This window comes from Notolabrus celidotus, unplaced genomic scaffold (assembly GCF_009762535.1).
Source record: "Notolabrus celidotus isolate fNotCel1 unplaced genomic scaffold, fNotCel1.pri scaffold_262_arrow_ctg1, whole genome shotgun sequence".
Taxonomy (NCBI): domain Eukaryota; kingdom Metazoa; phylum Chordata; class Actinopteri; order Labriformes; family Labridae; genus Notolabrus; species Notolabrus celidotus.
The window spans coordinates 1-58,980 of NW_023260105.1; the positions used below are offsets into that span (position 1 = coordinate 1).

General features: G+C 44.4%; 2 protein-coding genes across 5 annotated transcripts; one reads left to right on the forward strand and one right to left on the reverse strand.

The window, feature by feature from the left end:
- The first annotated feature begins 534 nt into the window (after positions 1-534).
- Positions 535-30,746, forward strand: LOC117809370 (unconventional myosin-VI-like). 3 transcript variants are annotated; one of them, XM_034678928.1, is made up of 8 exons: positions 535-692; positions 4,294-4,332; positions 7,520-7,555; positions 9,977-10,015; positions 14,383-14,489; positions 20,457-20,588; positions 27,249-27,467; positions 28,773-30,746. In XM_034678928.1, the coding sequence occupies exons 1-8, from the start codon at positions 538-540 to the stop codon at positions 28,970-28,972; spliced, it is 927 nt and encodes a 308-aa protein (XP_034534819.1). In that variant the 5' UTR covers positions 535-537; the 3' UTR covers positions 28,973-30,746. The 3 variants fall into 3 exon arrangements, with proteins under 3 accessions (XP_034534819.1, XP_034534821.1, XP_034534822.1); XM_034678930.1 differs by lacking the exon at positions 9,977-10,015; XM_034678931.1 differs by lacking the exons at positions 7,520-7,555; positions 9,977-10,015.
- A 4,501-nt stretch (positions 30,747-35,247) lies between these two features.
- Positions 35,248-56,436, reverse strand: LOC117809369 (interphotoreceptor matrix proteoglycan 1-like). 2 transcript variants are annotated; one of them, XR_004630451.1, is made up of 5 exons: positions 56,124-56,436; positions 51,529-51,736; positions 42,904-42,986; positions 42,474-42,587; positions 35,248-35,669 (listed from the first exon to the last, which is right to left on the reverse strand). XR_004630451.1 is itself a non-coding variant. In XM_034678927.1 (4 exons), the coding sequence occupies exons 1-3, from the start codon at positions 56,302-56,304 to the stop codon at positions 42,947-42,949; spliced, it is 429 nt and encodes a 142-aa protein (XP_034534818.1). In that variant the 5' UTR covers positions 56,305-56,432; the 3' UTR covers positions 35,248-35,669; positions 42,904-42,946. The 2 variants fall into 2 exon arrangements, 1 of the variants encoding a protein (XP_034534818.1); XM_034678927.1 differs by lacking the exon at positions 42,474-42,587 and having other exon boundaries at positions 56,124-56,432.
- Positions 56,437-58,980: the final 2,544 nt, after the last annotated feature.

Consider the following 58,980-nt stretch of genomic DNA (forward strand, 5'->3'; position numbering starts at 1 on the left):
TATCATACATACTGATGACTTCAACGTTGCTTTCTGTAGTTAAATAAATCAGACCCTGTCCTCGGATCAGTTTTTGCAGGATCACCTGTTCCAGACGTTGGTACAGGAACCACCTCTCCTTTAGTTTTCTGGTTCAGTTCTTCAGTCTGATATTTTCTGTCCCAGAAACAGACTCCAGCTGGTCCGTAGGCTCCAACACAGAGATGTGTTGTTTCCTGAAGTCAGATGTGCGCTTTGCATTTCATCACAGCTGCAAATGTCTGTCTGTGAGACGACATCTGCACTCGTAAACAGCTGCTTTGTAAAAGCGAGTCCCCGCTGACAGAGCTGTCACATTTCCTTAAAGATGAACATCTCCAACACGCCGAGTGGAAGCCTCCGAGGAGACGCTGGAGTGGATCTGGCAGACAGTCACCTCCTGGCAGAAACTCTGACACGTCTTCACGTGAACATGTGTTAACAGCAGTAGAGAACTCCGGCTGGGAGTGTAAGATGATTAATATATATGTGTGTGTGTGTGTGTGTGTGCAGGTGGAGATGGATGTGCAGCTGCAGGTGGAGCGGGAGGAGGAAGCGTCTCGGCAGGCCGTCCTGGAGCAGGAGAGGAGGGACCGGGAGCTGGCGCTGAGGATCGCTCAGAGCGAGTCCGAGCTCATCCCCGAGGAGGGGACCAACGACGCGGGGCTGCGCAGGTAACTCACACACACCTGCCATGTCTGTGTTCCATCAGCTCTGTGTCACAGTGTTTTATTAAGAGTGTGTGTGGTTACACCGAGAAGAAGAAGAAGGGAGCAGAACTTTGTCTCTACAAGTGGAGCAAAGTTTGGACGTCACCTGAGGGAAACACAAAAACAATGTGCAATTAAATTCTCAGTCATCGCCACATTCCTGCTTCTGTTTCCACTGTACCACATCCTGGTTTTTAATTGAGTCTCTGCACACGAGAGGGAAAGGTAGACTTCAGGTCCAGAGACTCTCAGGTGTGTGATCAGTACCATAGTTTTTGCAATATGCATCAAAAATGTACACGCACGTCTTGGCAACAGAAGCAGCGTTTTCTTCTCTCATCCAGACGAGTTAGCAACCTTTAAACTCTGGATTCAAATTGTAAGCATCCAAATATCTCGTTGTTGCATGATCGATATTTCATCCTTGGACGAGTTCTGCAGAATTAGTCTGGATCACAACCGTATCAGAGCGTCTGCATTAACCGGCGGCTTCCAGTTTCTGTGATCAGTCAGCAAAGACGATTACTTTGAAAACAACTTTCCTTAAATGTATTTATTTATTTATTATTTTAAAGGACCGTGCATATTAATTAAAGGTGACATATCATGCAAAATTTACTTTTTAAGGGTTCTCTACCTGAAATATGTGTCCCTGGCATGTCTACAAACCCCCCGAGAATGAAAAGACTCCATTCTGCCCCTGTTCTGATTTCTCCACCTTTCTGTAAATGTGTGCTGAAACCAGCCGTTTCAGTTTTCAGTGTTTCTGTTACGTAACAACAATATCCGGTCTGTAACAGGAAGTCAGAGCTCGGAGCTTGTTCAGCCCATAGACTGTATAAAATACAACTCAACCCCTCCTCCGTTTTTCATTCCCTGCACACATGTGTGCTAACAAGGAGCTTAGGAGGGAGGCATGCTAGTTGTAGGCTGTCTTAATAAACACAAAGGTCGCTTTGACTCCCCACGTCTGCAGATTTGAAGATCTAGTGGATGATTTTTATTTATCATGGATAAGTGCTAGCGCTAGTTAGCATAGCCACATAGCTACATGTTGGTAGCTGTGTACCAAGACACACGTCGACATACTGACAAATAAAACAACAAGAAACACTAAATCTGTGACCAATGGTTCAGAAAGGTCCTGCTGCAGGCGCCTCTCCGTCAGGATCAGATTCAGAGGGTTGAAGTAACGCGGGTCTGTGAGCAGCCGTGTATATTCAGCCAACATGTAAACATTAGATCAACGTGCTGGACAGCCGAGGCCACATCCACTTCCTGAGGGGGCGTGGTCAGAGAGAAAACAGACTGTTCTGATGAGGAATGAAGAAGAGGACTTTTCAGGCAGACCAGAATCTGATTTCAAAGTGTTTTTTTGAGCATAAACTTTAAAGACATGTTTTGGGGACCTCTTAGACCAATATATGTTGATGAAAAAAGCATGATATGTCACCTTTAACACTTCTGTAAATATACCAGAGTTAGCCAAAAGGCTAGTTTACATCTGTAGTCCCTTGCCAGATGTTAAAAAGGCTCCCTAAAAAAATGATTAAACGAAGATAAAATAGAGTCAAATAAAATCAAAGTAAGAAGGTAGAGGAGAAACCAAAACACAAACAAACAAACAAACAAGAGAAGGAAAGAAAAGTACAAATAGCACCATATGATTAAAAATGACTAAAAGCTTCATAAGGACATGATATGACCGTCTTTGAGAAAGTGTTCATGGACATAAAATACATGGTATCAATCATTAAACTAGCTGCATGCAGATCAAATGAGGCAACATGTAGACTGAGCGACTGGTGAGCACAACGAATAGACCACACAAGCAACAGGAAGTTAAGGAAAAACTAAAAAAACACAAGACAAATTTATTCAGAATGAACAGAATCTCACGTTAAATAAAGAACTTTAAAAAAAAATGGAGATAAAGGTTTAGATGACCGTTTTTTAAAATGCACGTCCATGAAGAAAGTAACATAGAGAGCCGTGAGACACGAAGAGTCCTCCTGAAGGCTCGGGCTCTGGAGGATCAAGTGGTCTTCATTCACATGTTGGTTTTCTCCACTTGAAACGTCCGTCCCCTAATGTATACCACCCGAATCAGGAAGCCGCTCACCGTTCCTCAGAGTCGTGTTTATCAGAGGTCTGCCCAAGCGGCAACCTCCCGTCTAAAATCTGCAGTTCATCGAGGATCCTCTTGAGGCTGACTCCAGAAGTACCTGAAGTCACACATGAATGGGAAAAAGCTGATCTTTACAGCAGAAATAAACATGTTTACAGCCTGGTTCAAAAGACAAGGGTAGTCTGGATGTGATGGAATTCATAAATAAACTGGACACAGAAGACTCAGAAGACTCAGGAGACTCAGGAGACTCTGATGGCTTGAGTTGAAATAGTTTATGTAGAGCTTGATCAAGGAGAAATAACATAACAGTACACAGGCAGGAGAGAGCAGAGCAATGCAAAGTCAGTTCTGTCAGACAAATCCTCAGGCATGTACCTTTATTCCCCTAAAGACGACACTACAGTAAGATAACCATGTTTGGACAATAGGAAACAAAACAATTGGGAAGAAGAGCGGTGCTCTAGTCTGGAGACAGGAAGTCGGTCACAACACACAGATAAAGACAGGAACAGGGAGAAAGACCTTCATTACTACACTGACACTGTCTCGTCTATCCCCCAGTAGCCACAGCTGCCACAGGAGAAGTTACTCATAAACATTCTTACATACATATATATAAGACTGTGAAAATTCCACAACACTGGATAGCTCATTTCTTGATCGGCTCACACTGTACGGGGTGATTTTTTTCACAACGCGGCAATTTGGAAGATATTGAGATTACTAGTCTTCCAATGAGAGGCTCAGCTGCCTGCAGGAACACTGCAGCTGTTGGCTAGGAGGCTCAAAGCCCCGCCTCTTTATGTCACACTGGCTCCACAGCAGCAATATGGCTGCCACCGATGATTGGTCTCAAACAGCTCTTCAGAAACAGATGGGTGACGCACGGATACTACATCCATATTTTATACAGTCTATGAGTTAGACACACTTCTGTTGCCAAACTGAACGTGCACGCCTACGTACATCATCGTGTGTACGAACTTTAAATGAGTCTTTAGGTTCTTCTTAAACATGCATGATGTTTGAAACAGTGGAAACAGAAAGCTTCTATGTGCAGGTCATGAAGTGAGGAGATGAAATGATTGCATGAACAGATCTGAAGGTGTTTTATTAAATCCTGTAACCTGACAGCTTGATTTAAAGTGACAGGATCACCTTCCCCTCACCTCTCCGTGTGTATTTACAAACTGAATATTTAACGCCTCTGACGTCCAAACAAAGCATCGATAATTCATCACCACCTGTCAGCTGTTCACCTCCTTCTTCTTCTTCTTCTTCTCTCATTCCTGGAGCTTTCTTTTGAAAATCTTTGCAGAGAGACGTGAACTTCCTGAAGAGTTCACACTGACTGTTTTAAAGGAGGAACCATCGACTGCATCCTCTCCTGTGTTTAACCATGCTCTTCTTTGTGTTTCTGTTTCTTCCTCCCAGTAACGGCTCCTCAGTTCCATCGTCCCCAGAGAGAGCAGCGTAAGACCCGGACACTCACCCTTTTGATTTACACCCTAACCCCGCCCTGCCTTTTAACCTGTTTCACACCATAACCCACCCCCTGCATGCTGTGACGATCTGCCAGCTGACACATTTTATGACCTGCAGTAGCTCCGGTTTATAGACGGCACCTCTCTTCCTTTATTTCTATTCCTCTTCTGGGATAGAAGAACTTTGGTTGTCCACGTTTGACCGAAGGAATCAGCACTTTTCAGTTTGAGCACCGAGTGATTGTCCCTCACCAGAAATGTGATCACAGCCAGAATTTATCAAACGTTATTCAGTCTGAACTTAAAGGCAAAACCTTCAACAGTAACTCTTTATAATTAGATTTGAAGAAGATGTTTGAGGCTTGGGATTTGGTTGCAAACCCTTCCTTTAAAGGTGACATATCATGCAAAATCAACTTTTTAATGGTTCTCTCCCTGAAATCTGTGTCCATGTCTACAAACCCCCTGAAAAGTCAAAGACTCCATTCTGCCCCTGTTCTGATTTCTCCACCTTTCTGTAAATGTGTGCTGAAACCAGCCGTTTCAGTTTTCAGTGTTTTTCATACGTCACAACGCCATCCGGTCTGTAACAGGAAGTCAGAGCTCGGAGCTTGTTCAGCCCATAGACTGTATAAAATACAACTCAACCCCTCCTCCGTTTTTCATTCCCTGCACACATGTGTGCTAACAAGGAGCTTAGGAGGGAGGCATGCTAGTTGTAGGCTGTCTTAATAAACACAAAGGTCGCTTTGACTCCCCACGTCTGCAGATTTGAAGATCTAGTGGAGGATTTTTAGTTTTCATGGATAAGTGCTAGCGCTAGTTAGCATAGCCACATAGCTACATGTTGGTAGCTGTGTACCAAGACACACGTCGACATGCTGACAAATAAAACAACAAGAAACACTAAATCTGTGACCAATGGTTCAGAAAGGTCCTGCTGCAGGCACCTCTCCGTCAGGATCAGATTCTGGATCAGTTTCAGAGGGTTGAAGTAACGCGGGTCTGTGAGCAGCCGTGTATATTCAGCCAACATGTAAACATTAGATCAACTTGACAGCCGAGGCCACACCCACTTCCTGAGGGGGCGTGGTCAGAGAGAAAACAGCCTGTTCTGAGGAGGGCTGAAGAAGAGGGTTTTACAGGCAGACCAGAATCTGATTTCAAAGTGTTTTTATGAGCAATAAACTTTAAAGACATGTTTTGGGGACCTCTTAGACCAATATATGTTGATGACAAAAGCGTGATATGTCACCTTTAAGTGGTAAATCCTTCACTTTCTTTCAGTTTTTATCTCTTTTATCTGGGTTCATAAAGTTGATAAAGTACAAACGTTTTTGGATCTACATGTTGGATAAGATTGCAGCCGTTAAAAGAGTTCAAATAGCTGCAACATGACCCTCTAAAGCACACGAGCACGGTCATTTAAAGGTCTTGTTTTTGTCCCTTTGAGAGTCAGACCTCTTAGTGAAAGTGTAAGATCCTTCTTTGAAACCAGAAACAGCTGCTACGTCGCTTTCCCCGAAGCCTCCAGACTCCGCTGACCAAATCAGTGATTTTACCTCACAGGATGTGGAGTCCATCGTCTCCGGCTCAGTGGCGGTTCTAGACCAATTTTACTGGGGGGGCCAGGCTGGGGCCAAGGGTGTTGTCAGAGGGACACATTCAACCCTGACAAAAGAGACTGAGAAGGGCGAGGACCGGCTGAGGACAAACTGGAAAAACATCAGAGCATCCCTTAATACTAGACATATATACTACTGTGTTCTAGATCAACATGCAGACTGACAGCAGCTGTTTGGATGTTTACACTCAACATGAGTCTCTTAGAGCTCTAAGGGACTGGAACCAAGTGCCACACGCATGTGGTCCGCATGTAACATCGGCGCGACACCAAAGCTCTTTTTATTGTATATTTGTTTGGTGTGGAGGGGGGCCCACAGGGTGGGTCCAGGTTCAGTTTTACAGGGGCACTGGCCCCTGTTGGCCCCTCCCCAGAACCGCCACTGCTCCTGCTTCTTCAGTTGGATAACTTTGAATCTGTTGGGTGTTATAAATATGTTATCTTGATTAATAACACAACAGATCAAGTATTCGTGGCAGCAGGAGACGAGCAGCTTCTCGTGCACATCCTAGTAAAATCATGTTTTGGTCAGTGGAGTTCGGCGTCTCTGCAGAGAGATGTCCATCAACTCCTGCACACAGACATCTAACGGACAAATTCCTTCAGATCCATGTCTGATCCATCACAGCTCCGGATCTGGAACAGGAAGTCAGGTTTCACCAAAACCAAATGAAAACATCCGGTTAATTTTCAGAATAAAACACTCTGTGTTATCACCAGATCGTATTTCACTTAACTACAACAACAAACCAAAGTCATGATGAGTGGAGCCAGGCCTGGAGTCAACAGGTCAGAGGTTTTCAGAGGACCAGAAAGACCACATGGATGAGGAGAGGAGGAGGAGGAGGATCCTTGATCCTCGGTCACATGACTCCAGCTGTCCGGAGGGGGACTGAATATTTCTTCCGTCCATGTTTCAGTAAATATGATCAGAGTGTTCATGCTCCCCTGAGGATGATTCTTTGAACTTTTAAGCAGCAGTCTAAACAAGTCGCCCAGCTCCTCCTCCTCCTCCTGTGGGATCCTGAGACGTCCCCAGACCAGACGGGATGTATAATCCCTGCAGCGTGCTCCGGGTCTACCCCGGGGTCCTGTAAGCAGGCTCAAACACCCCGCAGAGAAAACTCAGTCTGGCCTCGTGTGTCTGCGACCTCTTTGTTTCGGTAACTTCACAGAGAAAATGGAAAGTCCTGATGCTTGGATCTGATCCCTTCCCCCACGCCCATAAACAAGATAGATCAACAGAAACCAGAATATCTACCAGCTACATGTCTGTTGAGTTTGTTGTGATAATATTCAAGGTCCCCTGAGGATGAGGACCAGTGACGAAGCGGCTGTTTCTGGCGTCACCTTTCCAAACTCCTCATTAGAGACGTCTCAGGTTGTCGTGGCAGCAGTTTGATAAATTCACGGCCCCCCCCCTCCCTGTCCTCTGATCAGAGTTTTGAAGGACTTCTTTAAGAGGTGAAGAGGAAAGGTGATTCCTTTCCTCCTCTTGTTTTGTTGTTCAGTGGTGCTCGCTGTTATAATCCTGTAATCCTCTTGTTTACAGCTCTGCTGGAACCACAAAACTCAAGAGCTTGACCATGTAGGTGTCCTCTCCACGCACCAACACCTCCACCACACAGTAGATGTAGATTTATTTGGATTCAGACGCTCTCCTCTCGCCGTGTAGCCGTCGTGTGTTGTTACCCGGTGTGAGGTTGAACCGGTTCGTGTTGCATCCTGAGATATTAAAGCTTCAGTTTTCGGGTCAGAGCGTCGGATCGTAGGTTTTCCGGCTCGGCGCGGCAGCCTCCACTTCTCTCTGCACTCACCCTGAAGAGACCGGCACGCACAGGCGCTCTGAAAGTTAGAGTTGATGCTTCACGCCGTGAGTCAGGAGCAGCGCCGGCCACATTACAGCGTCACACACTCTGAGGAGGGTGGAGTGCTGCATGCTGGTACTTTATGCACCAGCTGCTTCCAATCCAGCGTCCTCTGACTCTCTCACATGCTCGTTTTAAAACCCCTTCAGCGTCACTCATTATCACAAACGAGTTCACGTTTCACCTGCAACACGACTGAAGGCTCAGAGTTAAAGACCAACACAGAGAGACGTCTTTATACAACCTTACATCTGAGAAACACGTTAAACAGAGAGAGAGCGTCAGACAGAGACACACAGATAACTTCTCTCTTCTTCACCTCCTCTTCTTTTCTTCTTCTCTCATTTTGTTTGCACGACAAAAAACTCAAAAGTGCAAAGTTCTCTCTGCAGAAGTTAATGCATATTAAAAAACAAGGAATGAGTTTATAAAACAAAAGGATCTCAAAAGAAGAAGAAATGCAAAGTACCTGATGAGACAAAATCTGATTTAATCTCTGCAGGTTTTATTGCACATTTATTTATGATGTTTATGCAACATTTTAATGTAAATACAACTGCACTTTAACCTGAGCACTAATAATACATAAATAAGAAAATAAATAAAATAAATAAGAATCAAATAAGATAAATAATAATTATTAATTAATAAGAAAATAATACAAAAAATAAATAAGAATCAAATATAGAAAATATTAATAATTAATTAATAAATAAGAAACAAATAGGATAAATAATAATAATTAATAAGTAATGCGGATCAAATAAAATAAATAATAAAACTCAAGATGGGAAATTAATCCCTGCAAAATAAAATAAATAAATAAGATAATAGAACACTAAAATATTGAACCAGTAAAATAAACTGAAAATGCTAAACCAGAAGTAAATACATCAAAGTAAAACAGAGAGAGGTAATCTGTAAAAATTGATTACTAAATAAATACTGAGATAATCCACATTTTTTAAAATAACCAAATAAATATTATATGTGTTTTTAATAATTTAAAATAATACAGTATATGACTATATGAGGAAACACCAGAAACCACATACACACCTATTCAAAAGAGAACAAACAGGCCGTCTACAGCAGAGATCCAGAGGAACCTCAGGATCAGATCAGGTCCCATCTTCCAGACAGGACTCAGTCTGATCTCATCTTAATCCACCATGAGCAGAGACCTTTGCAGCATTTAGCAAGTTACAGTGGCAAGGACAAACTTCCTTTAACAGGCAGAAACCTCCAGCAGGACCAGACTCATGTTAGACACACATCTGCTGAGACCGTGTTGGAGAGAGGGATAGAGGGAGATGAAGAGAGAGAGAGATGATAGTGGGGAGACGGATAGTAGTAGTTGTAGCAGCTGGAGTCTGGACCACGTCCACAGCAGCAGAGATCCAGAGGAACCTACGAGACAAGGGAGCTCAGGGACTCCAGAAAGGTCTAAGAAAAGAGAGAAGAGAGGGAGACCAGAAGAAAGAAAAAGAGGAGAAGGAATGATGGAAGGAAAGGAAAAAGAAAGAAAGAAAGAAAAAAAAAGAAAGAAAGAAAAAGAGACAGCAGGAAAGATAGAGAGAAAGAAAGAAAGAAAGAGGGACAGCAGGAGAGAGAGAGAGAGAGATAAAGAAAGAAAGAAAGAAAGAAAGAAAGAAAGAAAGAAAGAAAGAAAGAAAGAAAGAAAGAAAAGATGAATAACAGACCCAAAAAAGGAATCTACAGCAGAGATCCAGAGGAACCTACGAGACAAGGGAGCTCAGGGACTCCAGAAAGGTCTATGTTACTAACTAAGTAGATCTACAGAGCCGTTTCTTTAAAGTTGATCCATGCTGCCTGTCCCGTTCAGGGTCATTTGGGGAGCTGGAGATGATCCCAGCTCGTGCATCGGCAACCTTCATGCATCTTTCATGCTGTGAGGGAGAACGCTAACGGCAGCATCGTGCAGCTCTAACATAACAAAGCTGGAGTTAAATATCAACAACAAAATATCTCTTTACAGAGGATTTAGTTCTTTATTTTCCACACTCCTCTCTATCCCTCCTTCTTCTCTTCCTCCTCTTCTGTCTTTGTGTTATCTCAAAGTGTTTGAAAAACCACAGCAGCTCTCTAACTTGTCAAACCGGGACTCTCGTGCTCTTTAGGGAAGAGATGGCGAAGGAAATGACTGAACTTCTGGCTCGGTGGGTAGAAGCCGTCTCCGTCTCCTTCTGCACAATCAAGCCTCTTTGATTTCCTCAAACTTTGATCCGACTCTTTGAGAAAACAAAACGATGATGCAGAAACTCTCCTTCAGACTTCCGCTGGTTTTGTTGCCTTTCAAAGATCAGAGATGTGTTGAGCTGATTCAAGGGTTGATTCCCTCAGAGATGTCAATCACCTCCAACATCCACTGATTCTTTCCTTCTTGAGTCTTTCTCTGCTCCACATGTTCTCTCGTTCGTTCTCTGACAGGTTGAATCTCGATTACTTCCTCCCTAAACCCTAAACCCTGAATCCTAAACCCTAAACCCTGAACCCTGAACCCTCAAGGATTTAACTGACGTCACCTGGAGAGTGATCCAGTGCACGAGGCTGCAGGAGCTTGAAGTGGTTCACACAGGAGCGGGACAGCACTGTTCCACTCCCCTTGTAGTTTACCCGTCCATGCTTGCAGCTTCCCCTGGGATTTCACGTCACAATGCTATGAATTATGGGTAATTTCCTCCCTCAAAGTCTGCAGATATCCCCACTTACAGAAAGGGTGCATAAAGATCCCTCGTGCACGTGAAGATTTGACAGAAGGCCGGCTCGAAGCCCTCACAGACTCCTCAGTGTGTGTGTGAGTGTGGACGTCAAGACAGGGCCACAGAGTTGCACTGAGCATGCTCAGAACGCAGCACAGTTTACAGATGTTTCTCTAAATGCATGAAAAATTGAAATCAAGTATGTCCCAAATTTCTACAAAGTACTCAACTTTAAACTCTTAAAATACAAAATGTTTCCAAACAGTTCAAAAGCCTCAGGAAGTGAGAATATATTTATAACTTATTTACTTTGTTTTTAATATTTATCTTCTTTGGATTAATTGCAAATAATCTATAGATGAAGTTTTTTTTCCTCAAATTTTTTGCTTTTATAAAAGTATTTTAAAAGTGAAATTTTTTGTTGTGGGTGAATAAATAGGCTGCACAAAAAATAAATAGATTAATAAATCAGACTTTATTTGTGAAGCAGAATGACATAAAAATAATAATAATAATATTAATAATAATAAAAAAAATAGATACCAATCCCCATAATCTGTATGCAAGGTTAAGAACATAATTTATAAAATTATAAGAAATAACTGAAAATAAATAATGATAATATTAACAATAAATAAATAATAATAATAATAAAAAAGTGAGAAAATACCAAATTAATAATAATAATAATAATAAAACTAAAGAAATAAGATAAATAAATAATAAAACTCAATATATTAAATATTAAACTAGCAAAATGAACTAAAAATGCTAAACTAAAGGTAAATACATCAAAGTAAAACAGAATAGAATATTAAACTGCGTTTAGAGCTAATATGTAAAAATTAATTACTAAATAATTAATGAAATAATCCACAATTAATTAATAAATTATACAAATTAAAAAAATAACTGAATAAATATAATATTTGTGTTTATAATAATTTCAAAGAACACATTATATGACTTAAAAAATGTACTAAATTTTAAACTATATAATAAATAAATAAAGTAAGATGATTAAGACTCAGTTAAAAGTCCTGAGTTTGATTTTAAAAATGTTTATACTCTGCAAAAATAATAATTTCCTCATGATCACAATCTGAGCGTTTAACATTCATCACATAGAAAGGTCTGATTCATCAGGATGAGGACTGATCATTGGAGCTGCTGTAGTTTGGTACAGGTATCTTGTGTGGCCTCCTCCTGAGAGGTGAAAGACCTCTTCACCTGTGAGGTGACAGTCCTCTTCACCTGTGAGGTGAAAGTCCTCTTCACCTGTGAGGTGACAGACCTCTTCACCTGTGAGGTGAAAGACCTCTTCACCTGTGAGGTGAAAGACCTCTTCACCTGTGAGGTGACAGTCCTCTTCACCTGTGAGGTGACAGTCCTCTTCACCTGTGAGGTGAAAGTCCTCTTCACCTGTGAGGTGACAGACCTCTTCACCTGTGAGGTGAAAGACCTCTTCACCTGTGAGGTGAAAGACCTCTTCACCTGTGAGGTGACAGTCCTCTTCACCTGTGAGGTGAAAGTCCTCTTCACCTGTGAGGTGACAGTCCTCTTCACCTGTGAGGTGACAGACCTCTTCATCTGTGAGGTGACAGTCCACTTCACCTGTGAGGTGAAAGACCTCTTCACCTGTGAGGTGAAAGTCCACTCCTTCCTCAGATTACTGCAGGCTAAGCTCAAACAGTATTTCCCACGTGCGTCCCTCCCGGCTTTACGCTGCGTGAATGAGTGATGTCAGGTGAAGTCACGCCTGCCTCTCCTCGTGTTACCCGTGTGCGTCCGTCTGAGGCTAATTGGCTCAGGCCTCCTCTGGCTGCGCCGCCAACACTCAGCGAAGGGAAGCGGGAGCAGAAGGTGACTGCAGCCGCTCAGCTCGCTGCCAGAGAGCAGAGCGCGCTTCTGGGAACAGCCGGCCGCGTCCGAGGCCAGCTAACGCTAATAAAGAGCCGCCCAATAGGATTAGAGAACCAGCAGGGTCACGCCTCCAACTTCCTGGTGTTCTAAAAAGAGAAAATCCTGGTGTGGGATTAATCAGTCAGCAGCAGCTGGAGAGGAGCTGCACACTTCCAGCCGTCACAGCATCGTTCATCATTTATCAGAGTTCTCTGACGATGGACTCCAGCTCCTCCTCGCCGTTTCACCAGAGGAGCGTTTGACCTCCTGGAGACGGATACAGCATGCTTTCTAACACTCTTCTCTCTCTGACTCTCTGTAGCTCTGCTGTAGAAATCTGTCTCTCTCCCTTTAATGATGATTCTGCTGATTCTGCTGATCACCCCTGTTTCTCCTCGCTTTACCGATGACCTCTCTGTACCTCACTGTCTCTGTGAGTCCTGCTGTTCTGATCTCAGGCAGCTGGGTGGAGTTTACTGTCAGAGGGGATTCAGAGATCCAGCCTCTAATGACAACAACACAGAGTCAACAACAGCTTCAGTTATTATAACACCTGGGCCTATACGCTGTTGTGGCACACTTTGTCCACAGGGGGCGCCAACATCCACACAAACTTAAAGGCTGTCACAGCTGCTTGAATCAAATCTTTACGTTTGATATTAAAGCTAGTTGGTGAGAAATCCTTTATTATTTCATGACCCAGAAGTCTTTGATTCAAAAGCAAAGTATTAAAAACATCTTAAGTATCAACTTTATTGGAAACATTTAGTTTTTGTTTATTCTTGTTTTTTAATTAGACAACTTTTTAACTTTTAAACGACCTGTTTTTAAGACTCGGTCACTTTAATCAGAATAAATGATTTTGGAATAACTGGACCTCGGTGTTCAACACTGAGCAACTTTAGCTTAACATTTATCTAATGCCACTTTTAAAAAGATATGATTTATCATTTTATAACTTTTAATTTTTTTTGTGACAATCATACTTTTGCAAAATTTTAAATATGCATGAATCAGAAAAAAAGTGTTGCTGCTATAATAAACAAAAAGAGGAAAGAAAGAAAAATGAATGAATAAATAAATTCAAACATAAATAAATATATAATTACATAAATAATTAAATAAATGAATAAACAATTAGATACTTCAGTAAATCAATATGTAAACAAACACATAAATATATTAGTAAAAACATAAAGAAGTAAATTAATAATTAAATACATAAATCCTTAAATAAATATATAAATACATAATTAAATAAAAACATTAATAATTAAATACATAGATAAATAAATAAATAGGTTAATAAATAAGTAAATATATATTAAATAAAAAGCAAATAAATAAATACTTACATTAATACATTTATGTATAAATAAGTCAATACATAAATAAATAGAAACATAAATAATTAAATACTTACATAAATAAATACATAAACAAATAAATAAATACATAAATTAATACAAGTCAAATAAAAGGGTCAAGTAAGAACAAACTAGCCACTTATCTGTAATCTCAACGAAATACTAATTAAAAAATTAAATAAAAAGAGAGACTAACTTACACCACTCTATCTTAAACAGCGGCGCCTTTTCTTTAATTTTACCTTTTATTTCTTCCTGCTTTGCATTTTGGATCAAGACTAAACCCTGGGAGTAAAGTTGAATTGTAAGAGCTGTATCTATAAATGGGATTATTATTAATATGGGGAGTCATCATAATAAAACTCCCTGTCCTGTAAACTCCACCCATCTCCTCTCTACCTGTAAACTCCTTCCTGCCCGCGTTCAGAGCGAGGTGAATAACCTCGCTCTCTGATCCTCCGGCTGCCGGTCTCCCACAGTCCGTCACTGTGGGTGTTTGTCGTCTGACCGTCTCCCTGTCCTTCTTGTCCTTCTTGTCTCCGTGTCACCCTTCAGAGGTCCACAGGTCCAGGCCTCCAAGGCGGCTGCTGCCGGGACCAAGAAGTACGAGCTGAGCAAGTGGAAGTACGCCGAGCTGCGAGACGCCATCAATACCTCATGTGGTGAGTGTTCGTTAGCATAGCATGCATTGTTAGCCTGATGTTTAAACATGGGTATAACCTCTGGGAACACTGCAGAAGAACGTGGTGGGTATAACCTCTGGGAACACTGCAGAAGAACGTGGTGGGTATAACCTCTGGGAACACTGCAGAAGAACGTGGTGGGTATAACCTCTGGAGACACTGCAGAAGAACGTGGTGGGTATAACCTCTGGAAACACTGCAGAAGAACGTCCTGAAGTAACTCCCCTGTTAAGCTTCTGTTGGTCTGAATTGACGCTATATCACACTGCTTTAAATCAAACTTATTGTCATGATCCCCAGAGGATACGTCCAAAGAATTTCTGCTGACATCCTCACAGTCAAGTTCCATCATCTAGCAAAAATTGTACCTATGATAAATATTTGATACCCTGGAAGTGTCTTTAAAAAAAAAAGGCCATATTTATTTGATTTGATTCATTGTCCCCTGAGGATGGCTCATGGGAATTTCTCTGATCATTTGTTGCATCAGGAGTAGTAGTTGTAGCAGCTGGAGTCTGGCACGTCCACAGCAGCAGAGATCCAGAGGAACCTACGAGACAAGGGAGCTCAGGGACTCCAGAAAGGTCTAAGAAAAGAGAGAAGAGAGGGAGACCAGAAGAAAGAAAAAGAGGAGAAGAAATGGGGAAGGAAAGGATAGAAGGAAAGGACGGGGTGAGAAAAGGAGACATAAAGGATGAAGAAACAAGGAAGGAAGACAGAAGAAGAGAGAAATGAAGAAAGAAAGAAAGAAAGAAAGAAAGAAAGAAAGAAAGAAAGAAAGAAAGAAAGAAAGAAAGAAAGAAAGAAAGGATGAATAACAGACCCCCAAAAAAGGAATCTACAGCAGAGATCCAGAGGAACCTACGAGACAAGGGAGCTCAGGGACTCCAGAAAGGTCTATGGTTAGTAACTTTAATGGGACAGGAAGAGTTAAAGTGAGAGACAGGCAGAGAGAGGAGAGAGAGGGAAAGACAGGATCCCAGTGTGTCAGTCTAAGCCTATAGCAGCATAACTAAGACCTGGTCCAAGCCTGATCCAGCTCTAACTATAAGCTTTATCAAAAAGGAAAGTTTGAAGCCTACTCTTAAAAGTAGAGAGGGTGTCTGCCTCCCGGACCCTGACTGGTAGATGATTCCAAAGGAGAGGGGCCTGATAACTGAAGGCTCTACCTCCCATACTACTTTTAGAGACCAAAACTTCAGCTAAACTAACTTCAGGCCTTCGAGTGGCGCTGGCCGGCTGTGGTTCGTGTCTTCAGGTTTTCGTTGCGTGTTTCCTCTTTCAGCAAAGCTCTGATTCCTTCATGATCTTAGATTCAGACGTCAGTTCGGAGTTCAAAAGGATCCAGAAGAAGCTGAACAAAGCGTCACGCTCGCCCTGGTTTTGTAAGAGTACTTGTCGAGGTACGAACGCCGGCGATGAAGCACTCTCTACCTTTAATGTTAAAGAGTTAAAGAAGAGAGACGAGTGAAGAGTTTCCCCTCTTCCCTCTGTTTTCTCCTCTTAACGTGGAGTTTCTGCTGAGAGCCCACCTGGTCTCCTCCACGCAGCAGGCAGCGTGAAGGACGGGGACGGGGAGGACGGCGGGGGGGGGGTTTGACACCTGGCGGCGTCTTGCAGATTAATGTGTGAAGCAGCGGAGCCGGCGGGCGGCCGCACATAAACACACAGAAATGAGTCAGTTAGCCGTTAACAGGCCGCTCAGCTCGCCTCCCAGACGGAGCGGGAGCCTGAATACTGATGTGCTCACGTCCGCCGCTCATCATGATCTGCAGCGGGAGGAATAAAAGTCCAACATCACAGAGCGACGAGGGGCTTGTTGACACCTGACACACTCCAGTTTATCCTGCACTGATTTCAGCGCTCTGTAAATGGAAGTGTTTTTTCTCAGAGAACGGTTGCTGCTGCGTGGACGTTACCTGAGCACTTAGTGTGCATTCAGCTGCTCACTGCTCTCTGTTAGCTGCACTCTGTTAGCTGCACTCTGTTAGCTGCTCTCTGTTAGCCGCTCTCTGTTCATTGCTCTCTGTTCATTGCTCTCTGTTAGCTGCTCTCTGTTAGCTGCACTCTGTTAGCTGCACTCTGTTAGCTGCTCTCTGTTAGCCGCTCTCTGTTCATTGCTCTCTGTTCATTGCTCTCTGTTAGCTGCTCTCTGTTAGCTGCACTCTGTTAGCTGCACTCTGTTAGCTGCTCTCTGTTAGCCGCTCTCTGTTCATTGCTCTCTGTTCATTGCTCTCTGTTAGCTGCTCTCTGTTAGCCGCTCTCTGTTAGCTGCACTCTGTTAGCCGCTCTCTGTTAGCCGCTCTCTGTTAGCCGCTCTCTGTTAGCTGCTCTCTGCTCACTGCTCTCTGTTAGCCGCTCTCTGTTAGCCGCTCTCTGTTAGCCGCTCTCTGTTAGCCGCTCTCTGTTTGCTGCTCTCTGTTAGCCGCTCTCTGTTAGCCGCTCTCTGTTAGCCGCTCTCTGTTTGCTGCTCTCTGTTAGCTGCTCTCTATTAGCCGCTCTCTGCTCACTGCTCTCTGTTAGCTGTTCTCTGTTAGCTGCTCTCTGTTACCCGCTCTCTGTTAGCTGCTCTCTGTTAGCTGCTCTCTGTTAGCTGCTCTCTGTTAGCTGCTCTCTGTTAGCCGCTCTCTGTTAGCCGCTCTCTGTTAGCTGCTCTCTGTTAGCAGCTCTCTGTTAGCCGCACTCTGTTAGCCGCTCTCTGTTAGCCGCTCTCTGTCAGCTGCTCTCTGTCAGCTGCTCTCTGTTAGCCGCTCTCTGTTAGCTGCTCTCTGTCAGCTGCTCTGTTAGCCGCTCTCTGTTTGCTGCTCTCTGTGAGCTGCTCTCTGTTAGCTGCTCTCTGTTCGCCGCTCTCTGTTAGCTGCACTCTGTTAGCCGCTCTCTGTTGGCTGCACTCTGTTAGCCGCTCTCTGTTAGCCGCTCTCTGTTAGCTGCTCTCTGTTAGCCGCTCTCTGTTAGCCGCTCTCTGTTAGCTGCTCTCTGTTGGCTGCACTCTGTTAGCCGCTCTCTGTTACCCGCTCTCTGTTAGCTGCTCTCTGCTCACTGCTCTCTGTTAGCCGCTCTCTGTTAGCCGCTCTCTGTTAGCCGCTCTCTGTTAGCAGCTCCCTGTTAGCCGCTCTCTGTTAGCTGCTCTCTGTTAGCTGCTCTCTGTTAGCCGCTCTCTGTTTGCTGCTCACTGTTAGCCGCTCTCTGTTAGCCGCTCTCTGTTAGCTGCTCTCTGCTCACTGCTCTCTGTTAGCTGCACTCTGTTAGCCGCTCTCTGTTAGCTGCACTCTGTTAGCCGCTCTCTGTTAGCCGCTCTCTGTTAGCCGCTCTCTGTTTGCTGCTCTCTGTTAGCCGCTCTCTGTTAGCTGCTCTCTGTTAGCCGCTCTCTGTTAGCCGCTCTCTGTTAGCCGCTCTCTGTTAGCTGCTCTCTGTTAGCCGCTCTCTGTTAGCCGCTCTCTGTTAGCCGCTCTCTGTTAGCCGCTCTCTGTTAGCCGCACGCTCAGGATGATGGATTCAGTTTTTTGCTCGTTCTCTCTGAAGTCATTTATCTGAATGGTGCTGATGAACTGTGTTATCTTTACTCTGACAGCTCTGTTAGATGTCTCTGTCAGTCCGTCTCTCTGCGTCTGGATTGATTGTTTTTGTTGATATAAATGAGCTGCAGCAGTTTGGAGGTTAAAGGAACAACAGGGAGTTTGTCTGTCAGGAGCAGTCGTGTGGTTTAAGCGTTAATAAACATGTCGAGGTCAAAGTCTGGGGACGACCTGCTCCCTGTGACGACAATCTTTAAAGGCAGAGATGCAAAGATATCTTAAACCGGTTCAACTTGTGCTTTAAAAGATTAGAGAATAGTGAATGAAATTATTCTCTACTGATCTGAGGTTCAGGAGGTGAAATTTAACGCTCAGATTCGGATTATTAAACGTAAAAAGCTGATAATCAAAAGGTTTAATAAGTTGCACAACAACCTTCTGCAAATATTAAGCAAAACAGACATTCACCATTACAACTGGATGCTAATTTTACACACACTTACATACATGTTGTCCAGATTTGACTAATCTACCTTCTATAGTTTAATAAACTCCCCTCTGGAAGGGTTTTCAGAACAGATACTTCGGACAACTCAAGTCTCCTTCTTTACCTTTATTGCACACATCAAACGCACACTTGCCTACCGACACTCTGTGGTTAGAAGTTGTTTGACTCTTAGTTAGGTTGTAAACCTGCAATATAAGCACAGAACACAACTCAAAATTAACCAACATAAGTTTACATTCATTCTTGTTTGAAACATCAGCACTGCCAGTATACAGTTACTCACCGACAAGGCGTACCAGTCCTGACGCTTAACCATGTGAAAATGAAACTAAAAGGATTAACTACACTTTTTGGTAAGCCCTGCCCACTCCACACACACACACAGTTGGGAGACCAGGATACTCCAATCAAATAAAGCCATGTTCAACTCTCAAGAAGACATCTATCACTAAACAGAAACATGGTTGCAATCAATCAATCAATCAATTTTTATTTGTGTAGCGCCAAATCAGAACAAACGTTATCTCAAGACGCTTTTACAAACAGAGCAGGTCTAGACCACACTATGTCAAATTATGAACAGAGACCCAACACCAAGACAGGATCAGACTCAGTCTGACCCCACCTTAATCCATCATGAGCATTGCACATCGCAGTATTTAGCTAGTTACAGTGGAGAGGACAAACTTCCTTTTAACAGGCAGAAACCTCCAGCAGGACCAGACTCATGTTAGACAGCCATCATGCCTCGACTGAGTTGGGTCTGGAAAGACAGATAGAGGGGAGTAGGAGAGAGAGGTGATAGTGATGAGACGAGTCGTAGAAGCTGTTGCCGCTGGAGTCCAGCACGTCCGTATCAGCTGGAGTCCAGATCGTCCGCAGCAGGAGGACGTCTACGGCAGCTCAGAGGAATCTACGAGACAATGGAGCTCAGGGACTCCAGAAAGGTCTATGGTTAGTAACTTTAATGGGACAGGCAGAGTTAAAGTAAGTGATGAGGGGGTTGGGGGGAAGAGGGTGAGCTAGGATCCCAGTGTGTCAGTGTGCCAGTTCCCCCGGCAGTCTTGCAACTGCTGTAAAGTTATACACATGTAATAAGGATGTAAGTTAGAGTGGTCGGTTAGATTGCTTCTGCAAAACTTCTGCAAATGAAGAGCGTAAAGGATGACCGTGTCCGGTCCGTCTCCTGAATGAACCTGATTAATAACACAACAGACGGAGTATTCGTGGCGGCAGGGGACGAGCAGCTTCTCATGCACATCGTGTAAAAACACAACTCTCTGCAGAGAGATGTCCGTGAACTCCTGCACGCTCTCTAGCTTTGAATAGAAACACGTATCAGTGATGTTTCTGACAGACGGCCAAATCACAGCAGATCCGTGTCCGGTCCGTCTCCGATCCGTCACAGCACCGGATCTGATAGGTTTCTACCTTTCTCCTCGTTCATGCTCAGCCTTCACGAGGAGAGGAGGAGGAGGAGAATCCTTCATTCAGTGATTACAGCGGGAAAACCTCGGTCACATGACTCCAGCTGTCCGGCGGTCCTGCTCCGTGCTGCGTTCTGAAAACACACCGGTGGGTGTTGGCAGATCGGACACGGTGGGTCTGGTGGAAGTCTGATGTAACTCTGAAGTGGTTTAGCTCTCTCAGTTATCTGTTGGCTTCAAAACAAGAACTTAAATCAGAGCTTTAGTTTGCTGCATTCACCCCAAACGACTTTGCAGCCATCGCAGCTCCTGACTGAAACACTTCCCCTCTTTCTGCACATGTTCGTCACGTCGGTCACAGAACAACCTCTTCATATTTAAGAACAGAAGCAGGATGAGTCATGAATGATGAAGTCCTCTTTATGCAAACTTCAGATTAAAGGTTGAAGTGTTTGTTTCCTCTAACGTCTCTCTCTCTCTCTCTGTCCCCCTGCAGACATCGAGCTGCTGGCCGCCTGCAGAGAGGAGTTCCACCGCCGGCTCAAAGTTTACCACGCCTGGAAGTCAAGGAACAAGAAGAGGAACACGGAGACGGAGCAGCGGGTGCCCAAATCCATCACTGATTACGGTACGAGGTGACGACACATCCCAGCCGGGCGAGCCTGCGGGCTTATTTAAAGATCTTTGTCTGATTCTCTTTCTCCATCCTGAGCAGAGGAAACATCCTCAACAGGTGTGCTGAGATTAAAACTGAGCTCTGCTTTTTGAAGAGCTTTGAAAAGTTCCTGATGGACAGGACGAGACGCCTCTGATGCATTTTAGATTCGGGGTTTAAGATTCGGAGGAGCCGCTGTGTGTCAGGGTTCATCTTTAATCAGAGGAGCACACAAAGCTTCCGGACTGATTTCAGAAGCAGTTTTTTTATTTGGCTCAGACTTTGAGACGCTCTCCGATGTGTGGAGCAGACGTTATCTGACAGCTCGGCTCGTGTTGTTCTGTCTGTCACAGTCCACAGCTTCAGTGACACAAGATGGAGCGGAGGACCGGAGACCAGGGGAGTTAGAAGTGACAAAAGGCCTCGGCCCAGAATTTAAACCAGAACCTCTCAGTTCATATTAAACCTCTTCTCCACCGGAGCAGCAGAAACCCAGAGAGGGGTCAGAGTCTGCAGGAGGGAGAGTTTGAGGAGTAGATTCAAAACCTCATTTAGAAACTTCAGTTCAAAACGAAACCAGTAAACACGAACAGACAGGTGAGCTCAGAGACGACGCACAATGAAGCACCAGCAGGGGGCGACTCAGGGAGAACGTTACAAACGTCTTAGTTGATTAATTGCCTCCGTTATGTATTTACCAAAGAGTTAAAGGTGACATATCACGCTTTTGTCATCAACATATATTGGTCTAAGAGGTCCCCAAAACATGTCTTTAAAGTTTATTGCTCATAAAAACTCTTTGAAATCAGATTCTGGTCTGCCTGTAAACCCCTCTTTTTCAGCCCTGCTCAGAACAGGCTGTTTTCTGTGTCTGTGCCTTTAAATGAGAATGAGCTCTCTGACCACGCCCCCTCAGGAAGTGGGTGTGGCCTCGGCCGTCCAGCACGTTGATCTAATGTTACATGTTGGCTGAATATACACGGCTGCTCACAGACCCGCGTTACTTCAACCCTCTGAATCTGATCCAGAATCTGATCCTGACGGAGAGGCGCCTGCAGCAGGACCTTTCTGAACCATTGGTCACAGATTTAGTGTTTCTTGTTGTTTTATTTGTCAGCATGTCCACGTGTGTCTTGGTACACAGCTACCAACATGTAGCTATGTGGCTATGCTAACTAGCGCTAGCACTTTTCCATGAAAACTAAAAATCATCCACTAGATCTTCAAATCTGCAGACGTGGGGAGTCAAAGCGACCTCTGCCAGAAAGCCAGCAGGACCTTTTATGAAGAACAGGGGCAGAATGGATTCTTTGACTTTTCAGGGGGTTTGTAGACAGGGACACAGATTTCAGGTAGAGAACCATTAAAAAGTCCATTTTGCATGATATGTCACCTTTAATGTCTTCAATTTATACTTCCACATCTTCGTTAACACAGTTTGATCTTCACTCTGTGGATGATGGTCCTGATGATTAGCTTTAGTCCCAAAAACAGCTCCTAGATCACCTGGTCTAGCCTCCACCTCCCTGATCACAATGGTGTCTAAGTTTTTGAACTGTGTCGTGTAAAGATGGGCGACTGCCACCTTCAAAATAAAAGCACAGCTTAAACTTTGAACCATGACCTATGATTCAATTTGAATCCTGATTTTTGGTTCACTCACAATTCTCTAACGATTTTCAAGGAAACTGGATTGAACTCAAAATTGAAATAACTATTATTTTATTTCAATTCTCATTTTTCATTTTTATTCATTTAATTTGATGCTCAGACCAAGATCACATGGTACGGAGCCACAGAACATAAATTACAAATAACAAACATTCTAATGATGACACACGGCATGTTTGAAGTACAGTCATGGCCAAAAGTTTTGAGAATGACACAAATATTAAATTTTCACAAAGTCTGCTGCTTCAGGGTTTTTAGGTGTTTTTGTCAGATGTTTCTATGGTATAATGAAATACAATTAGAAGCATTTCATAAGTATCAAAAGCTTTTATTGAGAATTACACAGAATTCATGCAATAAGTCAATATTTGCAGTGTTGACCCTTCTTTTTCAAGACCTCTGCAATTCTCCCTGGCATGCTGTCAATCAACTTCTGGACCAAATCCTGACTGATGGCAGTCCATTCTTGCATAATCAATGCTTGGAGTTTGTCAGAATTTGTGGGTTTTTGATTGTCCACCCGCCTCTTGAGGATTGACCACAAGTTCTCAATGGGATTAAGATCTGGGGAGTTTCCTGGCCAAGGGCCCAAAATCTTAATGTTTTGTTCCCCGAGCCATTTTGTTATGACTTTTGCTTTATGGCAAGGTGCTCCATCATGCTGGAAAAGGCATTCTTCATCACCAAACTGCCCTTGGATGGTTGGGAGAAGTTGCTCTCGGAGGACGTTCTGGTACCATTCTTTATTCATGGCTGTGTTTTTAGGCAAGATTGTGAGAGAGCCCACTCCCTTGACCGAAAAGCAACCCCACACATGAATGGTCTCAGGATGCTTCACTGTTGGCAAGAGACAGGACTGATGGTAGCGCTCACCTGGTCTTCTCCGAACAAGCCTTCCTCCAGATGCCCCAAACAATGGGAAAGGGGATTCACCAGAGAAAATGACTTTACCCCAGTCCTCAGCAGTCCAGTCCCTGTACCTTCTGCAGAATATCAGTCTGTCCCTGATGTTTTTACTGGAGAGAAGTGGCTTCTTTGCTGCCCTCCTTGACACCAGGCCTTCCTCCAAAAGTCTTCGCCTCACTGTGCGTGCAGATGCACTCACACCTGCCTGCTGCCATTCCTGAGCAAGCTCTGCACTGGTGGTGGTCCGATCCCGCAGCTGTAACACCTTCAGGAGACGGTCCTGGCGCTTGCTGGACTTTCTTGGGCGCCCTGGAGCCTGTTTGGCAACAATTGAACCTCTCCCCTTGAAGTTCTTGATAATTCGATAGACGGTTGACTGAGGTGCAATCTTACTCGCTGCTATAAACTTCCCTGTTAGGCCCTTTTTGTGCAATGCAATGATGGCTGCACGTGTTTCCTTGCAGGTAACCATGGCTAACAGATGAGGAACAATGGTGTCATGCACCATCTTCCTTTTAAAGTGTCCAGTCACTCAATCATGACAGATTGATCCCCAGCCTTGTCCTCATCAACACCCACACCTGTGTTAATGTGTGTGACACCTGTGTGTCATTGAAATGATGTTAGCTGGTCCTTTTGTGGCAGGGCTGAAATGCAGTGGAAATGTGTTTTTGGTGATAAAGTTCATTTTCAAGGCAAAGAGGGACTTTGCAATTAATTGCAGTTGAACTGATCACTCCTCATAACATTCTGGAGTATATGCAAATTGCCATTATAAAAACTGAAACAGCAGACTTTGTGAAAATGTAATATTTGTGTCATTCTCAAAACTTTTGGCCATGACTGTACAACAGATCTTACTCAAACAAAGGAAGGACATTCTTCAGAAGAGCTCCTAACTTACAGATCAGTTTTATCTGATTGCTAAAGTAGAATTAATTTTTTTTCAGAATCTTGCAAAAAAAACTAAAATCAGCGTACAAAAATACTTTGTTGGAAAATTTCAGAACGATTCTAGAGAAATGGAAAGTGAAGGATTCAGGGTTTTATATGTGAGCCGTCTTCTAAATGTTCACACCTTTAAAGAACAGGTTGTAATATCTTCATCATGTCATCAAGACTTCAGGGGAGTATGTTTGTATGTGTTCACACTGAGAACTGAAGAATGTGATGTATTTCTTGTCTCATCTGTTTTCCATCATTTTGTCACATTAAAGGGGAGTTCCTGTTTTTGAACCTGATCTTAGTTTTTCATGTTGGAGGCTGAATTAAAAAGGCTAACACAGGTCCATTTTTAAAAACAGCAGAACTCCCCTTTAAGTGTGTCCTCCTCCTCATCATGGTCTGTATAACTCATGTTTGTTTACGTGTGATGAACTCACCAGTTTCCTCTGTTGCTGTCGTGTTGCATCACGATGTCCTGCAGAGTCCGTCTGTGTAACCTGCATGTTTACTTTCAGATCATTCACCTCCTGTGAAAAAAGCATGTAAGTGCTCCTCCAGTGTGTAACCCTGCTACTAACCTGCAGAGCTACATCCTGCTTATTAACCCCTCCACTCCCACACCTCAAACTCTGACCTCCTCGGCCCCCCGCTCCACACGGGATCTCTGCCGGCCTCGGTCTCGGGTTCGGGTTCGGCCTTTCTGCTGCTCGGTTTTTAAGGAACAGTTGGTGGAGGAGGGTGCATGTGTGTGTTGAGATGTGTTTGGTGCAGCGGTGCCAGCTGTATGAGGGTTTGATAAATCCTGTGAGCTCTTCGAGGTGTTATTGATCCTCCCACACGGGGAAGGAGAGAGGGGGACAGAGGGCTTTCTTTTCCTCGGCGGTGGATGACGGTGTCTCGACCGTGGCGGGAGAAAGCTGCTGCGCCCGCTAATGAGGGAGAGGGATGATGTAAAGAGATGTCGTCACTCAGGCAGCGAGCAGACGCCTCACTCCATTTAGTCCGGACTTCATGAAGACTTTAGAGACACAAGAAGCACCAAATCCCAACAAACCTTCTCCTCAGACTCTTTCCAAAAAGAGCCGGTCTAGACCGTCCTCTATGTTCTATTATTAACAAAGACCCCAACATCAAGACCGGATCAGATCCAGTCCCATCTTCCAGACAGGACTCAGTCTGATCTCATCTTAATCCACCATGAGCAGAGCACTTTGCAGCATTTAGCAAGTTACAGTGGCAAGGACAAACTTCCTTTAACAGGCAGAAACCTCCAGCAGGACCAGACTCATGTTAGACACACATCTGCTGAGACCGTGTTGGAGAGAGGGATAGAGGGAGATGAAGAGAGAGAGAGAGATGATAGTGGGGAGATGGATAGTAGTAGTTGTAGCAGCTGGAGTCTGGACCACGTCCACAGCAGCAGAGATCCAGAGGAACCTACGAGACAAGGGAGCTCAGGGACTCCAGAAAGGTCTAAGAAAAGAGAGAAGAGAGGGAGACCAGAAGAAAGAAAAAGAGGAGGATAAATGGGGAAGGAATGACAGAAGGAAAGGAGGGGATGAGAAAAGGAGACGTAAAGGATGAAGAAACATGGAAACAACAGAGAGAAAGAAAGAAAGAAAGAAAGAAAGAAAGAAAAAGGAATGAAAGGAATAAAAGAGAGAATAAAATAAGGAAGGAAAGAAAGAAGGAATGTAAGAAAGGAAAAGGAAAGAGGAACGAAAGAAGAAAGGAAAGAAAGTAAAGAAAGAAAGAAAGAAAGAAAGAAAGAAAGAAGGAAGGAAGGAAGTAATGGAAAAGAAAGGAAGAAAGAAAGAAAGAAAGAAAGGATGAATAACAGACCCCAAAAAGGAATCTACAGCAGAGATCCAGAGGAACCTACGAGACAAGGGAGCTCAGGGTCTCCAGAAAGGTCTATGGTTAGTAACTTTAATGGGACAGGAAGAGTTAAAGTGAGAGACAGGCAGAGAGAGGAGAGAGAGGGAAAGACAGGATCCCAGTGTGTCAGTCTAAGCCTATAGCAGCTTAACTAAGACCTGGTCCAAGCCTGATCCAGCTCTAACTATAAGCTTTATCAAAAAGGAAAGTTTGAAGCCTACTCTTAAAAGTAGAGAGGGTGTCTGCCTCCCGGACCCTGACAGGTAGATGATTCCAAAGGAGAGGGGCCTGATAACTGAAGGCTCTACCTCCCATACTACTTCTAGAGACTGTAGGTACGATGAGCAGGCCTGCATGTTGGGAGCGTAGTGGTCTAGAGGGGGGATAGGACACTATGAGCTCTTTAAGATATGAAGGTGTCTGATCATTAAGAGCTTTGGAGGATTTTAAATTCCGTTTCTTCCTTTATCTGGAAAGTGAAGACATATTTGTTGGCGTGATTTCTCTTCATGTTCTGGCCTCGTTGGACGTCAGTGTGAGGGCGCTGTTGGGTGGATGGCGTGTGTTGCTCTGAAACAGACGGGTTTTTAAAGAGTCCAGACTCTCATTTTAACAAGGTGTCGAGTCTCAGGGTCCGTTTGAATCTCTTCAAATTTAAAAAGACGCTTCCTCTTGTTTCTTGGGAATCTCTGTTCTTCAGGAGATTTCATCCTGATGTACTTCCTGTTTCAAACCGGATCAAAGAGACTTTTTAAAATGAGCTTTTCTCCTTTTTGATCCTGTAGAGAGTTCCCTCAATCCGCCCCGCTCCTTACTACCCGCTCCCCTTCGTAGGAAGATGTAAACAATGAATGTTTTCATGTTTCATCTGAGTGAGTCAACCCCGTCACAAACATCCGCCCCCCTTCACGTCTCCCTGATTCCTCCCCTCATCGTCAGCAGCGTCCCGGTCTCTGCTGACCCCCCTCTAACAGCAGGACTCAAACATGGAGGCCTGGGAGCGGGTCTTATTATTCACAGCTGATCTGAGAGCAGCTGAGCGGGGCTTCATGTTTACATGCAAACTTCACCTTCATCATCATCATCACATCATGTGATGATGATGATGATGAAGGTGAAGTCTAACATGAATCAGGCTTAAAGCGGCGGTCTGCATGTAAACACGGTCCCTGACTCCTGATTGGTTGAAATCATCCTTACAAGGTGCCTAACTTGTTCCCGTCCAATCAACAGCCCAGCAGAACCCGGCCCCGCCCATCCCGGCCCGGCAGTACGAGGTGGCCATGAACCGGCAGCAGCGCTACTTCCGCATCCCGTTCATCCGGCCGGGCGACCAGTACAAAGACCCGCAGAACAAGAAGAAGGGCTGGTGGTACGCTCACTTCGACGGGCCCTGGATCGCCCGGCAGATGGAGCTGCACCCGGATAAACACCCCATCCTGCTGGTGGCGGGTGAGTACTGCAGGGGGGGGAGGGTGGGGAGGTGAAAAGAGGAGGAGGAGGGAAAGAGAGAGGAACGATGAAAAGATGGAGGCCTTAGGAAGGCGGTGAAGGGATGATGAGACGTGGAGGGAGGGATTACAGGATGGAGGGAAAGAGGCAGCCGTTTACTGTAAAAGGAGGATGAAGTGCAGAGTGATGGAGGTGGAAGTTAACGTCCTCATTGCTCTGATGGAGTGGTTGCTCAATTGATGACATCACCAGTTGGAGAATCTCCATAAAAGGGCAAAAGTGTTGTTTTACAAAGAGAGTCCTTTGATGCTCCTTAAGGTGACATATTCTGCTCTTCTTCATCAACATATATTGGTCTAAGAGGTCCCCACAACATGTCTTTAAAGTTTATTGCTCATAAAAACACTGAAGTCAGATTCTGGTCTGCCTGTAAACCCCTCTTTTTCAGCCCTGCTCAGAACAGGCTGTTTTCTGTGTCTGTGCCTTTAAATGAGAATGAGCTCTCTGACCCCGCCCCCTCAGGAAGTGGGTGTGGCCTCGGCTGTCCAGCACGTTGATCTAATGTTTCCATGTTGGCTGAATATACACGGCTGCTCACAGACCCGCGTTACTTCAACCCTCTGAATCTGATCCAGAATCTGATCCTGACGGAGAGGCGCCTGCAGCAGGACCTTTCTGAACCATTGGTCACAGATTTAGTGTTTCTTGTTGTTTTATTTGTCAGTATGTCGACGTGTGTCATGGTACACAGCTACCAACATGTAGCTATGTGGCTATGCTAACTAGCGCTAGCACTTTTCCATGAAAACTAAAAATCATCCACTAGATCTTCAAATCTGCAGACGTGGGGAGTCATAGCGACCTTTGTGTTTATTAAGACAGCCTACAACTAGCATGCCTCCCTCCTAAGCTCCTTGTTAGCACACATGTGTGCAGGGAATGAAAATCGGAGGAGGGGTTGAGTTGTATTTTATACAGTCTATGGGCTGAACAAGCTCCGAGCTCTGACTTCCTGTTACAGACCGGATGGCGTTGTGACGTATGAAAAACACTGAAAACTGAAACGGCTGGTTTCAGCACACATTTACAGAAAGGTGGAGAAATCAGAACAGGGGCAGAATGGAGTCTTTGACTTCTCAGGGGGTTTGTAGACAGGGACACAGATTTCAGGGAGAGAACCATTAAAAAGTCCATTCTGCAGGATATGTCACCTTTAAGATTTAAACTGTAGTTGTGTCCTGAGCTCCTCCAGGTGTTAATGTCCGGTGTACCTGAGCTAAACCTGGACCATGTGTCCTCTCACAGGGAAGGACGACATGGAGATGTGCGAGCTGAGTCTGGAGGAGACGGGCCTCTCCAGGAAACGCGGCGCCGAGATCCTCCCCCGGCAGTTCGAGGAGATCTGGGAGCGCTGCGGCGGGATCCAGTACCTCCGCAGTGCCATCGAGAGCCGGCAGGCGCGACCCACCTACGCCACGGCCATGCTGCAGAGCATGTTCAAGTGACGGGGGCCCGGGGCCGGGGCCTCGCACCGCAAACAAAGGGACAAACGCACCAGCTACCTGACACAGATGGTGTCACACGTGTGAGCGCACTGCAGCAGGTTCTGACTGGCATTGAGCGATTCTCTCCCTTTTGTTTTTCTTTCTTTCTTTACTTTGCTGGCTTCAGTTCCTCAGAGAGGGGGGAGGGGGGGGGGGGGTTGTTTTGTTGAACCCTATGCAGAAATCACTAAATTATCACATCCAAGGAGTTCTCCTCTCTGTAACCTTCTGCGAGTCTAACGACGAGGCCTTAACACTACTTTAACAGGGTTTAATCGCCGGGAGTAGGACTTGATTCTTTGTTCAGCGCCGCCTCCCCGAACATCTTAATTCCTTTGTAATTCTCCTGATTACGACACTGAAGTCTCGCCGGTGTGTCGCTTCATCCTAACAGCTAGCTGGTGACCCCTCCCCGATGTTAAACCTGCTGTTTACATTGTCTCCATGTGGTTCTTTCAGGGCGCTCGCACAAGGAGCCGTCACCGTGAGGCCGAGCTGCACAAGTGTCAGATTCTCCCACTTCCTGTTTGCTAAATCTTCCTCTTTTTCTTTCCAACCGAATGTAACCTGAGACCTCGTTGATTGGTTCATGTAGTGATTCCTCTCCTCCTCGTCACGTGTGATTAAACGCGTACATTAATGAGAAAACGTTCCAGACCAGACGTCGAGCCCCGCTGAGGGGTTCTGGCGGCCCGAGCGATAATCCAGCTCTGTGATTCGTTGGTGTTTTTTTTCTTGTGGTCTGCGTTTCTGAAGCGAAGCAGAAAATGTGAAATAATTATGCAACTCCTCGTGGGCTGTTTGAGAACAGATCAGCGCTGCAAAAAAAAAACTCAGTCATGCCATCTTCAGCATCCCTTCAGATTAACTTTCAACACGAGGAAACAATTTGCCAATGCAGTGATTCCTCAGACAGGGTCACGCTCTCATCGATTCTCCTCACAGTCGATCACAGTCCAAATCACGCAGGATCGGACGTTGTTGTTGTTAGCTGTACGATGCACTGGTACTCATCCTTGAACTGGAACCTTCTTATAACACTGAATAGTTTCTATACAGCGGGTGCAGCTCGTACAGGAAACGGCGACACGCTAACTGGAATGTGAACGTTATTTTTCAGAGAGCGGTTTCTACTCGTGGCTCGAGCAGGAGAAGCAATAAATCAAAGCTCGGAGGTTTAAGAGACAATCTGCTGCTCCGTTCACCTGATGCCAAGTCTGTTCCTGAGCTTTCTGTCTTTCACTCTCTTCTTCTGTACCACCAACGATGACTTAGATTCTCCGTGGATCACCTTCCTCAGCGGTATTAAGACGCAGGAACACAACCGATCATTGAACCCAGAACGACAGAAAGCTAAACTGGGAGGTTCAACCCCAAAAATATAAATCCCAATCTTTAAAAATTACTTATTGTATCTTTAATCTGATCATCCAATCAACCAAATTGCACCTCATTCAGACCCGGGTGATCTGAGGTGTTCTCCTGTCTGTTCAGAAGCTTAATGCCGGCTGTGAAGGTGCCACGTTCGGAGCTCTGTCCACCATTAGGTCTACCACTGAGTCCTGAGCTGGAAGTCTTTCCTGTGACGTTAAAGAAACTGTCCTGCATTTGCTACGATCTGTTCCTCTCCACACATTACAATCATTCCTCGGGAAGCACTGCCTTTGTCCACTCTGTCGTTTTTCTAACGCTGATCTCTCTAACAGATGAATAAATGCATTCCATGTTTCACTCACCTCTCCGCTCCTTCTTTCACCTCAGTGTGGAGTCACAAACACGCACCTTTACGGGCACATGGTAGAACCTGGAGTTCAGTATGAGAAGGGTTCTGGTCTCTAGTCTGTAGTCTGAGGAGTATCCACCAATCAGGTGTCAGCAGGAAGAACAGTCTGTATGGAGAGCAACAGCAGGTGTTCTAGAATTCTGACATCATCAAAGACAGAATTCCAGAATTCTGTCTTTGATGATGTCAGAGTTCTGTCTTTGATGATGTCAGAATTCTTTCTTTGATGATGTCAGAATTCTGTCTTTGATGTCAGAATTCTGTCTTTGATGATGTCAGAATTCTGTCTTTGATGATGTCAGAATTCTGAGAACAAATGGAACATTCCATGAAGAAGGTCAGAGCTAAAGAAACATCAGTGTCTCTAATCCTCTTTCATAGACCTCCATTCAACAAACAAACATTGTAGACGTAGTTTTCTTCTCCTCTTGAGGACAGACCTGACAAAGCTTTTTACTTTCAGCTACAACTAACCTGTAATTACAGATTCTGATTCAGAGACATGTTGAATCTGGATCTCAGGGTCTGGGTTTTAGTCTGAGAAGGGGTTCTAGTCTCTGTCTGTTAGTCTGAGTAGTATCCACCAATCAGGTGTCAGCAGGAAGAACAGTCTGTATGGAGAGCAACAGCAGGTGTTCTAGAATTCAAGAATTCTGTCTTATATGATGTCATAATTCTGTCTTTGATGATGTCAGAGTTCTGTCTTTGATGATGTCAGAATTCTGTCTTTGATGATGTCAGAGTCCTGAGAACAAATGGAACATTCCATGAAGAAGGTCAGAGCTAAAGAAACATCAGTGTCTCTAATCCTCTTTCATAGACCTCCATTCAACAAACAAACATTGTAGACGTAGTTTTCTTCTCCTCTTGAGGACAGACCTGACAAAGCTTGACTTTGGACTTTGGACTAATCTGCATCATGATGTTGTTATTTCAGCAAACTGAAGACCCGTTAATTACAAGAACATCACAAGAACATCAGTTTCTGTTTCAGGTTCATACCGCTGAAGGAAGCCAGAGGGAAGCCTCTGAGGAACTGTTTACAGTGAAACTGAGACTCTGTGGAACTGTTTACAGTGAAGCTGAGACTGATCAGAAACAGAAGAAAGGCTCTATCTGGGGGTTTTATGATCCAAGAAATGACAGTATTTACTATGAAGACATACCTGCAAAGGTAACAAAAATTCTTGTAATTAACCAGTCTTAAGTTTGATGAAGTAAGCCAGAGTGAAGACTCTGTAGCTTAATTATTACAGTGAAACTGAGACTGCAGGAAGCTGCTGCTTATCTGGAGGATGTAACGAATAAAGAAAGTGTTTTCTTTGCAGACATATCTAGAGACACTTTAAGTCTTCTTTGATCTGACCACATGGTCACATTTAAAGTTACTAACTGATGGAAAAGGAAGTCTTAAATATAAACAGTCAGTCTTAAAGGTATAATAATATATCGTCAGGCAATAGAGGATGGGTTTAAGACTGAATTCACCAACACAATGATGCTCGTTTGAAACAAGAACCTGAAAGAAAACTCTTTAAAGAAATAAAGAAAAACGTTGTCTCTTATTGAACACAGTTTGTATTTATACTACAGACTTCAACGACTATTTTACACATGAAATATGAAAAATCAAAATCACAGTTTGGTGGGTTTTCCCTCCGAAAGCAGCAGTAAACATCAGGAGATCTGTTGAATCTGAGACCCTGTTTACACTTGGTTTAATAATGTATGACGTCAGAGGACAGCGCTAAATAATATCACGTAGCTTTATGCTAGCTCTCTGCTGCTAGCTCTCTCTCAAAACAAATCAGAGGTTTGTCCAAAACCTGAAACAGAAATCTTGTTAATGTTCAAGGTTTTGAGAAGAGACTATCTCATAAAACTGGTATTTGTGGTGCTTTTATTTTGAAAGGATGCAAATGGTGGTGACGTTAAAGGAGTAAATTAAAACCATAAAAATAACAGTGAACATGTTGGATGGGTTGGTTCCTCCTGAAGAAGCAGAAGCTCGTACGTTGGCGACTCTCTGCCAGGAGAAGAGAGAGAGATCGTCCTCCAGTTTATTGATTATCTTATTTTATATTAATCAATAAAATTATTTGGTGGGATGTCGAGTTATCGGTGGATCCTCGACTGCTGCCACCATATCTGCACGCCTCTAATCAGCTACAGACGTGAGCGACGATGGCTAACATGGCGGACAGCGCCCTCTGCTGTTTAAAAAAGGTATCTATATTAATTTTTCATCGTATGTGTTCAGGATGTTATTTTACGAACACAGGTGTGGATAGCGATGATTCTCGATCATCAGGAGACATTTGAAAACAAAGTGTAAACACGGTCACAGGAAAGAAAGTAACAGTGATGGTCTATTTACACGAACTGTACAAGAAGACATGATGGCGAACAAAACCCAGAAACACGTTCATCATGGACGCGTCACGCTCTGTTGGAGACCGGTCCGAAGATGAAGAACTACAGCGGAGGTGTGATTCTCAAAGTTCAGTGAGTTCATGCTAAGACTGATCCAGGTTTGGAGACTACATGTGGCCTCTTCTTCCTGCTTTTAGAGAACGTCTGGTAGAAAAGTATCTAAAGTGCTGCGATGATCCTCAGAGTAAAAACCAGGTTAGAAAATATGAACATGGAGACGCCGACAGTGTTGATCCATGAGTTGACCACTTTGTTCCAGACATTAAAACCTCAACAGCTAGAACACGATTACACATAATCCTCTTCAGTTTCCCACAGACACTCCTGGTCCCTGCAGGATGAACCCGTAAGACTCTTGAGCTCCCCTGAGTTTTTCCCCTAGCACCACCGTAAGTTTGAAGTCCGTGCTGCTGAGCTGAAGTCCTGAACAGCAGCACCAAATCTGGTAGAACCGTTCGTGTTCCCGACCCGAAGACCCGTAGAGAGTTTCATCAACGATTTTAAAAACACGTACATCAGTCACAATCCCATCAGGCTAAGCTAATTAGCAATGTAAGCATGCTAATACAAAACACTTACAGGGTGAACATGGTAAACAAAAACCTGCGTAACATTAGCATGTTAGCATCGTCGCTGTGAGAATGTTGGCATGCTTCTGTTAGCATTTAGCTCAAAGCACCGTTTCAGTACAGCTAGCATAGCTACAGACATCCTGAACCTTTACGTTTAACTCCGTCTGTAAAGATGGAGCAAATAAAAACTGACACACTTCTTCTTTAGAAACACGGAACACTTTCACCTCTAAAGGGGCATTTCAACCACAGGGACTTTACCCCGGAACTATGTGCGTTTCGACCGGAGGACCCAGGGTCTAAATTTGGTTCAGGGGTAGATAATCTCCCCCCTAAAAAGCCCCTGCTAGGGGGTAGTACTTTTCAAAGGTCCCAGGACTTTCAGGGGGCGGGGCCTGCAATGCTGAACGTGTCTGATTGGTAGATTAACCTCAGTGTTTTTATTCCGCCCTCCGTCCACAATAACATCACACACATCTGTGATTCTCTTGATTTCTCTTTCTTTCATTAGTTTTTATTTGTTCTATCTTGTTTGTATGTGTGTGTACTTTTCAAAAGAAGAAGCTGTGATTCTCTTGATTTAGCAGCTTGTAACAGTAGTCTTCTCTCAGCCCACCGTGAATGAAACGTCTCTCCTCCCGGTGTTCCACTTTTAAAAGTGACCCTGTAAACTGGAGACCTTCAGCTGAACGTGTCAGTGTTTGTGGAGTTTACACAGCTGTTGAAACACAGAGGGAGTTCCTGGGAATGCAAACTAGTTTAGTTTTTATTAAGATTTCAAAATATCCTCATCAGATATTTAATGATGGTCTAAAGACGTTTATGAGGGATGCATCCGGCTGAGAGTCTCCAGTGAACAGGGTCGCCGTTTAAACCAAAACACCGGCCGATCTCTGCGATCACGGCTTTTTGAGTTCAAAAGGATTTTAAAGCCGTGTTGAAACGTCTTTGCTACTCGCGCTTATCTCCTCTCACGTGTTGATTCAGTGAATCCATCTGTGATGAAATATAGCACCATCTAAAACAGACCAGCTGAGTCTCTTCATGCTAACAGGCTAACTGTTGTGTTGCTCAGAATGATACCTGCCTGTCCGTCTGCTTCTATGGTGTCATCTGTCACCCGGGACTTCAGCCCGCGGTCCAAACGCAGACAACAATGGTGGACCAGGAACCTTTTAGTTCAGGGGGAAGTAGTTCTAGGGGCTAAAAGACTCTTGGTCCAAATGCACCTTAAGGAGCCTGCGAATCACGAGACACAGTTTCACCTTCATCTAAAAGGACACACACACAGAAGTCAGGGACCAGCCTTGTTTCTATCATCACTACTGAAGCTGAAGAAAAGAGATCCTTGAGTTCAGTCCAAACAGAAGATCCGGTGTGAAGCAGGTCGGGGTCTTTGGGTTGTGTCTGGGTTCTCTACGCTGTAAACAAACCTAAACAAAGACAGATTCATAACGCCAGTTTCCTTTTTTTGTTTCCACCTCTGAAATCCTCCCGCGTGAGATCCTGAGAGTTTGAAAGAGAATCATCTACTCACTACAGAAACACAGAGTCAGCAGACGAATACAAAAACAGTCCAGGGTCGATCATGATCCCCCGATGGATGCTGCAGGGTCGTCTGCTGAGCTCCTCTTTGTCGTGGTGTGGCTCACGGCGGCAGACCGGGTGGTCTGACGGGTTTCAAAGAGTCCTAAATGTCTGTTCCCCCCTGCTGGGAGGTGGTCCTTTGATCAGAGCTCGGAGCTCTGAGGAGGTTTAGAGGCCGACAGTTTGTCCTGAAGCCTCTTCGGCTCAGCATCAGTTTGGGGTTTATAACTGCGAGGCCTCCGGGGGTCTTGAGTTCCTGCTGCTGAGTCCTGGTTCATCGAGTCTGCAGAGGAAAGATACGACGTTAAAGAGAGTCAAAATGTGTTTATATAAAACACTTGGTCACAAAGTGCTTCACAGGCACAGAACAATAAAAACTAAATATATATGCAGAAATAATCAGCAACTATAAAAGTGCAGCGATAAAATCACATGCCGGCCAGTACATGATCATTTGTAGCTGCAGTGCATAACCAAAACTACAGGGGGCAGTATCACTCCCACTGTTTACATTCTGCATGGTAACAGAGAGGAAGAAAACATGAACTATGGCGGAACCCACAGAAGATGAGGCTCCAAAAACCCGACCCACAAAGTCAGAGGATTGGAAAGTTTTATCAAGAACGAAGAAGAAAAACAAGTTTACTACAAACTATGGGAGGTACATCTCTCATTCAACGACAGGTTAGGATTAGGGTTAGGGTTAGGGTTAGGGTTAGGGTTAGGGTTAGGGTTAGGGTTAGGGTCAGGGTTAGGGTTACGATTAGGGTTAGGGTTAGGGTTACGATTAGGGTTAGGGTTAGGGTTACGATTAGGATTAGGGTTACGATTAGGGTTAGGGTTAGGGTTACGATTAGGGTTAGGGTTAGGGTTAGGGTTAGGGTTACGATTAGGGTTAGGGTTAGGGTTACGATTAGGGTTAGGGTTAGGGTTACGATTAGGGTCAGGGTTAGGGTTACGATTAGGGTTAGGGTTAGGGTTACGATTAGGGTTAGGGTTAGGGTTACGATTAGGATTAGGGTTACGATTAGGGTTAGGGTTAGGGTTACGATTAGGGTTAGGGTTAGGGTTACGATTAGGGTCAGGGTTAGGGTTACGATTAGGGTCAGGGTTAGGGTTACGATTAGGGTTAGGGTTAGGGTTACGATTAGGGTTAGGGTTAGGGTTACGATTAGGGTTAGGGTTAGGGTTACGATTAGGGTTAGGGTTACGATTAGGATTAGGGTTAGGGTTACGATTAGGATTAGGGTTAGGGTTAGGGTTAGGGTTACGATTAGGGTTAGGGTTACGATTAGGATTAGGGTTAGGGTTAGGGTTACGATTAGGGTTAGGGTTACGATTAGGGTTAGGGTTAGGGTTACGATTAGGGTTAGGGTTAGGGTTACGATTAGGGTTAGGGTTAGGGTTACGATTAGGGTTAGGGTTAGGGTTACGATTAGGGTCAGGGTTAGGGTTACGATTAGGGTTAGGGTTAGGGTTACGATTAGGATTAGGGTTACGATTAGGGTTAGGGTTAGGGTTACGATTAGGGTTACGATTAGGGTTAGGGTTAGGGTTACGATTAGGGTCAGGGTTAGGGTTACGATTAGGGTTAGGGTTAGGGTTACGATTAGGGTTAGGGTTAGGGTTACGATTAGGGTCAGGGTTAGGGTTACGATTAGGGTTAGGGTTAGGGTTACGATTAGGGTTAGGGTTAGGGTTACGATTAGGGTTAGGGTTAGGGTTACGATTAGGGTTAGGGTTAGGGTTACGATTAGGGTTAGGGTTACGATTAGGATTAGGGTTAGGGTTAGGGTTAGGGTTACGATTAGGGTTAGGGTTACGATTAGGATTAGGGTTAGGGTTAGGGTTAGGGTTACGATTAGGGTTAGGGTTACGATTAGGGTTAGGGTTAGGGTTACGATTAGGGTTAGGGTTAGGGTTACGATTAGGGTTAGGGTTAGGGTTAGGGTTAGGGTTACGATTAGGGTTAGGGTTAGGGTTACGATTAGGGTTAGGGTTACGATTAGGGTTAGGGTTAGGGTTACGATTAGGGTTAGGGTTACGATTAGGGTTAGGGTTACGATTAGGGTTAGGGTTAGGGTTACGATTAGGGTTAGGGTTACGATTAGGGTTTGGGTTAGGGTTAGGGTTACGATTAGGATTAGGGTTAGGGTTAGGGTTACGATTAGGGTTAGGGTTACGATTAGGGTTTGGGTTAGGGTTAGGGTTACGATTAGGATTAGGGTTAGGGTTAGGGTTAGGGTTAGAGTTAGGGTTAGGGTTACGATTAGGGTTAGGGTTACGATTAGGGTTAGTGTTAGGGTTAGGGTTACGATTAGGGTTAGGGTTAGGGTTAGGGTTACGATTAGGGTTAGGGTTACGATTAGGGTTAGGGTTAGGGTTAGGATTAGGGTTAGGGTTACGATTAGGGTTAGGGTTACGATTAGGGTTAGGGTTAGGGTTAGGGTTACGATTAGGGTTAGGGTTAGGGTTACGATTAGGGTTAGGGTTACAATTAGGGTTAGGGTTACGATTAGAGTTAGGGTTAGGGTTACGATTAGGGTTAGGGTTAGGGTTAGGGTTACGATTAGGGTTAGGGTTACAATTAGGGTTAGGGTTACGATTAGAGTTAGGGTTAGGGTTAGGGTTAGGGTTAGGGTTAGGGTTACGATTAGGGTTAGGGTTAGGGTTACGATTAGGGTTAGGGTTACAATTAGGGTTAGGGTTACGATTAGAGTTAGGGTTAGGGTTACGATTAGGGTTAGGGTTACAATTAGGGTTAGGGTTACGATTAGGGTTAGGGTTAGGGTTAGGGTTACGATTAGGGTTAGGGTTAGGGTTAGGGTTAGGGTTACGATTAGGGTTAGGGTTACGATTAGGGTTAGGGTTAGGATTAGGGTTAGGGTTAGGGTTACGATTAGGGTTAGGGTTAGGGTTAGGGTTAGGGTTCGGATTACGATTAGGGTTAGGGTTAGGGTTAGGGTTAGGGTTACGATTAGGGTTAGGGTTAGGATTAGGGTTAGGGTTAGGGTTAGGATTAGGGTTAGGGTTAGGGTTAGGGTTAGGATTAGGGTTAGGGTTAGGTTTAGGGTTAGGGTTAGGGTTACGATTAGGGTTAGGGTTAGGGTTAGGGTTAGGATTAGGGTTAGGGTTAGGTTTAGGGTTAGGGTTAGGGTTACGATTAGGGTTAGGGTTAGGGTTAGGGTTACGATAAGGGTTAGGGTTAGGGTTAGGGTTAGGGTTACGATTAGGGTTAGGGTTAGGGTTAGGGTTACGATTGGGGTTAGGGTTACGATTAGGGTTAGGGTTACGATTAGGGTTAGGGTTAGGGTTAGGGTTACGATTAGGGTTAGGATTAGGGTTAGGGTTACGATTAGGGTTAGGGTTAGGGTTACGATTAGGGTTACGATTAGGGTTAGGGTTAGGGTTAGGGTTACGATTAGGGTTAGGGTTACGATTAGGGTTAGGGTTAGGGTTACGATTAGGGTTAGGGTTACGATTAGGGTTAGGGTTACGATTAGGGTTAGGGTTAGGGTTACGATTAGGGTTAGGGTTAGGGTTACGATTAGGGTTAGGGTTAGGGTTAGGATAAGGGTTAGGGTTACGATTAGGGTTACGATTAGGGTTAGGGTTAGGGTTAGGGTTAGGGTTAGGATAAGGGTTAGGGTTACGATTAGGGTTACGATTAGGGTTAGGATTAGGGTTAGGATAAGGGTTAGGGTTACGATTAGGGTTACGATTAGGGTTAGGATTAGGGTTAGGGTTACGATTAGGGTTACGATTAGGGTTAGGGTTAGGGTTAGGGTTACGATTAGGGTTAGGGTTACGATTAGGGTTAGGGTTAGGGTTACGATTAGGGTTAGGGTTACGATTAGGGTTAGGGTTAGGGTTACGATTAGGGTTAGGGTTAGGGATAGGATTAGGGTTAGGGTTAGGGTTAGGGTTACGATTAGGGTTAGGGTTACGATTAGGGTTAGGGTTACGATTAGGGTTAGGGTTAGGGTTAGGGTTACGATTAGGGTTAGGGTTACGATTAGGGTTAGGGTTACGATTAGGGTTAGGGTTAGGGTTACGATTAGGGTTAGGGTTAGGGTTACGATTAGGGTTAGGGTTACGATTAGGGTTAGGGTTACGATTAGGGTTAGGGTTAGGATTAGGGTTAGGGTTAGGGTTACGATTAGGGTTAGGGTTACGATTAGGGTTAGGGTTACGATTAGGGTTAGGGTTAGGATTAGGGTTAGGGTTAGGGTTACGATTAGGGCTAGGGTTACGATTAGGGTTACGATTAGGGTTAGGGTTACGATTAGGGTTAGGGTTACGATTAGGGTTAGGGTTAGGGTTACGATTAGGGTTAGGGTTACGATTAGGGTTAGGGTTACGATTAGGGTTTGGGTTAGGGTTAGGGTTACGATTAGGGTTAGGGTTAGGGTTACGATTAGGGTTAGGGTTACGATTAGGGTTAGGGTTAGGGTTACGATTAGGGTTAGGGTTAGGGTTACGATTAGGGTTAGGGTTACGATTAGGGTTAGGGTTACGATTAGGGTTAGGGTTAGGGTTAGGGTTAGGGTTACGATTAGGGTTAGGGTTACGATTAGGGTTAGGGTTAGGGTTAGGGTTAGGGTTACGATTAGGGTTAGGGTTAGGGTTAGGGTTACGATTAGGGTTAGGGTTACGATTAGGGTTAGGGTTAGGGTTAGGGTTACGATTAGGGTTAGGGTTACGATTAGGGTTTGGGTTAGGGTTACAATTAGGGTTAGGGTTACGATTAGGGTTACGATTAGGGTTAGGGTTAGGGTTAGGGTTACGATTAGGATTAGGGTTAGGGTTAGGGTTACGATTAGGGTTAGGGTTAGGGTTAGGGTTACGATTAGGGTTAGGGTTACGATTAGGGTTAGAGTTAGGGTTAGGGTTACGATTAGGGTTAGGGTTACGATTAGGGTTAGTGTTAGGGTTAGGGTTACGATTAGGGTTAGGGTTAGGGTTAGGGTTACGATTAGGGTTAGGGTTACGATTAGGGTTAGGGTTACGATTAGGGTTAGGGTTACGATTAGGGTTAGGGTTAGGGTTAGGGTTAGGGTTACGATTAGGGTTAGGGTTACGATTAGGGTTAGGGTTAGGGTTAGGGTTAGGGTTAGGGTTAGGGTTACGATTAGGGTTAGGGTTACGATTAGGGTTAGGGTTAGGGTTAGGGTTAGGGTTAGGGTTAGGGTTACGATTAGGGTTTGGGTTAGGGTTACAATTAGGGTTAGGGTTACGATTAGGGTTACGATTAGGGTTAGGGTTAGGGTTAGGGTTACGATTAGGATTAGGGTTAGGGTTAGGGTTACGATTAGGGTTAGGGTTAGGGTTAGGGTTACGATTAGGGTTAGGGTTACGATTAGGGTTAGAGTTAGGGTTAGGGTTACGATTAGGGTTAGGGTTACGATTAGGGTTAGTGTTAGGGTTAGGGTTACGATTAGGGTTAGGGTTAGGGTTACGATTAGGGTTAGGGTTACGATTAGGGTTAGGGTTACGATTAGGGTTAGGGTTAGGGTTAGGGTTAGGGTTACGATTAGAGTTAGGGTTAGGGTTACGATTAGGATTAGGGTTAGGGTTAGGGTTAGGGTTACGATTAGGGTTAGGGTTAGGGTTACGATTAGGGTTAGGGTTAGGATTAGGGTTAGGGTTAGGGTTACGATTAGGGTTAGGGTTAGGGTTAGGGTTAGGGTTACGATTAGGGTTAGGGTTAGGGTTAGGGTTAGGGGTTAGGGTTAGGGTTAGGGTTAGGGTTAGGGTTACGATTAGGGTTAGGGTTACGATTAGGGTTAGGGTTACGATTAGGGTTAGGGTTAGGGTTAGGGTTAGGGTTAGGGTTACGATTAGGATTAGGGTTACGATTAGGGTTAGGGTTAGGGTTACGATTAGGGTTAGGGTTAGGGTTAGGGTTAGGGTTAGGGTTAGGGTTAGGGTTACGATTAGGGTTAGGGTTACGATTAGGGTTAGGGTTAGGGTTAGGGTTACGATTAGGGTTAGGGTTACGATTAGGGTTACGATTAGGGTTAGGGTTAGGGTTACGATTAGGGTTAGGGTTAGGGTTAGGGTTAGGGGTTAGGGTTAGGGTTAGGGTTAGGGTTAGGGTTACGATTAGGGTTAGGGTTACGATTAGGGTTAGGGTTAGGGTTAGGGTTACGATTAGGGTTAGGGTTACGATTAGGGTTAGGGTTAGGGTTAGGGTTACGATTAGGGTTAGGGTTACGATTAGGGTTACGATTAGGATTAGGGTTACGATTAGGGTTAGGGTTAGGGTTACGATTAGGGTTAGGGTTACGATTAGGATTAGGGTTACGATTAGGGTTAGGGTTAGGGTTACGATTAGGGTTAGGGTTAGGGTTAGGGTTAGGGGTTAGGGTTAGGGTTAGGGTTAGGGTTAGGGTTAGGGTTAGGGTTAGGGTTAGGGTTAGGGTTACGATTATGTAACGTACGTTTATCTTTAGGATTACCGTAGTTGTTGCGTGCTAAGCGGAAGCTAGCGTAGCTTGTCTGTACTTGTCTCTTTTGTGTTCCTGTTAATGCTAGCGTTCACTCTGAGATGTATAAATACGTCTAATTTGTCTGTTTTGAAGCAGATTATTAATTTAATAAGATATTTACACAGTAAGAAATCAGTGATAATTAGTTTAACTTATGCACTGTTATAAAACATGATATATATATTGCCTTAAAATAGTAAAGTCAGTTAGAGTTGGTAATCTGGTGGGTGTATTTTGGATTAACTGTAAGCGGTGTAGAGGTAATTGACTCAGGCAGGTGTAAAGGGGATTGTAATAATCTAAAAGGGAGAAAATGAATGACATGATGAATTGATTATTGGATGTTTCTGGAGCTTTGATCAGAATTAATTGCAGTAAATAGTTGTTCCTATAATTAGTGTCGTGTAACCTGATGTTTCCTGCTCATCATCAGGAAGATAAAGCCTTCCTTCTGTCTCAGATGAAACAATACCTCCCCCTCCTTTCTGCCTCGTAGTTTGTTTTAAAAAAGAAGAGGCAGCCATGTTTTAATTTACAGCAGAAGGGGAGATTCTCCTTGTTAAGACCCCAAAAAGGACCACAGAGGAAGGGACTACCCGCACTGAGGGGAGGCGAGGACTTGGGACAGATCCTGCTGATTTCAGCTCCAGTAACACTCGGTCCTCCTGCATCCTTTGGGGGGTTCAATTAGTCACAGTTCAGCTCCGTGTCTGTGAAAACACACAACAGCTCTAAACTCATTTGGTTCCGGACAGGCAGGACGGATTACCGCTCCCAAATTTGTCCAAATAAAACCATGAGAGGACGAGGACTGTGTGCACAGGTGTTTGAGATTAAACCTGGAAACACACTGCGGGCTTCTCTCTGCATCTTCTGATAACTCTATCATCGGATCCAGCTCTGATTTATACACCCCGGCTCTGCTGAGTGTGCATGATCCTCTGTTCCCCCCCAGCATTAATACATGATTGCACATGTGGGACTCACGCAGAACAACCTCGCTCCTGGCAACGACAACCCTCTTACCTTTTGTAGTATTCTCAGGCGGCGTCCAATGCGATGTTTGGTCTTAACTGGCCAGGCCTGGGAGGGAGAAGCTGTCTTTGTATCTATAAAAAAAGACAAATGAAGCAGGTGTGAAAGAGAAAATGCTGCTGCAGCAACTCTGCACATGCACCGAGGCAAGACTGGAACCGGAGGGAGGAATCTGTTGGGTCTTTGTGTGGAGTAGAGATTCAGAGAGGAGATATCAAACGGGACAAAGACACAGACCCGAGCAGGAGCAGAAGACAGGACATGCTTTTTATACTAAAGTCAAGAGTGTTTGTTGTGTTTTGGAGGCTGAAACACCGTCGAACATTCAGTAGAGTGAGAAAGAAACTGTGAAAGTGACCTCCTGGATGAGATCCTTAACTCCTGAAGTGAAGGTACTTTAAGTGTGGCAGAGCAGCCAGCAGCCGAGGTCATTTCAATGTTTGCAAAGTGGGCCAGATATTCCCAAAATGACACCGCCTTAAGGCTCAACTCGTTTGTAAAGTCGGATGAAAGTCCCCAGAAATAAGGAGACTTGGAGAGACCGCTAAGACGTGATGTGAGAGTGTTTCCACACGACACTCCGGCTGTAAGGTCGTCTCCATTCTCCCTGTTAAAACATCTGATCTCTTCAGTCAGAGAGGGAAGTGTGTGTCCTTCTAAACAGCATCTGGTTAGAAAATTAGTCCTAACTGACAGGAGCAGAGTGTGGCGGTGCAGCCAACACAGCAGCTCCTGAGGTCATTCTGATTTATGGTAGTGGATGAGTTATTTCCAGAATGAAACCGGTCCAAAAGCCTAAACTGTCAGAGCCAGAGCAAGATAAGAGTCCTTACAGTTTGACCTCTTCAGTTTCCATCTGAGAGAATTGGACACACATTTCAGAATCAGAGCAGACGGAGCGGACACAAGCAGAGTGACAGAGCAGCCAAGAGTTCATCTGAAGGTTCAGTCAGGATCACTCCAGGGTTCATTTCGATTAACAAAATGATGGCGATAAATGTTCGTCAACGACTCATTTCTTCATGATGAAAACGAGACTATGAAGAGTTAAAGTTCATCACTGATAATAAAAACTCTGACGAACGTATGTTTAGATTTTGTTGACGTGATGAAAACTTTAGTGTTGGACTGTCGGACATGTTGAATCCATGTTTCCCCCTGTGCTGTGCGTCTTTAAAGATGGCGTGATGACTTCCTGTGACAGGCTGAGTTCTTATCTGAGGGGCTCAGTGTTAGCTTGGTCTCTACCTGCAGCAGGTGTGCTTTATGAACCAGCTCTCCTCACCTCCATGCATCTGTCTCATCCTCATTGAGGAGTTTTACCCCCCGGTGTGCGTTAGTGACAAAGACACAACCGGGGGGACGTCTGTTTAACATTTGATGTTTGACGTTGTTGCCGTGGTTACCGTCTACAGCTTGATTTAATCCAGTTTGGTGAAACATCAGACACATTTAGGAAGTTTGGATCAACTCCTCGTCATCAAAGATGCAGATGCATTTCAGAGTGCCGTGAACTGACTGTCTGTCCAGTGCCTCTGTCACTGCAGGTGCATTCAGGGACCGTCGTAAATGTGCAATACAGTCCTTTCATGGTGTTTTACTGTGAGTCAAGAGAATCTAAATACAGTCACAGTGGTCACAGAGAGAATGTTTTCTTTTAACATTTTAGCAGGGCCAGGCTGAATTATTTCACTTCAGATATTACACAAAGTGTTAAAGGAGTGTTGATGATTTGAACTCTTGGTATAACCCTGATACTGATATCTGATCCACTACATGAATTATTTAAAGACTGAAGATGTTTCTGCAAAAATCAAAGACTAACATGTTTTGAGTTTCTGTAGACTAAAACTATAAAGGGCTGAAAAGACTAACATGTGACTAAAACTAACATTTTCATCTAAAGACTAAGACTAAAATAGCTGCCAAAATTAACACTGGACCACTCTCATCTGAAAGATTTGATTATTTGCATGCAATAAGTTAAATCTGGCGGTTCCCTGCCCTTCCATGTGCTTATGTGGAAGGGCAAAGCCTGAAGTGGGGAGAGCACACCTGACTGAATAGAGTCCTGACTGAAAGTTTTATGATCTCAAAGTATTTCCCAGGACTTTTAGCTTGAATGTTAAAAAAAAAACAAAACACCTAGGATTTTTTTTAAAAGTAGATTTCAGATATTTGTACGTCTGTGTTGTTGAACATCAGATCTCCTCACAGCGAGGGAAGATGAAAGTGTGACCTGCTCATGTTTAGTTCTAAAACCCCAGAGAGGAGCAGATAGTGATGTAGCTGACTATGATTAGGACTGGATCAGGCTTGGACCAGCTCTTAGTTAGTCCATCTTTAGGTGCACTCAGATTTTGGTTTCAGAAGTGTTCTGGTGTTGGTTTTTAGTTTGAGCAGCTTTGTTCTGCTGGCTTCACGAGGCGGGACGCACCAGCTGTCATGGAGTCCAGGAGGCCATCAGCAGTCATAAAACACAGATTAAGGTTTATCTAATGTCCCTCAGAAGATGATGATGTCGTTTCTCAACTCCCCTCCCATTCTTACTTTTTTAATTTGCTAATTGGACGCTAAATTATGACAAAAAACAGAAGAGGGAGTCTCGGGTGGAAGTCCTAATCGCTGAGGCTGCAGGACTGAGCCCCGGATGAGTCGGCCATCGCTCCCAGAGGATCATCAGATCCCAGTCAGAGGGTGCTGAGACTGTTTGTCACATCAAAACAGTCACTGCATAGAGAACTGTTTGAATCTAGTGTTGCACTTCACAAGCTTAACGCTTCCAAACATGTGAACACACACACACACACACACACACACACACACACACACACACACACACACACACACATGCACGCACGGCTGACTCATGGCAAACTTGGAAATCTGTGGGTTGCACAAACACCCGGGCGAGGATCCAGCCTTAACAAAGCTTGGCAGGTAAGCCGGTGAGTGTGTCGCTGCGGGACAACAAACGTGACCCCGGGTACCAGGGGCACACGGAGAGCAGGGTGCAAGGCGGCACCTAAAGGAGTTCTCTGTGAGAGTGTTTCCTTTGATTAACGCGCCTTTATTTCACTCCAGAATGATTAAGCGGCCTCTCCCGGCGGCACCTTGTGTTGTCACGCAGCCAAGTGAGATTAAAGTGGGCGCGCAGCTCCTCCGTGTTATCCTCCGGGGTTCTGTTTAACTTCAGCTGCTGTTTTTATGGAAGCAGGACCAAACAGTGTTCAGAGTTAATGACAGACGGCAAATCCAAGATGGTTACAATCGTGGAGAATCCCACAATCCCTCAGACTGGACCGGACTGGACCGGAGAGCTGCTGGTACCTTCAGTTACATGGAGGAAACCAACTTTAGGACTGATCAAATCCTCCTCTCACACCACACACACGCAGGCGGAGACACTGAGTGCATGGACTAAATGTCAGTAAATGAAATGTCTGATGTTGCTTCAGGTGATTTGGAGTCATCATCATGCAGAGTGCACTCTTCTTTGCAGACGCTGATATGAAAGCTCAGAGCGACATTTAATAATACTTTTTATTCCCCGGCTCTCTTACTGATCCTCCTGCTGTGTAAGATGCTTGATCCTGATTGGTCCAAACTCCTTGACGACGGTTATTAACTTTCACTAACATGAGCAGCACCAGAGACAAACTGATCAGCTGGAGTGGATCACTTCCTCACGGCCTGGATTCTGGACTACCTCAGCGATCGTCCGCAGTATGTGAGGGCCCAGAGGTGTCAGTCTGACACCATCGTCCTCAGCACGGGGGCCCCCCAGGGAACGGTTCTGGCTCCGTTCCTGTTCACCCTCTACACTGCAGACTTCACCCACAACACAGCGAGCTGCTACCTGCAAAAGTTCTCTGATGACTCCGCCATTGTTGGCAGAATCACTAATGGGGACGACAGGGAGTACAGAGAGCTGACGCAGGATTTTGCAGTCTGGTTCCAGAGAAACCACCTCCAGCTCAACACAGGAAAGACCAAAGAGCTGGTGGTGGATTTCAGAAGACTCAAGCCCCCTCCTCCCAAAACCAGTGAACATCCAGGGAACGGACATTGAGATTGTGAAACCTTATAAGTACCTGAGTGTTCACCTGAACAACAAACTGGACTGGTCAGACAACTCAAATGCACTCTACAAGAAGGGACAAAGCAGACTCTTTCTGCTCAGGAGACTCAGGTCTTTTGGTGTGCAGGGGGCTCTTCTGAAGTCCTTCTTTGACTCTGTGGTGGCATCAGCCATCTTCTTTGGAGTGGTCTGCTGGGGAAGCATCATCTCTGCTGCTGACAGGAAGAAGGAGAACAGACTGGTGAAGAAGGCCAGCTCTGTCCTGGGCTGCCCACTGGACCCTGTGGAGGTGGTGGCTGACAGGAGGATGTTAGCAAAGCTATCTGATGGACAACACGTCACCCCCCCTCCAGGAGACCATAACAACACTAAGGAGCTGGTTCAGTGACAGACTTCTTCACCCGCGGTGTCTCACGGAGAGATACTGCAGGTCTGTTCTTCCTGCAGTGGTCAGACTCTATAACCAACAATATATATATATATATATATGTGTGTGTGTGTGTGTGTGTGTGTGTGTGTGTAAGATATTATTTTTTACCTCTTTAATTTTGATTTTAATTGCTAATAACTTTTTAATAATTGATATTTTATCGGCTCTTGTTTGCTTTCTATATTTATTTTGCACTTTGTCTCCTTTGTTACTGTGACACTTGAATTTCCCCGTTGTGGGACGAGTAAAGGAATCTCTTATCTTATCACACGTCATGTTAAATCAATCCATGGAAAAGAGTTCAGAAAAAAGGGTTCTCAATTGAGCGCCGGCTCCGAACCGGCCCTGAAACTGCCTCGGTCTAAAAGGGGGTATGACAGGACTCTAAAGTTCTCCCCTGCAGCTTCACGTCTCCTCTCTGTCCACAGGGCAGAGACAGAATCTCACAGATGGAATTCCTCCTGTGTGAGAGTTCAACAGGCTTTGTCATCAGAAGGAGAATGTGACCTGAAAGCCTCCCTGCAGAGGTTGAGATGAAGGGGAATGAATGTTTCAGTAGAGGAGATCTCGGCGGTGTTGGGTGTCAGGATCCGGGGCGCTGAAGTCTAACAGGGCTGAAATTAGATTTTTCTGGCAGCAGAAAGGCAGCGTCTCTGAGCCAGCGGTTAATAAAAGAAACACTCTCAAGCTGTTCAAAATCAACTTAGCATTGATTTACAGAGCCGAGAGCTGGAGAGGGGAGAGAGAGAGGATTCTGTCTGTGAGGAGCTGCAGCGCCTGAGAGACAACAACAGAGAGACAGAGACGCTGCACACATGTTCACAAACATGTTAGAGCTGGATCAGGCTTGGACCAGTTCCTAGTTATGCTGTTAAAGGCTTAGACTGACACACTGGGATCCTGTCTTTCCCTCTCTCTCCTCTCTCTGCCGTCTCGTCACTTTAACTCTTCCTGTCCCATTAAAGTTACTAACCATAGACCTTTCTGGAAGTCCCTGAGCTCCCTTGTCTCGTAGGTTCCTCTGATCTCTGCTGTAGATTCCTTTTGGTTCTGTTATTTCATCCTGTGCTTCTTTCTTTCTTTCCTTTTCTTTCTTCTCTTTTTCTTTTCTTTCTTTCTTTGCTTTCTTTCTTTCTTTCTTCTTTTCTTTCTTTCTTCCTTTCTTTCTTTTCCTTCTTTCTTCTTACTTTCTTCTCTTCTTCATTCCTTCATTCTTTCTTTGATCTCTCTTTCCTTCATTTCTTTCCTTCCTTCTCTTTCCTTCCTTCCTTCTTCCTCCTTTATTTCATCCCGTCTTTCTTTTTCTTCTTTATTTCATTCCTTCTTTCTTCCTTCTTTCTTCCTTCCTACCTTTCTTTCTTTCTTTCTTTCTTTCTTTCTTTCTTTCTTTCTTTCTTTCTTTGTTCTTTTCATGTTTCTTTATCCTTTATGTCTCCTTTTCTTATCCCATCATTCCTTCACCATTTATCCTCCTCTTTTTCTTTCTTCTGGTCTCCCTCTCTTCTCTCTTTTCTTAGACCTTTCTGGAGTCCCTGAGCTCCCTTGTCTCGTAGGTTCCTCTGGATCTCTGTTGCTGTGGACGTGGTCCAGACTCCAGCTGCTACAACTACTACTATCCGTCTCCCCACTATCATCTCTCTCTCTCTTCATCTCCCTCTATCCCTCTCTCCAACACGGTCTCAGCAGATGTGTGTCTAACATGAGTCTGGTCCTGCTGGAGGTTTCTGCCTGTTAAAGGAAGTTTGTCCTTGCCACTGTAACTTGCTAAATGCTGCAAAGTGCTCTGCTCATGGTGGATTAAGATGAGATCAGACTGAGTCCTGTCTGGAAGATGGGACTGGATCTGATCCTGGTCTTGATGTTGGGTCTTTGTTTATTATATAAATAAAGATTGATTGGTAAACAGTGAATTTGTACACAGTTCATCATCTATGTATATGTGGACTGATTTGAGCTCGGTCAGGGTGATGCCGACAGCTCATCTCTACAATCAGACACAAAACAAGAGCAGCTGCAAACCTTTAAGGGTGTTTATGTCTGAAAATCTTCAGAGCAGCATGCTTTGTGAATCGGACCCTGAGATTGGGCGGATAAATGAGGCAATGGTGCGAATTCTGGGTGCAGTCTTTGTTGAGGGATTTGTTATCCCAGCAGTTTAAATCAACAGTTTGTTTCTGTAACTCCAAACTGAAGTAAAGTTCTGACACTTTACATAAAGAGGAAGTCTGTAATAAATCAGCAGAGTAAAGTCATCATCACATCACCGCCTCGGCTCGACAGTCTCAGCTTTGGAGGTGACTCAGCTCCCCACGAGGTGGATTATTAAACAGACCCTGCAATAACTTTTAATTTAGTTAAAGTTTTATAATTTAATAGAATCTCCAGAGGACAGCCGGCTCAGTAATAATCAAGCTTTTGAGCAATACGAGCCTTTGATAGATGGTCCTACGTTTTAAACAGAGACTGTGGACATCTGATATTAAACTGAGGGTTCAAAACTTCTGCTTCATGTTCTAACTTCAGGTTTCTACAGACGCAGGAAGTGCTCATCAGTTCTCTTTAAAAGCATCAGTGTTTCCTACGGTGGTTGTGATATCACCCTTCAGTGTCTGAGAAGCCTCATGAAGCTTAAAGATGGCGGTCGCCTTGAGGGGGAAGCTGACTCAACTCTCACCTCGGGCCTGAAGCCGAGCAAAGCGCTGCAACATTTCCACCTGTCCGCCAATTTAGCCACGCCCCTTTTTATGCTAATTTTAAAATACATTTGAGTCTCTATTCCTTCACATGTTGAATTCTGCTGGCACAATGTGAGAATGGGCTCCAATGAAGTAGGCCTCAAGAGGTCACTCGAGGAACTGCAGCTCACATCATTTTACAACACAGGACATTGAGACTTAATCCCGCCTCTTTCCGTAACTCCTCCCTCGTCTGTTTCTGCTGTTTGGACGATACTTATCAGGGATCCAGCTTTCTGTGTCCCTGAGCTCCCTTGTCTCGTAGGTTCCTCTGGATCACTGCCGTAGATTCCTTTTTTGGGGTCTGTCATTCATCCTTTCTTTTTTCCTTTCTTTCTTTCTTTTATTCCTTTTTCCTCTCATTCCTTCTTTCCTGCAGTCATTTCTTTCTTTCTTTCCTTTTTTCCTTTCCTTCCTTTCTTTCTTTCTTCCTTCCTTCTTTCCTTCCTTCCTTCTTTCCTTCCTCTCCTTCCTTCCTTCCTTCTTTCTCTTCCTTCCTTCTTCCTTCCTTCCTTCTCCTTTCTTTCTTTCTTTCTTTCTTTCTTTCTTTCTTTCTTTCTTTCTTTCTTTCTTTCTTTCTTTTTTTCTTTCCTTCCTTCCTTCCTTCCTTCCTTCCTTCCTTCCTTCCTTCCTTCCTTCCTTCCTCCCTCCCTCCCGCCCTCCCTCCCTCCCTCCCTCCCTTCCTTCCTTCCTTCCTTCCTTCCTTCCTTCCTTCCTTCCTTCCTTCCTTCCTTCCTTCCTTCCTTCCTTTCTCTCTTTGTTCTTTTCATGTTTCTTCATCCTTTATGTCTCCTATTCTTATCCCGTCCTTTCCTTCACCATTTCTTCTCCTCTTTTTCTTTCTTCTGGTCTTCCTCTCTTCTCTCTTTTCTTAGACCTTTCTGGAGTCCCTGAGCTCCCTTGTCTCGTAGGTTCCTCTGGATCTCTGCTGCTGTGGACGTGGTCCAGACTCCAGCTGCTACAACTACTACTATCCGTCTCCCCACTATCATCTCTCTCTCTCTTCACCTCCCTCTATCCCTCTCTCCAACACGCTCTCAGCATCAGCACCAACCAACTCCACAAAACTGTTAAAACGAGGGATTAAAAAGGCTCATAGGTCTCTCTCTTTCTCTGATGACAACACTGACAAAAAGAGAAGAGAGGAGGGGCGGACTGTCCCTCAAATAATGGACTGAAAAGATGCCTTTAAGTGGGCACACCTGTCAGCTCAGCTGTGGTCTCTGTGTGGGAAACATTGTGCATGAAGGTAGCTTTAATGTCAGTCTTTCTTGCCTTTGAAGGACTGAACTAATCTCTACTTGCTGAAGGTGATCCTCCCTCCTGTGTTCCTGCAGCTGTGGGGTTAAAGCACCGTGTGTGTTATTTACCTGCACACCGCTCCATGTCCAGGCACGATGTGACACTCCCCTCCTCTGCAGTAGTCGGGCTGGATGGCGCACACGCTCTGACAGGGCAGGCCGTCCACCGACAGGAAGCCCGGCTGACACACGCACTGCGCCTCCTTTGTCCGGCGGTTCACCGTGCAGCGGGAGAACTCGTCGCAGGCCAGGAACTTACAGGGATCGGCCTGATCGGCTGCGAGGGCGAGAAGAAGAAGAAGAAGAAGAGTCGACATTAGTATTCATGGAGAGTGCGGCTGCGCCTCCCTCTATCCTGCCTCCTCTCGCCGGGAGGTGCTGAGGAGTGTTTGATTTTAATGAGATCCTCAGCTTCTGGTCTGCATTGAAATGTAAGATTTAGCCTCTGGCGTGGACGGCTTCCGAGACTAAACGTCAGATTCACTCCGGGGAAATTAACACGTTCGGGGGGTTCATGGATGAAATGCTGGCCGTGTGATGCCTGATGTGTGGTCAGAGTCGATCTGTGCAACTGTTACTCAAACATGTGTGTGTGTTTGAGAGTGTGTTTTCAGACCGACAGATCAGCAGAGGGAATCAGAAGATTTCATCTCTACTCTGAGAAACCTCTGAGCGAGCACGTCAACAGATCAGGAGGGAGAGACCTGCAGGTTACAGAGGAGCGTTCATGGTGTCTGACAGGAACAGTGTCTGCAGGTCAGACGTCTTTCTTCAGAATCAGTTTGATGAAGATCGTCTAGAGGAGAGCGAGACTCTTCAACGTTCATCCCAACTCTTCATTTAGAGTTTCAGGCCTTAAAGCAGTGTTCATTTTGGTGTCTATTTTAGATGTAGTCTTAGTCTTTAGATGAAAATGTTAGTTTTAGTCACATGTTAGTCTTTTCAGCCCTTTATAGTTTTAGTCGATGGAAACTGAAAACATGTTAGTCTTTGATTTTTGCTGAAACATCTTCACTCTTTAAATAATTCATGTAGTGGATCAGATATCAGTATCAGGGTTATACCAAGAGTTCAAATCTTCAACACTCCTTTAACACTTTAGCTTGTGTAATATCTGAAGTTTAATGATTCAGCCTGGCCCTGCTAAAATCTTAAAGGTGACATATCATGCAGAATGGACTTTTTAATGGTCCTCTCCCTGAAATCTGTGTCCCTGTCTACAAACCCCCTGAAAAGTCAAAGACTCCATTCTGTCCCTGTTCTGATTTCTCCACCTTTCTGTAAATGTGTGCTGAAACCAGCCGTTTCAGTTTTCAGTGTTTTTCATACGTCACAACGCCATCCGGTCTGTAACAGGAAGTCAGAGCTCGGAGCTTGTTCAGCCCATAGACTGTATAAAATACAACTCAACCCCTCCTCCGTTTTTCATTCCCTGCACACATGTGTGCTAACAAGGAGCTTAGGAGGGAGGCATGCTAGTTGTAGGCTGTCTTAATAAACACAAAGGTCGCTTTGACTCCCCACGTCTGCAGATTTGAAGATCTAGTGGATGATTTTTAGTTTGCATGGATAAGTGCTAGCGCTAGTTAGCATAGCCACATAGCTACATGTTGGTAGCTGTGTACCAAGACACACGTCGACATGCTGACAAATAAAACAACAAGAAACACTAAATCTGTGACCAATGGTTCAGAAAGGTCCTGCTGCAGGCGCCTCTCCGTCAGGATCAGATTCTGGATCAGATTCAGAGGGTTGAAGTAACGCGGGTCTGTGAGCAGCCGTGTATATTCAGCCAACATGTAAACATTAGATCAACGTGCCGGACAGCCGAGGAGGCCACACCCACTTCCTGAGGGGGCGTGGTCAGAGAGCTCATTCTCATTTAAAGGCACAGACACAGAAAACAGCCTGTTCTGAGCAGGGCTGAAAAAGAGGGGTTTACAGGCAGACCAGAATCTGATTTCAAAGTGTTTTTATGAGCAATAAACTTTAAAGACATGTTTTGGGGACCTCTTAGACCAATATATGTTGATGAACAAGAGCAGAATATGTCACCTTTAAAAGAAAACATTCTCTCTGTGACCACTGTGACTGTGTTTTCATTCTCTGAAGGCTAAAAGGTTCCTGTGCCTTCTTGTCATCTCGTGTCCAGTCTCATAATCTGTGGTATCGTATCGTACCTTATCATATCACGACTTATGGTATCGCGTCCTGACGTATCATGACATGTCGTGTTGGGTCATGTCGTCTCATGTGTAGACATGTCTTTCCTTCTTGTGTCATATCTTAATCTATGGTATCGTTTTGTACTGTATCACATTGTTTCTTATCATATCACGTCCTGACGTGACATGTGGTGACATGTTGTGGTTTTGTCTCGTGTTGTGTCATGTTGTATCATATCCTGTCCTGTCGTATCGTGACGTGTTGTTTTCCATGGTCTGGTATCATGTTGTATTGTATCTTATTGTATTCTGTCGTATTGTTGTGTGTTGTATTGTATCTTAGTTTTTTCTGTAGGGTTTAAAGTGTGTCTCTTTGTACAGTATTGTTTGATGTCGTCTCCTGTCTTTCGTCGGGTCATATCCTATCTTATCGTGCCGTCTTCTCTCTTCTATCATATCTTCATGTATTCTGTCCTAATGTGTCGTAATGTGTCGTAATGTGTCATATTTATCATCCTGTACGACATCTTCTTTTAGAGCACATATCTGGAGAACCTAAATATTAGACTCCTGAGATTCCTCTCTCAGATCTCTGTAAAGTGACGTCTCAGGTTCCAGAGTATATCTCTGATTTATCTGAGTGAGGACAGACTCCATGGTGAACGTCTAAGCTGCAGTTTTAAGGCGTATAAATCTTCCTTCCTGCTGTGGCATAATAAGAACTTTACATAATGAGAAAAAGCTCTGAATGCCTTTAAGGTCCCACATTCATGTTCCTGCAGCATCCCCGTGATCTATCTTCAGATCTCTTTTTATGTGCGTGATAAAACACAAACCAGCGTCTCATAATAAGTCCCATTGTTGTATCAGTGCTGCCTCTTTGTATGCATCTCATTCCTCACAGGCTCTGTGTTGTAATATTCTCTGCAGATGAGATGCAGGCGGAGAGAGCAGAGATCACAAACACATTCAAATAGACTCAGTAATTAGGTCTATATGTCAAATCCAGCGATACACAGCGGGATTGTATCGAGCGCTGTAGGGCCTGAATAATAGTGATGAAGATGAGAAGAGAAGTGCTGCTGGATGAGCTTCCTCCTCGCAGGCGGCTGATTGAGGATCAAGTTTAGTGCCATGAAGTCAGCCCACTGTGATTTAAAACACTCCGTACTGTAAAACCTCATCTCCCCGTGTTATAACACATCGTGTGATCCCCTGGTAGCCGCTCACATTTACATCAGCTGTGTTTACATTCATGAGGAAGGGTGTTCAATATTTATCATAAGTGCTCACGCATAGCAGAGTGCTCTTAATATTTAATATGAGTTCATGTCTCGTGGGTTTCAGTTCATCATAGGTCAGATTTTCAACCGCAGGAACTTTACCCCTGAACTACGTGCGTTTGGACCGGTGGACCCAGGATCTATGTTTACTTCAGGGGTAGATAATCTCCCCCCTATAAAGTCCCTGCTAGGGGGGTAGTACTTTTCAAAGGTCCCGGGACTTTCGGGGGGCGGGGCCTGCAATACTGAACGTGTCTGATTGGTAGATTAACCGCAGTGTTTTTATTCCTCCCTCCGTCCACAATAACATCACACACATCTGTGATTCACTTGATTTCTCTTTCTTTCATTAGTTTTTATTTGTTCTATCTTTTCAAAAGAAGAAGCTGTGATTCTCCGGGTCAACTTTTTTGCCAATTTTTTTTTTCATTTTGTTTTGCCAAAAAAAAAATTTCATTATTTTTTTTTTTTCTTCGAAATTTTAATTTTTCAAAAAAAAAAAAATTCAAAATTTTTTTTTCAAAAAATTTTTGGGGCAAAATTTTTTTTAGCAAATTTTTTTTTTTCAAAATTTTTTGGTCAATTTTCTTTTTCAAATTTTCTTTTATCAAAATTTCTTATTCCATTTTTTTTTTTTTCAAATTTCTCCTAAAACCATTCACAGTAATTTTTTTTTCCATCTGTGATTCTCTTGATTTCTCTTTCTTTCATTAGTTTTTATTTGTTCTATCTTTTTTGTATGTGTGTGTACTTTTCAAAAGAAGAAGCTGTGATTCTCTTGATTTAGCAGCTTGTAACAGTAGTCTTCTCTCAGCCCACCGTGAATGCGTCTCTCCTCCCGGTGTTCCGCTTTTAAAAGTGACCCTGTAAACTGGAGACCTTCAGCTGAACGTGTCAGTGTTTGTGGAGTTTACACAGCTGTTGAAACACAGAGGGAGTTCCTGGGAATGCAAACTAGTTTAGTTTTTATTAAGATTTCAAAATATCCTCATCAGATATTTAATGATGGTCTAAAGACGTTTATGAGGGATGCATCCGGCTGAGAGTCTCCAGTTAACAGGGTCGCCGTTTAAACCAGAACACCGGCCGATCTCTGCGATCACGGCTTTTTGAGTTGGTGCCACCCTGGTTTTATAACAACATCAAATAAGTAATAAAGACAAACACATGCTGCACATGTTCCACATAACACACAGACACTACATCCTGACTGTACCTGGTTCGATATCCAGAGAGTGCGTGTCGATCTGGATCTGCAGGTTTTTGGCGGCGGAGCAGAACTCCTCCAGGACGCAGTGGACCGCCTCAGTGATGTTGTACGGCACCTTCTTGGCGAACTTCATCTTGCTGTTCACGACCACGCTGCCCTTCCTGAAGTTCATGATCTCCAGATCCATGAAGCCCGTCAGGTTGGCCTGCAGGTACGGCAGCAGCTGGAGACGGACACAGAGGAGGACATCACGTTACAGACAGACTTTAAAGACGGGGAGCGTCCCTCTGAGGAGAGACGCTGATACACACGTCAACAGAGTGTTTGGTTTCATCTGTCAGAGTGCCTCATCTGTTATACATGAGGAACTGCAGAGCTCCATCACTCCATGGGAGACACCAGGCTGACTCTGTGCCGTGCTATTGTCAACAGCTGCAACCTTGAGACACAACATACACTGAAACAACAAAACCCCTAGAGGAGTGAATCTCCAGGGTTAAATCTGGAGCATAAACTCCACCTCACATGGACTATCAGACGTCTTAAAACCATCACCTGATCGCTCCCCTGCTGAGGAGCATGACAAAGAGCAGGAAGCTGCCCCCCCCCCACACACACACCCACACACACCACACACACACACCTGGAGTTCTTGATTTACGACCGATGCATTAATTTATTCTCTGGTTGTAAAGACGGCAGCAGATTTTAAGTCATATGAAACTCTGCAGGAGGAAAAGCTGCTTTGGAGGGAATAATCATCTTATTGGTTGAGTAAATCCTCAGTGAGCCAGATGTCAAACACAATCTTACTGCCAGTGTGGTGAAAGAGATGAAAGGCATGCTTTTAACGAGGCGACTACATCAAGGCTGCTCATTCAACAAGAAGTGTCATCCTTATTAAAGAAAACAAGGCGTTAAATCAGCCTTCATGTTTGTGACAGAGAAAACAAATCAATCTCAAAGGTACTCAATGTTTCTGTAACATCCTTAGTTATGGCTGCCAGATGTTCTGAACATAGTCATTGAGGAGCCGTCTACATTTAGGATACATCAGGTAATGTACCACACCAAGTTCCTGGGTGTGCACATCACTGAAGACCTCACCTGGACCACCAACACTGCATCACTGACCAAGAAGGCACATCAGCACCTCTACTTTCTCCACAAGCTGAGGAAAGCTAGAGACCCTGATCCCCATCATGTGCACACCTTCTACAGAGGCACCATCCAGAGCTTTCTCCACCAGCAGCATCACTGTGTGGTACAGGGCCTGCACTGCGTCCTGCAGGACGACCCTCCAGCAGAAGATTGTTGGTGCCTCTCTCCCCTCCCTCCATGACATTTACTCTCCCGCCTCACCCGAAAAGCCCCACGCATAGCGTCTCAGCCTCTTCAGCCTGTTCCCATCAGGAAGGAGACTACGCAGTCTCCGAACCAGAACCAGCAGACTGAGGGACAGTTTGATCCACCAGGCAGTCAGGATGCTGAACTCTCTCCCTGTTTTGCCCCCTCTTCCCATAGTGCCCCCTTCACAGACTTAACCCGGTCACTGACCCCAAGAATCCCATCAGAGAAAGAAACTCCTGAGAGGAGATGTGGATTAAATCTATCAGACGCTCCTCTGTCCCTGCTGAGGGAACACTTTTTGGTGCTCCGTTGGGTCGGTTGGTCACTTGGGCTGTAACTTGGTTGGTTTGTTGTTTTGTCTGAGAAATAAGTGAAGTTGGTTAAAGGCCCTGTGAGGAGTTTTGAACTGGCTGAGAAACAGACTGACAATGATCCTGATGCCTCTTTATGACCTTCAATAACAAACAAGACCATCAGAAACAACACTGACACCTTCTCTGTTGTCATTTTTAATGCCTGAAACCGCCCTGAGGGGGTCGGTTTCAGACCAGATGATGGACATCTTGCTTCAGAAACGGCCTTTATTTGACTGTTTTCATGGAAAATAATCTCATTCCCTGATAAAGTTGACTGTTAAAAGACAACAGGATGAGGTTTTTGTTGAAAACACTACTTTTGCATGCTTAGGACAAGAGATAAGAGGTATCACTTTGTCCACAAGGGGGCGCCAGAATCGATACAAAACAAAAGTTCCTCACAGCAGCTTTAAGTTTGCTAACATAGTTCGGATACTTGAAGTTAGTATATACAGTACAGATGGTTCAGTTAGCTCAGTTGATCAAGTAGGTTGAATTGGTTAAGTTATATCAGAAAGTTTTAATAGTTTAGTCAGGCGTTGAATCAGTAAGTCTGTAAGTTACTAAGTGTCTTGGTTGCTAAGATTGGTAGCTGTTAGTTTGAGTGTGGTTTTGTGACCTTTGTATTTAGTATCCAAGATGGTGTTCCACAAGGCAGCGCTCTGGGCCCGGTACTTAATGTGTTTGCTTTATATTTTGTCATATTTCACTTTATAATCCTGTTTATTTTAAAGAGATGTGGGCTGCATTACTCCTCAGAGACTCCCTGTACAACAGAGTGAGTAGCTTCATGACAATAATGATAAACATCAATCAGAAGCACCTCAAGGTTAAGAATAGGAGTCAATCCTAAGGAAGGGTGAACATTTTCCCTTTGAGCATCAGTCTTTAATATATCTTTTTTCTTTTCTTTGTTTATTTTTGTGTCTTTTTGTGAAAGACTTTGTAAAGATTATTATTATCATCATTATTAAGATTTAGTTTTTTCACGTGACGTTGACTTTGTTGATTTATGAGGATTCAGCCAGAAGTAAAAACCCAGAACCAGCTTCCCCCAAATGTTTAAAGCGAGACGAGGACATTTATTTTGGAGCCGCTGTTGGTGTGTCTTGAAATGATAAATACATTTATAAGTGGCAGCGACTGCCACTGATGAT

Bases quoted from the DNA above. Each gene is read 5' to 3' on its own strand.
- LOC117809369 (XM_034678927.1), bottom strand. From the start codon at position 56,304: ATGGATCTGGAGATCATGAACTTCAGGAAGGGCAGCGTGGTCGTGAAC. The intron at 51,737-56,123 runs GTACAGTCAGGA...TCGCCCTCGCAG, and splicing joins CTCTCTGGATATCGAACCAG to CCGATCAGGCCGATCCCTGT. The intron at 42,987-51,528 runs GTAAATAACACA...CTTTTTTTATAG, and splicing joins GGACATGGAGCGGTGTGCAG to ATACAAAGACAGCTTCTCCC.
- LOC117809370 (XM_034678928.1), top strand. From the start codon at position 538: ATGGATGTGCAGCTGCAGGTGGAGCGGGAGGAGGAAGCGTCTCGGCAG. The intron at 693-4,293 runs GTAACTCACACA...TCTTCCTCCCAG, and splicing joins AACGACGCGGGGCTGCGCAG to TAACGGCTCCTCAGTTCCAT. The intron at 4,333-7,519 runs GTAAGACCCGGA...TCTTGTTTACAG, and splicing joins TCGTCCCCAGAGAGAGCAGC to CTCTGCTGGAACCACAAAAC.